Below are 72,089 nucleotides of genomic sequence, written 5' to 3' on the forward strand. Positions count from 1 at the left end.
TTTTTTTTTTTTCAATTTCATCAAATTAGTCATCAAGTCCTCACAAATGACAATTTGTTGAGAACTGAGGCAGTTCCTCGGGGTCATACAATCAAACACATGATCTCAATATTATCCCATTAGTTTAATTTGGAAACTTTAGGGCTTCTTTTGCACGTATTTAATCCTACTGTTTAATTTTCATTATTTGGCAGTGCATTTTCTCTGTGTATTTTAAGTACTGTGCACACTCTTTTTTTAAAAGTGCTCTATAATCATAGTGTCACGTTTTGAGTTTTGTTTTATCATGTTTTCAGGTCCTTGGTAAATTTCTGTCATGTTTTTTCCTCTGTCACGTTAGGTTTCACTCACGTCACCTGTTTCTGTTCCACAGCTGCACGTCATCACTAATCACCTCCCCACAGTATTTAGTTTCCAGGCTCACTCATGTCATTGCTGAATCCTTACCTCACCTCATATTCCATGTTCCAGGTCTTGTTTGTCTGTGTCTCGTCAGGTTTTGCCTCTTGTTATTTAGAAGTCCTAGTCTTGTTATGTTTGTTTTTCATGGTTAAGATTTTTTTTGATAATCTGGCTCGATCCTTTTTTCCTGCCTTTGTCTTTTGTTAATAAATCAAGTCTTTTTGAAGTTCCGCATCTGGGTTTTCCCTTTTCGCACCACGAATCATGACATGTAGCATATTACATCCCCTGTTAGATATTCAAGTGTATCAATACAGAAATTTGCAAGTTAATACAAATTTGTTCACTGTTCTCGAAGACGCAACATAAATCCAAACAAGTGGGTGGAAAATTCAAATTTCTTAGATTTTAAATTACAGTGTAACATTGAAGATGATGACAATCATATCAATGTTTTCATTAGGTTTAATCAGCATTAAAAAACATGAACATTGTGTTTTCATTACCTCAGAATTTTTGTACAGATTCTTAATCATCCACGTTATGGGAATCATAAGTGCTTAAACAAAAGGAAACTGAACTCCTCCTTGGTTTTTGAAGATGTTTCATCTCTCACCTGAAAGATATCTTCAGTTTTAACTGACTGATGGGAAATTTAAGACTTAAGTCACTGTTGGGACATTCTCATATTGAGAGTGTGAATGTTCCATTAAGAACAAGCAACTTATATTCAATGATTCCATGGATTGCCTCCTTGTCATCTGCCCTGTTGTACAGCTATGATTCTACAGTGATCTGGAAGACAAGCCAGCTCAAGTGCACGCCCTTTGGACGGTAAGATGCCAGGTACTCAATTTGTAGCAATTGCTAGATGTCACTACATCCTACAGATAATACTTTTACCAACTCATAGTTCTTTAAAAGGATCCTTTATGTATTTCTGTTTTCTGAGCAGGAATATTTGAAGCACTTATGATCAGTCAGTGTTTTACCATTGGTAGACATTGGTCAGAGCGCTCTCAGTTTTAGCTAAACTAAAATCTACCCTGAGGAAAGCTATGAGAATAGCATTTTTGTCGTTTGAAACTAGGAAAACTTAAATGTCCTTGCAATTTGAGCAAACAAAAACTGCTGTGAAATGTGTGGGGTTGTTTACAATTGCTTAGTCTACTTCAGGTATCTTATAAGTACCACAAGCATGATGCAAACTAAATTAATTTAAATGGAATTACAAAATAGATGATAAATTATCAAGATGTTATACTCTTATTTTCTGATGTTAAGCAAATTCATGTGACTATTTTAAGGAATGTTAGTAATGAAAGAACTACAGAATGCAGAGACACACAATAGCTATAGTAAGCCATTTTCCCAAGGTTTTGAGGAATGTGCTCACAGAGGAGAGGATGTTTATATTTTCTGTATCTTGCTTATTGATCAGATTTTACACTTCCTGCTATTAGGTAAAACCAAGACCATCAGAAATGACCGATTACATTTAACAAATTAATTTTGATAAATGAGCAACAAAGATCTTTTCCCTTTTTTTTTTTTTTTTTTTTGATAGTCTCTTGGCAAACACAATATGTCTCTACTGCACTTGAGCCTTGTAACATACAACATGCATAACTGGGAACTAACTCCTTGGCAACAGTATTTTTTTCTCCCTTTTTCCAGAAATACATTATTTGAGCTTACAACCTATCACAACACTGATGTATGTTTCTTTATTTACATATGAATACAAATACCTCATGATTCTGTCAAGAGAAAAGGGAAATATTTCTCTCTTACCCACACACACACCTTGAATTTACAGAAAAGAGCTATGACTACTGGTTGTGCCCTGAGGCAATTGTTTTATGCTTTATGCATAGCCTAGATAACACTTTTCACAGAGCATTGTTTTGCAGACAAGAACAGATTTTTTCCTGACATGCAAACAAACCAGCAAATGCACACAGACACACAAAATGTGTGCAATGCAAGGCCAAATACTTCCATGCTCATAGATGGAGATGAGGGCACTCCAAAAACAAGTATTGTGTGCCTTGGCTCCAGTCCTGAAAACACTGAATAAATTTGTAAAAGGAATACTTGAAACCTGAGGGAAGGCCCCAAAAAAGAAAATACCATTATTTCCATTATTTTCCAAGACAATAAAGGTTATGCATGGCTCATCATAACATCATTAGAGAATGGTGTTTTCGAGTTTTTATGCTCATTGTTTTTCAGGTCAGTCTTAAGTCAAACTGTCCTGAGCCAGAAGAGAAAAGACTACCTTCTATATAATCAAATATTTGAGTACAAATCAGTAAAAATGTTTTTCTGTCTTCAACACCTTGTCATTCCATAGGTAAGAGTAAAATATACCATTATTTTACTCTTCATATGTGACATTATCATATCATTGATTGATAATAAGTGTTTTTACATTGTTTTACCAAGATGAAATTATTCAAATGAATTTGTAGTTTCATCCTTACATTTTAATGTCTGCAAGAAATACTTGTGAACCAAGTTTTAATCGTGTTTGTTGGAGTATATGCAACACCGCTAACAACGTGCTTATGAGACACCATGGGGATTTACTGTGTTCCTTCTGTGGCAAATTGTGAGTCCTCTTTGATTAAGATTTAGTCAAACCATGCCACTATTTTTGGTTTGAAGAGTAATTGAAATATGTGAGAAGTATGTGTTTCTAATATTGCAGCACTAATGTCGATGTCTATCAAGGACTAAAATGCCTATAGGAGACATTGACTTCAACACAAGCAAGACCAATGCCACGGTATCGTACAAAATGTGTGAGATGAATACAAATTCTCTTTTGACTGTGTCTTATTGAACAATATTTCTGTTAACCTCTCAGGGAAATACAGCAGAAATGCATCATATCCTTTCACAGTTCCTACGATTTCAGTGATGTTATGAATATGTGTCGGAGTGTGGAGCACTGTTTGTCTGGCTCTTTATTCCATGTCACTGCTCTGCACAGTGTGCTGCTCTATCACTCTCTGATATTGCCTTTCCAGAGAAATCCGTGGTAAACTCCAGGGAGTTTGCCATTTCAAACACTACAGTGCATAATGCTCTAGGTATGCTATGAGGGTATGAGAAACACATCAAAGAACACAAAGAATGTCTGTCAAATTCATTTTATTAAATGTTTTTAGAAAAAAGGACACAAATTTGCCAGACAACATAGAATATGGCCTCAGTAGAGTGCTGTCTAAACAAACAGGTACATTTTAAATGGTAAAAGGCTGCCCACTTTAGCACAAAAATAAGACTGCTTCCTATACTGCAGGCTTAACAAGGGAATTAATTGACAGCCTGTCTGAGTTCAGTGTTCAAACAGGCACTGGGCCTGCTTTAACACATGCAGAACAGAGAATGCTGGGCATACAGAATAAGCACATACCTACTTAATGTCTACCAAATCTGAAACTTGAATTAAAAAAACTTCATATACGTTGCTGCATTTTCACAATTTTAAGGGTGGATGTATTTTTCTAAGAGAGTGTGAATATTTGTCAGGGATGCTGCTCTCTGGTGGGACATCCTGTCTTTGGAATTCAGAGTGGACTTCCCAATCACACCCACTGAAGATAATACAATAAACACGACACAATGTAACAATATCAGTTCTCACAGATATGCTGTGTTTTTGGACTAAAGGGGAATTTTAGGGCAAAAGTCAACAGGGTTTAACCAATATATGAAATCTACTGTCCTTATCATGTACTGTCTGTGACGACAGTGGAATCAAAACTCAAGACTATACACTATACAAAACAAATCCTGTGCCTTGATCAGGAATTGCCCCAGTGCTTCAAATACATTATGAACAAATTAGGTTATGAAATATTTCAAAGTAAGAATATCATAAAACACTTTTTAAAAAAAAAAGACATATAGACATTACATACAAGGTAACATAATCATATTGCACAGATACTCAAGTGGTAACTTGTACTGGCCCTCTTTATTTTGTCTGAACAAAAATGCACAAAGAAAATCAGGCATGCACTGAAAAAAAAAATGCACACGCTCATACATATTGAAAGACGGGGGATTTGCTACATATCTCATATACAATGAAGAGACATTTTGCAAATGCAGTTGATTTGGCTTATACTGGAAGGTAAATAAATTAGGCTATTTTAACAATCCAAATCTGAATAACGAATAACTAATTGAACTGTGTATATAATTATATATATCTATATATCAGTAAAGTAGTTTATCACATATTGAAGAAAGGTTTTAACATCACAGTGCTTGTGTCTTGTTACAAACTGTTTTTTCTGTAGCTTACTTACAGCACAAAACCTGATGGATGATGGGAATAATCTTATTCTTAAGAGAGATAAAACCAAGTGGCAGATGTGTATGTGTGTGTGTGTGTGTATGTATGTGTGTGTGTGTATATATATATATATATATATATATATATATATATATATATGATGGAGTAAAAGGGTAGGACAACACCCTCAGAGTCTAAATGCTGGTTGTGGATTTAGTAGGCAGACTTCTGATCAACCTCGTTGTATGGCAGGGATGGGGATGGAGAGGAGTTGGACAGTGCAAAAGTCAGTCTGAAGGCCAAACAACAGATCAGAAGTGACCAACAGGACAGGGATGCCCTGGTTGGCTTAAAGGGTAGAAAACAAGATGACCATTGGACCACTGTGGTGACATAAGAATTATTGATGAAGAGAATCTGACAGTGTGGCAAATAGGACGGTATGAAGGATAACAGAGAGAAAGCCCATATGCCAGGAGGTAAGAGCAGATGTTTCTTGACAGATTTTTACTGAACTATGACTCGCTTTTCTAGAGAAATAAAAGTTGAATGTTGCGGCGATACATAACATCCATTAATGATGAAGAAATTCATCCCCACTCATCTATAATTACAAAGTAAAGTGGACCAGTAGGGCCTGGTTACATTCTGAATGAAAATACATGAGGAAGTAAATATGAGGAAGCAGGACTTAATGTCAAACATTGATCTTTAAATGTATGTAGCATACAAACTACTATATACTATAAAATATTCTTGTCTGCCTTGTCTACCGGGTGAAGACATGAAAATGCAATGTATTATGGTTGTTTTGTAAGTTTCCACAGGTGAGAATTGGTAAGTAATGGTGAAGACGTTGGATTGTCTCTGGTGAGAATGGATATTGTGCAGAGGAAAAGTACTGGAATTCCACCTTGAGACTGGTTATTTTGGGAGAAACTATACCCTGTGGACTGTATAACTGTCTCTTATCTCTATGAATAAGTGTGATATCTTAACAATTGTTTGGAACATCATTACTGGCACATTACTCAGCTGTGAACAAGGCAATACATCTCAGCAAGAGGCATTATACAATACAAAAGCTCATTTTAATAATTAATTCCTTCCTTGATATTTTTAGAATGGTTTTGTTGCGTTATAATGAATACAGTATATTCATATGTAATCCCAAAAAAACACTTGGCAAAAACAATAATATGACAGCACTAATGCACCCACTGAAGAGCATGAAAATGACACCATAACTTCGTTTTGTGAGCTACCAATGACCCACAGGGTCACTTTAGCGTTAACATTTAAGTGGCAAATAATTAAAGACAATTAAAAAGGAACAAATAATCAATTCACCATTGAAATCTGGTTTTAAGTTCCAACTTAGCCCCAGACTTCTAATAATAAGAGGTAGCTGTAAGCATTAACCTTGAACTCCAATTAATACAAATACCCCTGGAAGTGAGCACTTCATTGCCTGGTCAGAAATCTAAATATGTACATCTTTTCAGTCCCCATGATGTTCTTGATGTATTCATTTAACTGACCTAGCCAACAGCCCTTTTTCAAAGTCTGTCTTTTGATCGTTTTGTCTCCTGTTTAACTGTTATTGTGCTGCCATCACACGCGCACAATTCACTGAAAGGAATGCGGTGAATTTCCTGTTAGCTCTTGCGGGATATGGTTTGTTTTTCCTGTTGCTGGAAGCCAATCTTTTTATTTTTTTTTACTCTTGGCCTCTTTGACTTCCTGACAAAGAGTTTGACTTCACAGAGGCTGCAAAGGTGAGCATCAGAGGATAAAGATTAGACTTTTGTTGCCCATCATCCAACCTTCCCCACTCACAGCTACAAACTCCCAGATCACATCCATTTCAGACGTGGTATGTCAAAGACATTATTTGTGCTTTCAAAACAAGAATTTAAAGGGGCCGTGTGGTTGAGAAATGCTTGTTGAGCATTAAGATAGAAAAAAAGCACAAAACTCAAATAGATGACTTTGCTGGACCAGCTGGTAGAAAGTTCTTCAAATTCATGCCATGCTGCTGGTCGGTGTACTTTGAGTGCTTCCAATGCTAGCATTGGCGCTGCTGTTCTCAGAGGGAGATGGATTGGTAGAAACAGGTTGTCGCTTTGCTCTTGAGCAGGGACATCCTAAAGAAAAAAGATACAAACCAATAAGAACCTGATACTGAATAAAGAAAAATGAGAAGGAAAATTAAATTACCCACCAGGAAGACTGGCTGCAGTTGAGCTCATGTCCAGGCTAGATGGGTACCCTGCATAAAACAGAATGAGATATTTTTAAATCCAGAAAATAATCACGATAGATCTATATGCAAGCAAAAATTATATATCCTTATATGACATTTACCTGTCTTAATGTTGATAAACCATAATGCTCCAATAAGTAATACTCCAATAAGGAACCCTCCAAAAGCAATTCCAAGAACACCAGATAGGTGAAAGTCAAAGCACGGTGTAGCTAAAATGCAAAAATAAAAGAACAATGTGTATCATTTATAGTGAAACAACAGCAACAAGTTTCATCCTAACACACTGAAATAAATCTGCAGAAGAGTGAAATATTGACATGTGACGTTAAATACAAAAGTGAGCAGAAGAATGATGGTATAGCTTTCTAAGAGGATATAAACTATATCTTAGTTTAGTTTAAGTCAGAGAAGAAGGATTTCTGTTCTGAATTCATCTGAATTCACTATTTAAGGGAGGTGAGCCACAGTTTCCTACATGCAAACAAATTAAGGCCTGTTAATGATTCCCGATTTGAAATAGCACACTCAAGTATGAAATCATTCAATGATTTTGATTTTAGCGCAATACTGTGAAAATGTACAAAAAAACAAATATATTTTTATTACATCTTACCCAAGTCACATTGAAGAATTTTCTCTTCCCAAAGACCAATAAACTCAACTGTTTCATATGTTATTTGTATTGCAGCCAAATATAATTCTGCACACAAGAATTCTTTGACTTCCACATAAATCTTCTTAACTTAAGATGCCGGACTCTAGCTGCTTTTTGTCCAACCCCATTGTCCATTAATTAGATTTTTTCTAAACACAAAAGACCACCATTCTTTAAATGTCTGCACATTAAAAGCAGTTTGTGCAGTAAATCATGCTCATTAGCACGCAAGTTTAGATATCAATAAAAATGTAATCCCAACCAACCCAGCAGTGTTCATGAATGCAGAACAACCTAATTGAAAAGGTTCCATTTATATGGAATGATCTTAGATTTTTGTCTGGTGAATATCTAAACAAGCTTGATGCAAATACCTGCATTGTGTCTGTGTCCAATTGTTTAGCAGCAAGGTGGATTTTTTTATGCTTTTGGTTTGTGTTGCAGTCAGTGGGATAAGGAATATGTCTTACACAAGGTAATAACCCTAAAAAGACCTTAACCCTTTAATGTCCTCCACTGTTTGATCCAGCACATTTTTCACTGACTTTGCTGTATATTGTAAAAAATTTTAAATTGAAAGTAAGCCTGCCAGAATATTCTCTAGCACTCTGTCTTAGGTATGTAATGCTCAAAGTAAATATATATTTGTAAGTCGCTTTGCACAAAAGCATCTGCTAAATGCATAAACATAAACAATAATCCATCCATTCTCCAAACCCACTTCATCTCATTCAGAGTCATGGGGAGGCTGGAGCCTATTCTATCAGCCATCGGGTAAGAGGTGGGGTACACCCTGGGCAGGTCACCAGTCTAACGCAGGGCCAACACAGAAACAAACATCTACAGTCAATTTAAAATCATCAATCGACCTAACATGCATGTTTTTGGTCTGTGAGATGAAGTCGGAGTACCCAGAGAAAATCCATATAGGCCTGGTGAGGACATACAAACTCCACATAGTAAGGCCCCGGCAGGGATTTGAACTTTGAGGTAAGCATTTCCTATGATCATATGGTCATATCTCAATCATAAAAAAAGCACTGAATCCTATTATTCTCGCCCCAATGACCTTAAAACGTGCAAAATAACACTTCCCCAGTCCTTTTTTTCTGAGTGCAGACATTAAGGAATTAAAATCAAAAGACATTACCTCATGAGGCTTAATATTTGGCTGAGGTCCTCACAGTCCCCTATCCTAGATAGAAAAAAAATCTGTGGACAGACCTCCAAAGAACAGTGCATGCAAGACCGTCCGAGATTCTCACAGAACTAAAAGCCTTTTCCAGGAAGAATAAAAGAGCCAGATAATTAAATATTTTTTGTCAATATTACATAAAACTCTGAGCAAATGGTTATAAAACTTTCTTTAAAAGCAGCTCTGACTGAAAACATACAAATACTCAAACTCGCTGAACCCTCTGACATTCCGTATTGTGGAGCAAGCATATTGTTCTGGCTTAGCAAGGCCACATTTTGTTCCATTCTGCGTGATCTGGGGAAGCAGTGAATGGATTTCTTTGACACAGACATAATTTACAAATGAACAATTTAGCTATGACAGATTTTTTTTTTTCCATTTGGGAATTTACTCAATCTTTTTAAATCCTTGAAAAATGTTCCACCAAAAGGTTTCTAATTTGGTTGGTATCTGAGTCAAATAGCCTGTCAAACTGTTTACTGACTTAAATTTCCCCAAAAAGGTGAATGCAGTGTGGTCCTGCTGAGCTACAAAACATATACACACAACTGTTCAAAACCATGTAAGCTGTCAGAGGTCCCCAACAAAACGGAGTCAGAGCAAATTGGGCATATTTCCATTCTCTCCTCCCTTTTCCACCTGTAGAGATCCTCCCACAAGCATCCAGAATATTTGCAAGAAACTAATCATCACCTGTGCATGAGTTTCTCTCACCTGCTGCCTCCTGCCTCCTGGTGGAACAAGCTAATCTAAGGATTGTACTCAGATTCATAAAATACTGCCCTACTGCCCCAAATTACAAGGGGCAGAAAACACTGATGTTTAGTAGAAACTTACCATTACTCTCCACAATATATCAATTTGAATAAATATCATTGTATATGGTAATTCCAGATGCTATGAGAAGTTTCTAATATTAAATCACAAAATATTTCGCCCAATATTTCAGTCCAACATTGTATATATAACGTTTTATTTAAATTTTTAAAATGAAACAGACTAAGACTACATCAAACACAGCCATGCAAATTGATTTAATAATAAAGAATTATCACCTGAAATAAATCAACCAGAGCACCGAAACAGTGACATCCTGTGGGCATTTGTGCTGACAGCATTCCAGGCAGCAAAGACTAGTTTGTTGATCTAACAGCGAGAAACATTCCTAAACCCTGAATGGGACATAGACATCCCAGTAACTTGAGCAGGCTTTCTCTAGAGGCTTGTTTTCGCCAATCCGTTACTGTGTTAGTTTGCATAAGTGTGGCTTTGACAGCAAAGCTGAGTAAACAGGAGCAGGAAACAGAAGCTCCAATGCAGGTGGGGAGGACAAGAGAGACACCAGGCCTGTGACGTGAGTCCCTACTCTCTGTATGAAAACTACCAAACAGGAAGGAATATTGAATGGAGCACTCAGTCCTGCCCAGTAAAGGCTTGCAACAGAATGTAGTCTGCTAGTCCTCCTTATACATATATACATATGTATATAAATATATATATACTAACCTTTGTATCTCTGTTACTGGCAATTGAATTGAATCCTGTAAACAGAACTACCAACCGGTTTGTTACAGTAAAGGAGTCGGGAGAACATGAATGGGTTTTTGAGTCAGCCTAAAGTAAACCGCAACACTCATATTCCAACCTTTGTCTTTCTTTTCTACACAGAAAAGGAACATAAGGGAAGCTTAGGAAGCTTAGATCATAAACACATCCATTGTCAGTTTTACAAAGCAACATTATGCATCATCCCTGTTATACATTATCTGCTTCCTTGTCTCTTTTTACTCAGACAGTGAATCATCTAAAATTACCAACATATCGTGTGTGGAAACTACTCTTTCTTTTAGTAAAGACATATTTCCTTATTTGACTCAAATATGTTGATTAGTATCACAATAGCACAAACCTCATCAGTGCCTGTGTTTGGACAGCAGCATAGCCTGAGCTCTTGGAAACACAAAGGACTTCACCCCCCCACTCCTTCCCCTGAGGGCCATTATGTCTGATTGTGGCCACAAGGTCAGCGCACAGACCTTCCTAAAGAATTAGGCCCTGCCCTGCAAACGCGTATGGGCTTCACTGCATATCCTGAGTTTACTGCTATGACAACTGCCTGAGCAGCATTCGGTTTGCGCTGTAAGCAATAATAGGAATGGAAATTATAGCAGCAAGCAACTCTTTGACAAAACACTAGACTAGCAATTAAGTCCTGAAGGCATAAAAGGTAATTTAAAAGTTTTAGTAATGTGACTGAAAGATCACAGAGTTTAGTGTTAGAGATTTAATTATAAATCATTTATCTTCAGAGAAAGAGTTTGTGAAAAACATATTTTAATTCATTTTGAAAAGTAACTCATGTAATTCATGTATTAGAAACTAAACTTACTTGATGGTGGCAGACATGCCAGATCCAGCTTCCTCCTCACCTTCCCTCCATCTGCACATTGCTAAAGTAAAAGGTCAAAGGGAAAATTTTATCAATACAACCAAAGGGTCATAACTACCCTTCTCCCCCCAATAAAAATGACATAACAGCAGTTATTCTAGCTATTTCAAAGTGGTTAATACACTACGGTGCTGAAGTACTTTATGATGAAGAAACCTGAAATGTAATTTCATAGTTACTCATCTTACTCATATTCATCAATTGACATGATAAAGGGTCTGGGACTGATTCTAAGTTTTTTGCATTTGCATTTAAAAGAGGCTGCTGTGAACCAAAAACATGCTGTCGATGGAGTGAAACAAAACCATCCTTAGGCTACAAAACAAAACAAATCCAAAAAGAGACAGCAGGAACTTTAGGAGTGGCCCATTCAGTAGTCTGGTACATTATGAGAGAACTAATCCCCAAGCCCTTTATCCAATTAACATATAAATACCTTCAAATTGAAGCTGAAAGTCTGCAGTTTAAACCCATATTCAATGTAAAATCTTGAATTTTTTTTTTTAAATATACATTAGCTGTAATAACATAAAATATGTCCCTGTTCAAATGTATCTGGGCATTATGGTACTGGAACAGCAAAATCAATCAAATAAAAAAAATCCTACGTCTCTATCGCTGCAAAGTTTGACAGAACATTCCAGGTCCCATGTGGTGGATGTCAGCCCTTGGAGCTGATCTAAGGAAAAGCTGAGACGAGTGCTGTTGGGACAGGAGTTTAAGGAGCGGGTCTCTAGAATGAAGGGAAGCTCTTTAACTTCATGGCATGAATCCTTGGAGTGCACAGAGCAGTTGGTCACCTTGATAGCCAGAGAAAAAGGCCCTAAAAACTGCCCTGAAATCTAAAGGAAACAGAGAAGAAATTAAGTAAAAGACAATTGAAATGAAAAAAGCAGAACAGTCTGTTAAATTGGCTTCAGTTGATTATGGTTAGCCATTACAAGTGTTTGGGGAAAAAAAACTGTAAAATAATGCTGAAATTTTTACCAGTAGAATATATTAAACAGAAAGCCTTTTGACTGCTGTAGGACAAGCATATTGAGACAGTATTTTAATATGAAATCCTTAAATATTTTATCTGCTGCCATTCATAATTTGTAAGTAGTTATTAAAGACTTTTAAAATCTAATCTATTGTGGACAGCCTACTTGATGGGAGTAGCTGGAGAGATGATATAAGATGGTTTGGTTATCATCTTTTTGGCTTTCCTCATCACAGCACGTTAACAGGTAAACTGCAGGGACCAATGCTGTTATTATCCCCTATTATCCACTTATTATCTTCCATGTGGTCTGAATAACACTGAGTATTCTCACTTCGGCTGGACAGAGAGGTCAGCAAACAACGCTGTGATGCTGCATCTTATTAGGTACTCAGAGACCGTCTGATAAAACATTTCAGCAAAGAAGTGACAGCATTGTCCAAACATGATATCATTTTCTGAATTTGCAATAAAAACACCAACTCTCACCAAGGATTTCCATGGACATATGATCCTTCAGTCATCCCCTCTTTTTAAACTCTCTATTTCTGAAGCCATAGTTAATTAGACTCTACTCTTCTAAATGTACAAGAGACAGTATTGAGACTGAGCAAATGCATTTGTGTGAAGAAAAAAGACACTCGTACAAATGTGTGTTTTTTTTAATACAACTGAGTCACAATTTCACACCTTTGTGAAATGGTAGTAATGAGATGACTTTGATACATAATACTAACACCTGAAAGTATAGCTTTATTCATACTTAGTTGATACATTCATGCCATTTATGTGTTAACATTGAAATTATACATATGCATATGTGACTGTCGCATCATGGCACGTGGTGAACTGCTCTGGAATTTTAAACCGGTGCATATTTGTTAAATTTAAGCATGACAGAGATGTGCAGGATAATTTAGATTTCTTGCAGGTTTGCTGAACTTAAAACTACAAAAAAATTAAAATACAGAGGAAAACTATGCAAGAGCAAAAGCTATGAAACCAAAAAAAAAAATAAAGTCTTGTATTTAAAGTCTTCCAAAATATCTTCACTGACATTGAGGTTTCATTTTAAGATGAATTTGCTTTAGAGTTACATGTATTTCTGTATTGAATATATACTGCATGTATTTGAGTTAGATATTAACTGTAAAAAAATAGAATAGAATAAAATATCAAATACAAAGGCAGAGTTATCTAAACTAAGAACTGGAATATTTTTGATGGTCACCTAAGCACATTCAGACTGAAACGATTTTAACTCACAAGGACTTTTTTTTCTAAAGCCTGCATTTGTTGTGTAACACTGGCTATTTAGTTCAGTACGCACCAAAGACATCCAGCCATTGGCCAAGGTATGTCTGAAAATGTTTCAGTTTGGCACTATTTCTTAACCCTGATATTAATAACTGCCAGGCCGGTGCTTATGTAGACTTGTGTGCTGTGTGAATTGGTGAACAGTGTAAAACAGTCGAAGTGGTTAATTAGACCGATCAGAGCACCTATCAAATGTGAATAAATTTCAATTTCATTCAGAACTAAATTAAATGCAAACTCAATAGTAAACAGATTCTTACCTCAGCATAGATTCTCTTGTCATGCTGCACTTTGGTGTTGCGGTCCAGGGGTGACCTGTAGTCTGGTGAGGGGTATAGCTGCATCAGCAGACTTTTCTGATGAGGGGATTCAGTTGTCATGGGAATGACTTGGTTTGGTACTGTTTCCGGAACTGAGGGAAAAGTCTCTAAAATCAGTTAAAATAATGATGTTAATTGTTAATATCACTTTTGTCGATATCCCAGAACATTCATAGCTTTATGTACCATGCATTAAGTGTGGGTTATGGGATTTTGAAATCCTCAATGTATTTAATATTTTCTTTTGTTTGTTTAAGTTAAAAAAAAGGAAGATGTGTACTTACCTCCAAAGTTGTACAGTGTTCCAAGAACCAGGTAAATATCTGAGTTCTTTGGTTTGATTTCAGTGTAGCTGGTGAAAGTATGGGCTTTAAAATGTTCAAAAGCCATCCTTTGTACGACCTCTGCTTTGTCATCTTTCAGTGAACCTTTATATGAAGGTGGGAGTCTTATTGAAAAGTAAGGAAGCATCATGTAATTGTTGGACTGCAGACAAAAAGAAGACAAGTTCAAATAAATTAGGTTGTCTTGTAGAGTGAGTATTTAATAATAAACTTCATTTTATTATTAGGAAAGCTTGTTTTGTGCAAGAAATAATAATAATAAAATTGTTTTATTGAGCTAGACATGTCACTTTGACAGCAATGTGATGACAACAAGGTAAGTCCTATTAGGCCTATGTATTGGACTACTGGAGTTTACATATATACATACACCAAAATGTCCAGATTGTAGATTGAGGATGGTCCACGTGGTGCCCTGAGGGCCTCTAAAAAACACGTTGGTGTCATTTCTTTCTATGAGCAGGGATACGTTGCTGGATATAAAGAATAATAAAGAGAAAGTTTGTCAACAAGCAGAGCAAAAAAATTAAAACACGAAATGCTATTTCTTATAAAAATCCATTTTTACCAAATGCCGAAATTCTCTGGGATGTTGATGATATGAAGCTCAGGTTTACCGGTGTTCTGCTGCGGGGTGCAAGATTTTAACAAGGAATCTGCTTCAATCTTAAAAAAGCTCTTCTTCAACACATCTTCATTTTCAAGTATACAGTTTGAAATGTTCCTTGAATTGGTTCCTGTAAAACATACATTTGTCCATCAGTGACCATTAATTTTAAGCCATACAAAAATTTACATAAAGAGGTCTTTGGCTCATTTCCAAATGATCAAAAATGTCTAATAAGTCACATCTATTTAACGTTGATGTCTCAGTGAGACTGATGCTGAAAGAAACTGTTTTGCTGCAGATATTAGAGCTGATATTTCAGTGTACAATGTTTTGGTGGCCAACACTGCAGAGCTAAGCTGACACACTAAATGATTGGTCACAAAGAGAAAGAGACAGACAGTTACCAAAAAAAAAAATTTGGCAGGTGATCTATCCCTGTCTATCACAAGCTTCACAAAGTAAATAGGATGCCATAGCACGGACTAAACTGTAAAGAAAACTGTCATTGCAGAAACATTAATAACCTCTTTCCTGTTGTGAAAGGTGCTTTAAAAGTGAAAACACCATGCTCAGCTCCAAAACACTAAGATATAAGTTTCCCACAGTACCTTACATGATATCATTCCAAAAAAGCCAAGCAAAGTGACCTTCATGAAAAACACGACAGCATATGGAATCTCAACTCGTCGGTTTAGCAGATGAGTGCAGGGTAGTCATTTTAATTAATACAAGTCATTTCCTTCTTGTACCTGGGTAACTATAATTTAAAAGTAACTTATAGAACATTGTCTTTCACACAATTAAAAGATTTCAATTAGTTTGAAGTCACACTGCTCAGCAAACCTCCAGCTAAACAACACACTGTTGTGTGCCAGTGCAACCCAGTGACTGAAAATCATCAGTAGTTTGAATGTTCTTTTAAATAGGATGGCCACAATATTCTACTGAGAGACAGGACTGTTCAGTATTTATCTATCGCATTCTGACTTGGGGAAGGACATAGAATTGCAACAAATCAAACTAAAAAAGAAACAACCAAGAAAGGGAAAATAGAAAAACAATGGGACAGTGGACGTGAAATCAGCGTCACAATCACTTTTTTCAGCCTTACCACTGTTCATTTCTTTCATTTCATTTCTTTCAAGCCTACGTCAAAGCTCTGCTTTGGCTCATGCTGCACTGAGCATCCCACTGCTTTTCCTGATAGCTGTAACATCTCATGATATCCTTAATGTCCACATTTTACTCAGCCATGACTGTTCTCTTTAAATTATAATGACTTTGTGCCTTCATCCTCAGCATCAGTGGTCAATTGTCCATGGCTTCCCTTTCCAAATGTTCTCTCATATACTATGACATCTCATTAACAGGGAAGTTATAAATACATATATATATGTGTGTGTGTGCCTATAAGTACGTGTGTGTATAATTTTTTTGTCTTTCTCTTTTTGTGCTCTATAAACATCTGTATTGTTTTTTGAGATATTGGGCATGCTATAGTCTTTCTTTGTTGGACACATGGCCGTTGATAGTGCTCAAAAGGAAAAAATAAATAAATAAATGTTTAGAAAATGTCCATTGCCAGAATATAAAAAGGTCAATAACATCTCCAAATGTTGTTGTCTGTCAGTAGCATGACTCCACAGAGGAAGGTGTATACATTCCTGACCGCCAGGCTTGTGCTCATGACAGCATGGCAGAGTGTAAACAATAATGGTTTCCTCTTTGGCTAAATTCTAACTTTAGCTTTAAACTTATTTCTATGAGCTATCTCTGTCGGGCTATGAGGAAGACGAGTTGCTTTCCTCTCTGTCAACAAAAATCCATGGAAGACTTGTTTAAAGAATGACTCACATGCTCAGCTCCCACTTTCTTTTCACTCGATTTGTACTTGTTCTCTGTCCTCTTGACAAAATGTAAATCTAAGACCCTGAAAACCATCTTGCTGAACGTTACTCACCGGAACTAAAGAACAATGAGAATTGCAACAGATGGATGCAGTAAGAGCTGAGACAGTTACCAGACGGGACTGTCACACCTGCAACCAGACCTGCGCAAATAGTCTGAGCATTTGCTAAAAAATGCTGCCGAAATGAGACTCCCTAATGGCATCTGTAAATGTTTTTTACTTTTGAGGTAACATAGACATTTTAAAGTGTTTCCATAGACGTAGTTAATCACAGAGACTGCCCTGTCGGTATCAATTCCTGAGTTCTTAGCGTTTGTTTCTGTGTTAGAAAAGTTTCTAAGAAAGAAGACAAAGACCTGCAGAACTAAATGGCCAAATATCCACTGACTGAGTAAATGGTTTTACTGTTACATTATTGAGCTATTTTGCACTTCAATTTATGTTAGAGAAACCAATAAATTCCATCTTTGTTGAATGAAAGATAAGTAAGTTCTCATTTTAAGTATGAGCAAACATTACAGCTCACCAACAAAGGACGCTATCTTGATTGCATCCAGTCACACTCTCATGAGTGCTTCGTGTTACAAGCATACAGGCTTCTCTCTGTGCAGTGATGCAGTTGTCATTTTTGTTCAGTTGAAAATAGCTCCTAGATCAATTTTTTTTAAGGCCAAGGTTTATGGATTTTCCTGAGTGACTGGGTCACGATTTCTGGAAAATTTGAGATAGTGCTGACATAGCAGCCTCAAAAGCAAAGTGCCTTGAAGTCCCATTATATTCAGGTGAAAGCAGCCAATATATACAAATTGCTGCCGCTCACAAAAAATAGAAAATAAAAAATCATGACAGAACAAACAAATTAGACAAACGTGTAACTTTTGGGCAAATTTTCTCTTCAGCAGTGGACAGCTGAAGAGACAGCAGTGCTCAGCACTTTACCCAGGTTGAAGTTTTTGAAAAACAACCTAAAATTATACTGGCTTGTCAGGTTAAATGTATTAGGTTTACTGCTTATTTTGCTCTGACTTGTGATTCCACAAATGCACATATGCATATAAGACATCAAAGTAGCAATGATATTCAGCGACAGGAATATTGTCAATGAAAATGTAAGTGTAAGAAAAAAATCTAATTTGGTTTGCTGATGGCTAAATCATTGTGCAGTAGTTTTTCAGTGGGTTCATCAAAAAAATTATTATATAGACACTTCAGATAAGAGAAGGTTAGCAGTCATGAATGTTATCAAGAGTGTTCTGGAAACAGCACTGCATCCATCCTTGATTACCACACTGCAGACTCTCAGTTATGTAAGCCTGAGCTGCATGATGTGCAGATGGTAATTACATTGTTCTTTTCAGCAGCAAACATACTGTTTCAGACCAAACAGAGATGCAGATAGCATATCAGAGATAAAAAAGCATTGTGTTTTAGGCAGACAAAAACTTTATGGTTCTGCTGTGTCGTCTGTTGTTATTATTCTATACTGTCTCCCATGCATCTTTATTTCATATGAATGATATCTGAACCAAACATTAGAATCAATGTAATATATCAAATACAAACAAATATTAAGTCTATGGAAAAAGAGTCCAGGTTACACATATATGTCTCACCTTGAATTCCTGTCAGTGAGATTTTCCTCGGATTTCGAATTGTTGTGAATGAAGTCACACCCCCAAATTTCTCTTCTGCCCACTTGACCAGCTTCTCATTTTGACTGGGGAAGTCCTCCTTGTGGAGGTAACTTTGATTTTTATCATTACTCATTGGAGTAATTGAGGAGTTATGCTTAATCTGAAAAGTAAAGCACAAACAAATCACTTTGATTAAGCACAACTCCAAGAAACAACAGTGTCTGAATCAGGTAGTAAAAGGCCTGAGCATGTAGTTTCCACATTACTAAAATAACAGAGAGGTGTCTCAGCTTTGTACATTATTTACTTTTACCTGGTATCTGTTTAAAAATTGCATTTTCTCCTTGCTGTATCTGCCCATCTATCTCACTCTCCTCTACTACATTTTTCTTACTCTCCACCCAACTGTCCCTCTATTCTCTGAGCAGGGCTCTGTTAAAAAGAAGTGTTTATTATGGTTAAGTATCCATGAGCCCAGTTGCACAACCCTGTTGGAGCCAAGGTCTTTCCTTTGCTTCCTGAGTGGGGCCAGGAAATGGGACCTTTTTTAGCTTTGTGCGTCACCACAGTCGACTGGAATCTGGCTCCATACAAGGTATAAATATATACATCCATCCCATCGACTAGACACTGCTTTTTCCTTGTCTGGGCCAATGACAAATAATGGAGTTTACATTCAGGCTGGCATGAATAAGAAGGAGAGGACATTATAGGAACAGAGAAAGATGTCTGTCTACATTAAGTTTCGACACAGATAGACATATCATGTAAAATAACAACAAAAAAACAATTAAAGAAAGAGAGTAAGTGCTCCAGTTTCATCTTAGACTCAGCCTCTGATTATGTTTTTTTCTTAACAAGGCAATATAAGGCAGAAATTCATTCTTCTCTCCTTTAGTAAGAAAATGCATTTGCTGTGTAAGTACCACACTAATCTTATCTCCTATTGTAAACACTTCTTAATTCTCCTGAAAGAGAAAATACAATACTTTATCAGTGCAATGGCACTGCCAACCTAAGGCATTAAGAAATGTGTAATTTCAAGTAAAGTAAACAAAAAGGGGAACTGTTCGATTGCTGTGAACATACCTTCTGTGTTTGCTTTGAATTCTGCCATATATTTTCTAAGCGATACACATAGATATTTGTATAAAAGGGAAACACATGCTACAAATGTGTACATCATATCGCATATCACTGAAATAAGGTGAAAAATAATCCTGTTAGTAGTAATAAAGTGTCAGGGTTGTCAGGTTGTTGAATAACAGAAATCTGTCTTCCGGCCTGTCTATGTGAATTTGTGTGCATGCCTTTTGCGTCACGAAGCAGAAAAAAATGGTGAAAGCCAAGCAAGCCTGAGGGTCCTTGTGCATGAATATTTGATTGACATGGAATCAGAAACTGTGTGAAGGGGAGCTACAAACATAAAAGAAGGAAAGGCAGTCATAACAGAAATAGGTCGACAGGGAATGCCTCAAAAGAAAGATGGAAAGAAAAAGATAAATAACATTGGCAATAATTTCATCCAGTACAGTTGGAATTAACACTTATTAGTAGTGGTAAATCAGTTTGATATTCTGCAGGCTACAAATAATGTTAAAGGAACCGACTTTAGGAAGAAAAGAGCACGTCTGGCTGCTAGGGATAACAGAAAGGTCTGATTTCTCATATATTTCCCATCAGTCACTGCTGGTGTATAACTCCAGCACCAGGTCCAGATACTAGCCACCATCAGTTACCTGAGCATATTCTATAACAGTGGATTTACTGAACATGTAGATATGGGGTTCAAAATGTGCATAAACACACCAGTAAGCTGCACATAACATACAGAAAAATATGAACTCTTTATGGACATAAACGTTGCTGTGCTCATGTTTCTTTAAAACAACCTCGTGTATTCATGTCAGCCTTGGGAAGCTGACAAGAGCTGTGACACTGAGCCAAGCTGTCAAGCTGGTGATGTACTTTCTCAGATGCTGAACAGATGTTGATTCTCTTACACTGCAATCTCCAGCAAAGCACTATTATCCCCTAGTGATACAGCTCATCCCACAAAAACATCCTGCAGTCACAGGCAATGTTGTCCAGGCTCTCGACAGGACATGATACAGGATGTGGTACTACACTGCTGTCAGCATATCAGTAATTGTTAACACGCCTGCAAACCTGTCATCACACTGATTGGTCAACCGGGATTTTATTTCAATTGTTTATTTTTTTCGTGTTTGGGCTTGTTAACTATATAGACAAATCATTTACAATACCGAGGGTCTGAGGGTTTCTCCAGCATATCACAGTGTCTTTAAACACACAAAGATGAGGAACAGAGTCCAGTTGGCCTTGCCTTACTAAAAACATATTGTTTGGCAGGGGACTGTCTGAACTCCTTGCAAACAATTCAGGAGATAAGACATCCATGGTGATTCCTGCTTTCCAAAGTTTCATATCTCTGTTAATTGTCCTAAAAGAACTGGAGATGTTATAGTGTCAGTTTAATGGGAGTTGGTTTAACCATCCAAGAGGACAAGTGGCCTTATCCACAGATTAAACTGTGTTAAACTGACCCTCGTTTCATTGTAAACCTAGTGCTTTATAAGCGACATTTGGAAATAACAGACCAATTTTAAGAAATATCATGTATTTAAAAATCTTAATTATCAGATTCATTTGAGTTATTCTTCTAAAATTAGCCACTTCAAAACTTGAAACATTCTCTTAGCAGTACACTTCTTCTATTCAAACACAGCTGATTAAATGTTTTGTGGCCTTCCTGGGTTCAATTCACATATATCATCTGTGAACAGTGCATAAAAGTCAGAATCTCCAGTTTCATTGGAACATTAATTTTACAGCCAATACCATCAGCCCCCCTCGTTATTGGCCACTCTGAAGCATCTCTTGCCATTTTTATAGTGCAGATGGTAAAAAAACACTAAAACAAAAACTGCCCCTTACAAAGAGACCTTGCGGGATATTCAGTTAGACAACATGGTCTTCTGTCTCTCCAAACTGGCCCAAAGAGCTGCACAGCTGTGTCATTTTGATAGTGCTGAATTTAAAACAGCTGGCACTAGACATGAGCACTGGAGAAATACTGAACTGCATAACTGAAAAACCAAAAACTTAACATTTATCATGGTGAGTTAGAAAATGTTTAATTGGCTCTTGTAACAATAGCAAGTGGAGGAATGTAGTTAACAAATATCCAAAGTACTAAATGAGTTCATAGGTTAGCATTTCATTTCTATTGACAAGAAGTACTTTGTACGTAGATCCTCTTTTATGCATCAAGAGAACAAAGTGGTGTAACACTGCATTAAAGCTAAAAGAGAAATACAGAGACACTACTTACATAAACTTTTACTTCCTTGCTGACATTGAAAAAACAATAAGTCTTTTCTGAAGAAGAATAAGTGAGGATAAGGATAATTGGCTTTGCACTGGTCATCTCCAGACCAAACACCGTCCCAACCTAGAAGGGAGAAAAATGACACATTTAAACTCTGCTGGGTCAAAGATATACAGTATTTACAAGTTCAAACTGTGCATTTGCATATTTACAGTCTGACTATCACAGTGCATATCCAACTCTGCTTGAGCAAGTTAACTTATGGCTGAAAGTGAAGCTGCAGACAAAGAAAGTCTGGAGATAGTGTCGTCATCCTGGTGAAACATTGGGGCTGATTAGGAAGAAAAAGCATTATCGATATTCACTCACACTACAAACCCACATGGGAGATGCTGGGCTGTCTCTAATGGCTTTTTGGTCACACAGAGTTTGTGTTGTATTTTACAAAGCATTCCAATCAAAATGCAAAAAAAGTGTTGAAATATTTCAGTACTTTACTTCACACGCTTATTTTTTATTAATGTTTAATCAAAGAGAACAAAGCACAGAGAAGAAAAGCCAACAAACACAAGCTATCATATTTCTGTCTTTGGCATAAATAAATGTAAAGTCTGAAAAAACAGCCTTGCAAAGTGAGGTAAGTAAAGAGAAATTACTTTTATGGCAAGCAATACTAAAACGTTGTACTTGACTGACATTCAAACTTGATCGAAAACAACATGAACATGTGATTTAGGGATTTTATTCACAGTGGCATCAAGTATGAGAAGCCCAGAAATCCCATTTATCACAAATAAATACAGAATTATGAAAAACAATAGTAATTTTTATATTTTTCCACAGAATGAAAATCTTTCTGTGTGTGTGTGTGTAAAAGTTTCTCTCTGATTGGCAAACCTCAAAATCTGTTATTAAAATATCAGACCTCAAGTTGACATGCTAGGATATTCTGCTTGCAGCACCAAGTTTAAGAATAGTTTCAACTGCAGTTTAATTCAGTAAAAGTTTGATTTCATTTCTTTCCCATAGCAAAAATCAGTTGTTGTGGCAATCTTTTTTTTTTTGGTGAGAAAATGTCAGCACATGCATTTGTTAAAAAAAAAGCAGTGCCAGTCATTTGAGGAAGGCACATATAGGATGTAGACTGTGTTTGACCACTGCCTACCTCTGTGCAGTTCAAGTGGAAAAATGTCAATTGCTGACTTACTGTGCGATAAGCTGCCATTTTATTGAAATCACTATCAACTCAGAAAAACACAACTATGGCACTTTGGGGCCCCCTAGGTTTGAAAATATGTCATTCTCAAAACTCTTCAGATGTGTAAAAGATAACTATGCTACACGGTCAGAGCAGAATTATATAGCCTCCCCATTTTTATTTCCACCCAACTTCTAATCATGCCGCATCCCCACCTCCTCAGGACAAGGGACAATTCAAACTCTAATACTTTACTACTGCTTTTTGATTTTTCTATTAACAGCAAATTCCCACAAATTCATATAGTTCACTTCCCTTCAGAAATGAATAAGCTAATGTCAGCTAACAACACCACCCTGCATTTACAAAATCAAATACTGGTGAAACATCTCCCACATAAGCAAGAGTTCTTAAAGTTGACCTCTAAAATTTAAAGAAAACAAAGAGGACAGCTAAGGGTTTATGAAGCCAATATGCATCAGAGGACTACAGCATGGTTTTTATCTGGTGCAATAACCAAGTAAAACTTAACTGGCCATTAAGTTACTCTATCTGTGGCCCAATTTTTTTTGTTTAAATGTGACTCACAACGTGATTGTGCTCAAAAGAGGGATTGGTACCTGCTGCCTGCAGTCTGTTTCTGAGTTTAATAGTAAAACTGTCGAGTATTTTCCTGTCAGTTTGCCGCATGTGCCAGTGTGAGCTCTCAGACAAGCTCATGTATGCCCTCTTGCACAGTAAGAACACATGTAAAGTTGTATCTAGTGAAACTGGTGCCTGAATCTAGATTTGTTGGGAGCTTGAGGTTGTGTAGATCTCTAATGAGGCACACCCTATGGAGCTCAGTAGATCATACCCTAAAACCAGCAACTACCACCATTACCCCCTCTATGAGATGCAGCATGACGAGAAACCTGTAGAATTTGTATCATCACTCTATGTATTTATTAGAAATTTTAATGTGTTGTCCCACATTCTACTAATCTTATCATAACATACTATATAAAAACCCATTAACACAATTTATCATATAATGTAACTTCTCATCAACTACATTGCAACACAGTTCTGATTTTATTTGCCAATCAAAAACACATTTGCTCCATGAGTCCTTTTTAATTATGCTCTACGTGTGTGTGGGTTGAAGCTGGAACTGCTGAGTTTTATGGATGCAAATGGTGGTGAGTGGCGGTGTAATAACGCTCAGTTCAGAGATGTTTATTTACAATCTAACTTAACAGCAATAAATCCTAGTACTAATTACTCCTTCTTTTTTTAATGGCTCAAAGACTATTGGTTTTTGGAAAAAATAATAGAGTTGTGGATTTGCAGTCAGTAGTGAAACTCGGATAGGGGGGAAATAAAAAACTTTAGTGTGAGGATTTTCTAGGAAGAAAGTTTCATAAATATGTATTTTGGCTTTCATCGATTTTGCATGCTTTTTAAAACTAAATGCTTTATTTTGTGCTAGCATGTAAAACTGTATTCAGACCAGGCCTGTTGGGGAGTAAATGAGCATGCTGAGGACACAGTGTGAATCCCTAATTCTTACAATCTGATATTGCCAGAGTGGGTTGTGAGCTTAAGCCTGAGTTATGGAGATTTTCAAACTCGTACAGAGCAAATTAAGTCTAAGGAGACAGTAAACAAATTGCTAGCGAGTCAAGAACAGATGCATCTGAAGGAGATGTTTGGATGCTGAGTGCAACAGACAGAGGGATGTGTCATCACACACAGATGAAAAATAGACACACTCTAACAGTGCATTGAGGGTCTTGTATAATGACTCCACGTCATAAATGTGTTCAGTCCCTATTTTGAAAAAGAGTGACTAAAGAGGGCACAGCAAGCCCAGCTGTGAAGATGTTGATCTATGTTACTGAATGGACAAGTAGTCTGGTTACATGTAAAAATTGCATGTATTCACTGTTACTTTTTTCTTGCAATAAGGATCAGAAGGAAATATGATGCAGAGAGCTGTTACATATTCCAATACTCTGCTCTGTCCATCATCATAATATGGCACTCATATTTGGTGCATTTTGGGTTTTTTTAGTTGTTTTTCCTTTTACAGAAAGATGGACCCAATCCCACATTAATTAATCTGGGCATCTTCAAATGTCATGGAAACCAGAAATAGAATAATTAAATCGGGAAAAGAGAAGGATGTGAAATAATACCACAGATAATAAAAACAGAGAAAAAGGGTGTTGAGAAATGATGTGTTGACGGATCAGAATTTTATGCACGTTGCCTCAGGCACTGGAGATGACCACAAAATATTACATACTGATGTAAATATTGTTCATGTGCCTCTACCTATTTATTTATATTCTGCGTGCTACTGTGTGAATGTAGCAAGGGGAGTCACAGGTAATAACATTTTGATAAGAGGCTTGCTTTCCATCTTTTGAGCAGATTATTTAGTATAAAAAAAGAAGATGGATAATTTGCCCTGAGAACTGACAAAGATGTTAAAAAAAGAATCTCTACCAAGGTCTTGATTTGCATTACCACAGCAACCGCACAGAAATACCTCTAAAGATTTACCTCAATGGTGTTGCATCTACAAATGAATGAATGGCATTTCCTGAGACACCTCAGCGGCATTTTCCTTAAATACTCCTTTCTAACCAGCCTCATTGTTTCACTGTCTATTTTTCTGACTTTCATTCTTTTATGCTTGAACTCTGACCCTGATCACTCACCTTTGCTTCTTTTGTTTCTGTGCTTTCAAGATACAATTGTTTTCCTTTTCAGACTTTTTTTTCTGAATCATTTTTTTTTTTGAAGGGCCTTTGCTGATGCAGTTTCCAGTTATTCTTTTGACTCACTCCCTTAAGTTGAATTGGCTCCGTTGGTCTAGTCTCGGCCTTGTGCCAAGACTCTGACTATATACCCAGACCAGTGTGTGACATCAATGGGTCTTGCACAAGCAGCCCCTCCCAATGAATTATCCTGGCCTGTGCAGCCCCTTGATGCTCCAGCTATAATTCTCTGTGTGGTCAAATTGTCAGAGTCAAAAATGCCTGGCAGGCTGTAAATCAGTATGAAAATAAAGGGATGGGTTAGAAGGTGATAAGAAAGTTTAAAGGACAAAGGAAGGGATACGCAAGAGCAAATCTCCCTCCTGACTGGACTGTTTATTCCCCCTCCTTTGTATTTGCAATATTTTTCTAAAGAACAGATAAGGGTCTGTGCAAAGACTTCATATATCTGCTTTCTTTTTTTCTTGTTTAATATGACAAAATATCCACTCCAAATCTCACAAGAGAAAACAATATGCTAACTCTGCACTATGTTCGTTGTATCACCCAGATCTCAGGCCAAATTCATTATGAACTCTCTCAAACCCCACACTGAGTTCAAATAATGTAAAAGTGAATTTTCAGCAATGAAATTGTCATTTTCTCCCACAGAACATAATGTGTCTGGCATTTTTCTTCCCCCAAGAACTTAGAAAATGAATGAGTTCTTTCCTAATATGATTTAAATCTGTTTTGTCATCAAACCACCAATTCAGTCTATTAAATAAGACTAAAGACTTGGCGCAAGGGTTCAGACACATTTGTGCCAGTAACCCACTCTCTGAGGCAAAAGCAATCTGCTTGCACAATATTGGCAGTCTTATTTAAAAAATAACTAAGTTGGGAAGCACACCTCTTACAGAATGGGTTATCAACAAGCTACATTAGTGTGTTTGTGTAGCATAGAAATTGATACATTAAGCATCACAAAATGCTTTAGAAAATATAGGCCAGATAAGCCTGGCTCTCCTAGAAGATGCTGGAAGCTCATTTTCATTTAAAGAAAGAAAAAATGGTGGATGGGTAGGCATATGTATGTATTGTACCATCCAATGTCACAGCCAGACTGAACACGTTTGCTTCCCTCCTAATAATCGCCATCAAGTGAGGAAGACATATCAGTGTAGAGAAAAATAAAAACAGATAGGGAATAAAAAAAAACAGCTGCTATACAAAAGTTTTGTGGAAGTACTACACATAAAAGAAACAGAAGATGCAAACAAAGACAGCAAGCTGATAAAGTAATGACTAATGTGAGCTGACCGAAAGTGTTGGGCAGTGAAGAATGGTGTTTAACACAGCATATAGATAAAAAGTTTTCTCAAGCTAGTTTTTGTGTCATTCCCAAGAGAAAAGTTTAGAAATCATAATGACCTAATATACTATCTGCACATATGGTGTGTGTTTAGCTGAAAAAGGAATGCTTAAAAAACAGCCAAATTTGGAGAACTGTCAGTTATAGAGGCCTGAAACAACTGACATGCTGATAAATCCTCGTAGTATCACGCCTGGTGTCTGTTAAATGTCTTAACTAGTTATCTGGCTGACAAAGCTGGAATGAAGTGTCTGTGTGTTTATGTTTCATGGTGTGGGAGAATAGTTTGGAGGGCTTATTTCAGTGTCAGTGTAAAAGTGTGCATACTGTAAGTTTAACTTGAATACAGTAAAAATATCTTGACATCATATTTTTTATAAATTCCACCATAATTACTCACTGGAAGACAATATAGTACATTTGGTACTGGAAATGCTACTAAAGCTCTTGTATACAAAAAAAAGGGGGGAAGCTAGATAGTAAGCCAGATCAGACCTATCAGATTATTGTTTGGAGAAGTTACAGAAAAAAACTACTGAAAAAAAGATGGTTGAATATTTTCCACAAAATCGACTCCCTCCAAGTAGACCAGTTCTACCAAAATGTCATTAAGCTAATTCCTCAAAGTAATCAAGGCTGATCTCGAAAAATGTGAGATTGTGAGAGCTATGTTCATTGCCATTTATAAGGCCTTTAATCATTCAGTACTTCTTTTGGAGTTAGCAAATACAATTACTCTATAATGACACAAATTCTTATGAATGCCTATATTATGGTCAAACAATTATCAAATTGCCATTGTTAAGAGCCTAGATTGCTAGGGAGTAGCACAAGGCCTTGCACTGGGACCTGTAGTTTGTACATCAATGATTTCCTATCTGTGTCATGGAGTCTGTGATGTATGCAGATGACACAGCGGTACACACTCATACTAAAGGTACCTTACAAGTTTCCAAAATATGTATAAAAAAGTTTATTAATATGTATGAAAATGATAGTAAAAAGTAGGTGGTGTTTCCAATCTAACTCCCTGATGCAAAGTCATACACTTAAAACATCATTATCTTTAGAAACTGCTAATAATTACTGTTCAATTAATGCATCCAAGGTATATCTGAATAAAGCCTTAGATAAGAAGCAACCATGATATCATCACATATTTGTCTGCAGTATCAAGAAACTCTCAGTAGTAAGTCTCATATTTTCAACCTGTGATTGCTTTCATGATAAATAAAAACAACTGTAAGATTGAATGCTAAAGTGAGTGCAGTTTCTTTCCCTGCATCTGTTTTGTTAGCTTTCCTCAAATTTAATGCTGCGCCACATCACAGCAACACAGACAGTACCAGGTCAATATGAGTAAAAAAAGAAAATCGGCTTCACTCTCCAAACAGTTCTTTTTGTGTGAGTGTGTGTGTGTGTTTGTAACAACATAAAGGTATAAAATTCAGGTGAACATGTGTGCTCTGCTTCTGTCTTTACAGCATGGCTAGACTTTACATACTATCCTGTCAACTGAAACATATGATGAATGAGCATGAAGTAAGTAACACTCGTGTCACACAATGGCAGTCAGGGATTTAAATGATAAGCAAGGTATGCCTGACAGATAGTAGTAGCACTGTTTTTTTGTTTTTTTTTAACTTTTCAACTTCAGAAATTCGAAATACAAGACTTTTCTTGATACATCCAATTTTTTCACTTCACTTGTTCATTTTTGGTTAGTTGCTCAGCATCTCACTTGTACAACTTGGACATGCTTACCGAGTCTAGATCAAGGATGTGGACTTCTGCCTTGTCTTCTCTGACAAAATTGGTCCAACAGCCAATTTCCATCTCCCTTATGTACATCAATGAGTTGTCCTTAGCATCCTTTGGATCACAAGTCTGGCTTGTGGCTGAAATAAATCAAGTGCAAATGGTTAAACAATGTCAGCAGAATGGTCAAGTAATAAAGAATATTCTCTTGACTTCAGCATTAATAAAAAATGTCCTGTGTTCTCCAGTCTAATATGAAAAATTTCAAGTAATGCAAGATTTAAGTCTATCTGTAAAAATACTCATGTGGTGACACAAACAACCAGTGAATGAAAACCTAAATGTGTAAAAGCCAGAAAGCCGTCATTTAAGAGATAGATAAACCCTGCAATATTACAGACCCATTGTCTGCAGAGGGCAACATTTGTTATTAATCATACTGAAAGCTTCCCCTCATTGCAGAGTATGAATGTTAAATGTGAGGGTAGAACTATATTGTTTAAAAGCAGACCCGCCGCTGCACGTTTATCAGACGTGTCAGGACACTGGGCTGCAGTCATCCATCAAACCTGCTCACTTGGCTCTCTGCTATGAGGCTGCTGTTTAACCTAGGGATCCATGTCTCTGGAGGCTGAATTAATCAAGTCGAGGCTGTGCGGTCATGGGTGAAGTTGGTTAGAAATGCCTGCTGTTTGACCTGGGTGATGTGTGTGTGAGTGTGTGTGTATGTTATATCGTGTTAGATTTGAGTGAGTCTCCAAAGTTCCAGAGGCAAACTATTCACCGGTGAAGTACTTCTTTTCTGAAGAAGAATTGTAGAAACAGAGTATAATGTAAAATTACGGAAAAAAGTTGTTGTTTTTTTCTACTCAATCAGAGATCACTGTAAAGAGTCTGACTAGAGGATTAAGGCAGGTATTTGGTATCAGAGCCAAAACAGCCAAACTTGAGATTATTTCTAACCTGGATTTGGACCTCACTACAAAGCCCATCTTGACCTAGCTTTGCAATCCTAAGAGCTTTCATGCTATCAGTCTGAACCATCATCCACCTCAAAATTACATAAGCATATCAGGAGTAAGATGAGTATCAGCAATAAATGCCTGATGCAGGCCTAAATCAGCCCAAAAACTGCTGCCATTGAAGTGTGATACCATAACCGAAACAGCTAATTTAGTACGCAAATGCTGCATGACATACCGCTCCACTGACTTTTATGATGTATTTGATCTGTTTACCCAAAGGCCACCATTCATCAGAGAGAGGAGATGTGGTGTAAACCAGAGGAAAGGGTTAATGGGACATTTCAAAGATTGGAACGCTAACCGGATGCCCCATATTTAGAACCAGCACTAATGAAAGGCCTTGGTTAAGGCCATGTCATAGGTACCGGTGGGGGAGAGTGGACGAAGATAAAGATAAAATAGGATAGAAAAAGATGAATGCAGCAAACAGAAAAACAAAGGGAGCCAGAATTTGTTACAGGAGCACATACTTTTCCCTTTTCTTTTTTCATTATTTTGGCCCCACTATGAAACTATCCAAGTATGTTGGACTTTGATGAAATTATTTGTTTTGACTGTTGTGACTCACATTACAACCTGCAGACACAAGAGCTGCTTTAAATATGAGCAGTTACATCATCTGTGTTTGTCACACTTTATTCTCTTAAATGCTACTTATTAACATTTTGGAAGTGATGTATCTTTTGTATGTGCCTTGTCAAACCTATTTTTCCTCTTTCAAGGGAGAAAAACTTCTTATGTTTTTGGTCAAACTAATTACATATTTCCCACCAATTCCCACCAATGGGGGGGGGGGGGGGGGTCATTTGTGGAACTATGCTCCACCATTTATAACTGCAGCTTTTCTTTTCAATCAAGATAGAGAATCATCCATGCCACGCTGCCCTTTCTTTCCCCATTTTTGCCTCAGAGGTCAAGGCTGTCTTCCTGTTATTTTGGCCTCCAGTTCGTTGTCCATTGCTAAATATCCACATCCATTAAGTTATTTCTCTCCTGTTCCGTTGACAGACTCAACGGCCCATGACTGTCACGCAAGAGGTCTTGGCATAAATCACGCTAGATGTAGATGCATGTGTCATGAGTCTCCTTTAACGAGTCACCATAGCATATGAGGAACATTAATTTTGCCCCTTTGACACCGGAAATGCCAATGGCCCCGCTAAGTAGTTTGCTGGTAAATGAGGTATAGAAGAGCCATTCTGTCCTCTGTCCTCTTTATCTACTCATATCTGTCCCCTCCATTTCCCATTCCATGAGAAGATGCATTTATGGATGTCAGGGATTTCCATTTAAACGTTAAGTATCGCTGGTAGATATGAGTAAAAAAACATTTGGGAAGACAGTAAATGGGCTCAATTCATGGGAAAAAAATGGCTCTAAGGATTGCTTTAACTCTTTGGGCAACTACATTTTCACTAGTTACAGTTGCTATAATAACTGCAGACTAAATTAAAATGCTTGCAGCAAACTGATTGAAATCTTATTATAAGAAGACAAGGGGTCTTGGTATGCAGCCAAAATCAATACAAATCTATTAGATGATTGTAAAATACAGCTTTTAGTGAAACCAGACTTCTGCAAGAATGACACCATTTCAAACACACGTCTGAGGGACTGTCAACCGATGAATAAAATGAGAGGGACAAAAAATCCCATCTGGTTCCCTCATGTGTCAAGGATTTGTCTTCTTTTGCTTTTATAACCTCCAATGCATTCCAGAAGAAGATAGAAGGCTGATTCACCAAATGACAGACATCCGTTTCCCTCATGCGTTCAATTGTGCATAAGACCATTAAGCTACCACTGCAACTGTGGCCATTTTAAGACATCTCAGGATCAACTCATATTAACTGTTTTGTTTGTTTCTGTCTGTAAGCCTACTCTGTTATCTTTAGTTCAAACTGTTGCATTCGATGTTGTCATATCAATGGCATGGATGGACATAGGGGTAAGCCTCACAAAGCAGAGCTCAAAAGTTTTCCAAAAAACATTCCATTAGAGATTTCAGCCTGTGATTTGTGTGACATCTTATCATTTTTGTAATATTTATGTTAATTTCTATATTCTATAGGCTACCAGTCATACCAACAACACCCCATAAACAGTTTCTCCATTAAGGCATCAAAGTGTTATCACCATTGTTTTTTTAGATGTAAATACACTTCAATTCAGGATGCCAACCTGAACCTCTTAAGTGAAGTTTCACAGTCTGGGAGACCCACATAATTATGAAGATAGCAGTGTAGATTAACAGAGGCCAGGAGATCTGCTTCTGATATACTTTGGGGTGATTAATCCTTAAAGAGAAAAAAAAGTTGTCCTGCTAAAATCCATAACGTAAACTAATTTACCATAAAAAGTTTGGGACAACCACCCGACCAAACAGTCTTTGTGAATGCACAAGAGAACAAGAAATGCAGATTAATTGGCATTTTGTTGCGATTAATGCTTCGGGATGTGTTTTTTTAATATAATTTATGCACCAATGGCAGTATTATAAGCCTAGCAGAAATTTTCCCACAAGCTTTATTTCATGCTATCAACCCACGATAAAACACTTGGCATAAACAGGCAACAGTCAACAGATGCCAGCAAAAAACCTGTTGTGGTTTGGAGCTAACTGAACAAAGGAAAACATTTTTGTTGTTCCATTTAATTTACATACTAGCAGACCTACGTTTCCAGACTTTGTGTCTAAGCACTTTTCAAATTATAATATCTGATTTAATTTGGTCATCCCAATCAAGTTTTCCCCATCCCTCTTCAATCCATCATTAGCCAGTCTACTATTTGATGGGACAGCTTAAGATAGTGCAAAAGCTCTAACACTTCCTGGAAATGTGCATCATGGCCCCTAACTGTCCACCAGTTCAAAAAAACAAATAAAAATGAGGAAGAAAATGCAGAAGTATATCCATAAAAAATAGCTCAGTTACATTTTTTATGTACTTCAAGTGTGTCAGCATCTTAACAATAAGCAGGCTTCTGCTGCATTTTTAATTGACTGAACTATAGTAGACTGCTGTGATAGGGATCATAACCTGACAACAGTCAGAAACCTGTCTTCAACAAATACAACAAGTCACTGGCATTTTTAACATTGATTTTATTTGTTAAAAAATTAGCAAAGATTGCATTTTCTTTGGCCACCATAGATATATCTGATTTGTAAATTCTTTATTCATTATGTTTTAGGTAAAGGCTTGCTGTCTGACTGACAAACACAGGCCGCTGAATTTAAACTTTCTATCACCCTTTACCAAATGTCAATTTAGATTCAATGGATCGACTTCTTGCAACTCAATGACTAGCTAGGTGAGCTTTTACTCACCTCGGGAAAAGTAAGTGGGCAGGTTTAATTTCATGCCCTGTTTTTCATGCCCCCTCTAATTGTTAGTCAAAGTGGAAAATAGCATCAGCTACTTGTCAAGAGTTCAGTTGGAAAATGAAAACTTGCGGCAGTTGCATCTGGATGGCAGCTTTTCAAAGAGAGAGAGAGGGAAGAAAAAAAGAAGGGGAAACCCTGGCAGCAAACAACGTCAAGACCAACTGTCTCCCATGGTCCCTTGGGATAGAGTAAACTGTTTGTGTCCAGAGTCGGGCGACAGAGTCATGATTGGGAAGGCGGAGGGAGGGTCAAAGTCCTATCGGAGTTAGTCGGAGAGGGAAAGGGGAGCTTCAAGGCTTGCTAAAGTTTCTCTCTTGACTCCACATACACACACTCATACACACACACCTATTGTCCCGGCGTTTCCGCGACTGTAGATTGAGGCCTGACCATCCACAGGAAGGTAAACAAACTCTTATCAGTGCTCTGCAGGGGCCTGCACTGTCCCCTGGCCTCTCACCCCTGCATACTACACATTACACACTCCATGCAACACACAGGCTTCCTGACCATCTCACCTCCATCTTCTCAGACCTGAAATGCTATCAAAAATTTTAAAAAAATGCCGATTAGTCTTGTCAGATTAAAAGCTTAAACATTTTGTCTTTGGGCCAAGTCTTGCTTCCAGTGTTTGCTGGAGAGGAACTGAGGATGTGATAGCTGGTCTGGAGACAGCCTGTCTTCACACTAGCTCTGTTTACACCTCTGGGAGCCATTCGTCCGTCGTCTCATCGTTGTCGGCGGCTAGAGGAACAGCAACTCCAACAGCTGCATTGTTCACCGGCCGACGTTCTGCCTTGTCTGCTGCTAGTATTTAGTCATTTCTTTGTTTCCCTCTGCCAAAAAAAGGTACAGCCTACATACATATATATATGTGTATATATAGATATACACATATATATATATGTATATGCGATTTGCTCATTTTATCTATAATATTTTATGCACCACCAGTTACTGAGTCTTCTATATTCACTTATGTGGTAACATTTTCCACCAGTATACTGAGGGAACAGTAACAAAACACAATTTATCATCTGAGAGTTAATTGGTAGATAGACAGACTAATTTAGCCAGTTCCATGTAAACCATGTGCAACCAAAGCAGACTGAGGCCTTCAGAGATTCAGTGCGCAGTGGCTGCTCCCAATCATTTAAGATTGATGTAGCTTTTGCAAAACATATGCTTCATGTAGAGCCAAAAGAGATTAGCTTGTTTTTCATGACTGATTTTTCGCCAGTAAATATTAATGTTTTCCGACATGATTGCGGCATAGTAATGAAGGCTATCGTATTTTCTAAACATATTTATGGAAAGTGGAGGTTCAATCTGAGGCTAACGAACCTCCAATGAGTACCACACAGTTCATTCTGCCTCTAAGAACAGAAAGGTTCTGTATCATCTTACAGAGATCGATGGGACAGCTTCGACATTATGATTTCATTTTTACTGTTTAACTAATAGACATGTCTGCACAAGAGGGAGAGCTTTTCGACAACTTTGAATTTATTTCCTACAGCATCCGTGATAAGATGATTAAGTATCCAGACTTCGATTGTGTGATATGTTGTGGTTATAGGGTTTGAGCTGAGATTAAAATGATCCGTCAAGGCTTTTTCTTTGGTTCCAATATTCTGCTTACTGACATATCACAGAAATGCCAGCAAATGAAAAATCCAGAGCCCAAATCCACTGAAGATTTTCCCGTCACACTAGTCTTACACACACAAACACAGACATCAGAGACATTTCAGCTCTCTAAATACAGACTGACCAGTGTTGCACCTGAATCAAGAGGAAAACTACCCACCTAACACAGCTCTGCCATTATACAACACAGCTGCAATTTCTGCCGCCCTCACTATACACAAATTCAGTCTGTGTCTATCAGTAGCAGCTGAAGCATGAAATTGTGAAGCCGGTGTAGCTAGGAGCATATGGGACCCAGCTTCTTGTAATAAAATGTTTAAAAAATGCTGACTTATGTTGAATTTGGAAATAAATACACATGAAATTTTGCTTTCAGGGTCCCCAATCAAAAAGGTTTTATCTTACATGGTAATAGATGGGAAAGGGTCCATTGTTACTATACCTCATATATTCCTAAAACTAGCCAAGTAGTTTAAGGGCCTAAACCAAAATAGTAAGTCAACATGGACTAAAAACAAAAGACTGCCCTCATTCAAAATACAACCCCAGGGCTCATTTGCTCATTTAATTTAAAAACCTTATTCCCCCCCCTGCTGTTTGTAGGGGTTGAACTTTTAATGGTAGGAATTGTTAGGATTGAGACCCCGACCTACAAGGTTGGAGCCACTTGTCCAATACAAGCTGTTTCCTCCACAGAGTCTGTGTGTCATATGACTTCCAATAGTATTTCTGACAGAAAATTCTGAAGGCAAACTGCTTCAACCAGGGATTTATGTGGAAAGGAAATATGAATAACTTCACTGACTGATGCTGTGGAGGCTCTTTACTGGCTGTTGGATGAGCATCTACCCTCACGCTTCAACAAGACTTTTTCTAATAGCTCAGAAAATGTGAGGATTGAAGATTTTAAAAGCTGTCTACCATCCACTGGGTTAAACACTTATATTTAGAAGTCCTGAGTTTTGCATTTCTGCAATGACTTTTTCAGATTTTCAGATGTCAGCAGGGAGCACTGTATCTGTCCAAGAGAAAGGAAGCAATGATCTGCTACATCTGCTTAAATGTAAGTCATCCCTGATGTCTATTTCGAAAGAAAATCTTCTGTTCTGGGAAAGTTGTCAAGTACTCAGAACAAATGTTAGCACATTTTATGAAATAATAATCCCTGATTCCACAAATTAGTTTTCTTGGGATTTCATTTAGGTCAAAAGAAAATACAGAGATCGTGCCCTTTGTTCGTGCAAAAGCTTGACTTGAAGTATTTTAGAACAATTCATCTGAGAACATTTTATTCATATTCTGACATTTAAAATGGGTCTGGTTCTGCCCTGCATAATGATGAAATAAAGCCACAAGTGAATTAAGTTTTAGTCAAATTAAAGAGATACTTAGGTCTCCAAGGCATAGGTGAGTTAGCAGAGCCACGGATGGTCCTCCTTCAACATTCCATCCTAATAAACAGGTACATTTACTGTTTCTACCCCAGGTTTGACCAGGGCAGACAGACCTGCAGATAAGAAATATATATCGCCATGCCTTATCTTTGCAGACAGCAGGCATGTTGACAAGGGCACAAGTGGTCTCCATGCTGACGAGGCATTTATCTCACCCACCACTAATGAGCCATTACTGCGCATGCAGCAGAATAATGAAAATCACTGGACCCCGAGGGTGCAAGACCTTAACTGTAATCTCGTAATGATGTCCATGTGAACTCAGACAAAGGCTGAGGTTCAGTAGATTAAAATTATTATTTATTTTATATCATATGATCAACAGTTATGTGCAAACTTTTTCCAAGTTTGTTTGGGGGGGTGGACAACTTGAATGAAATGAAAATGAACAAAAATGGAGAAAAGAAACACAAGAATCTCCAACACTGTAAAACATTTAAAATCTGTGTTCAGATCCCACAAAAAGCATCACTTATTAAGACTACTTTGGTAATCGGTCAAACATTGTACCGTAAAACAAACAAAAAAAAATCATGTGGGAAAAAACAGTAGAGAGGAACATAGTGTTAGTGAGGCTCCCCCTCACTGCTTTCTGTATTCAAACAGAGGAAAAGCAAGGCAGTCAGAAATGGATTGTTATTTGGGAGGGGCATCACATTGTAGGAGATTGAAATCGGTCTGAGGCAGCGACAAGTGGTCGCGTCTCCTTGCCACCCAGTCTGACTGCAGGCAGAGCTGGCTCACTACAGTAAAACAGGGGAAGTGGACTGTTTTGACTCTCAAAGCCATTTATAACATTACTTTTTTTTCTACTCTTCTCTTCCTCTTTTTTTTTTTTTTTTTTTTTTTTACTATAGCATGACTTCTGAGAAACCTCAGTCATATTTTTGTAATTTTTTCTTTCTTTTGAAATTCATCACACCTCATTTCTGACAGCGAACAAATTCTTATTTGCATCAGTGTTCTTTTTATAGTGTTCTCATTTAATTGCACTTTCTTTTTCCACTTTTTCTGTCTTATAACTTCACTTGGGCCCCATTTCTCTCGCTCTTTTATCACTTGTACTGTTTCTTATATTTCAAGCTTTTTTTTTTTCAACTTCTCTTCTCCCAAATCTTTCCTCTGAACCACTTATCTGCTCTTTGACAGTCACACAGATTTGACCCCCCACTCCCTCACTGTCTCCATGAATCAGCCTTTATGAATTTTGTTATCTCTGTTTGTGTGTCTGTCTGTCTGGCTTGGTGTCCCTCTTTAAAATTCATTTTCAGACGGCTCTCCCTCCTTCTCCGGCATCTCGCTAATCACTTTTGTGCTTTTCCCTCAGCCCGTGGCGGGAGACTCGGGGGTTGGAAAAAGTGCAGCAGGAGGTCTGGCTGTTAACATCATGAAGCCTGAATCCCACTGGGAAGGCTGTTGCAGCAGGGGGCATATTCAACACTATTTCCCTGCCAGGAAATTCCACACACACACAGTGGATAAAAATCACAAAGACTTCAGTCAGACACGTAGATAATTGTTAATGTGTCCAACTGCCACAGCTTATGTGATAGCGATTATTGTGCTTGGTCTGAAAAACATAATCTGAAAATCGACTTCTAAAGGAGGTTGCATACGACTGCCTCCCACGAATAAGCAGCTGCTTAGACAGATATACTCAATACCAAGGAAAAAATATGTTCCACTGAAATTTTCTTGTTTTAAACGTCTTAAAGGACAATTGCACCAACGTTAAAGACAAAGAATGGGGTTGATATTTCATCCAATAAACTAACATGGTGTAAGCACTTCTGTTTACATTTAGAATAGTCCCTTTTTATTCCCTAAGGCTACAAAAGAACCATGTTCATCAGGAAAGGTACTCCATCATCCTCACTAAATGCCTCAAAACCATACAGTTGCTATTCAGATGTTTGCCTTTTCTTTGCTGTGTCACATGATCTTTGTGCTTGCAGATAGGTTTCAAAACTTTCCTAACTCCAAAGGCCACACTAAAGGGAGTTATTCTTACCCACAATATGTAGTGGTTCTGAACTGCCTGAGATGTCAAACTTTAGTCAAGTCTTTTCTTTTTTGATTTGGTGCCATCACCATGCAACATATTTGAATAACATCTATCCAGTGGCTTAAATTCCCCCCCCTAAAAATTAAGAAAGGACGCCTGCATTCCTTTTGCTATTTCTGCCTAATCAATTGCCTGGTCTAATTATACTTGGACTTTTGGCAGAGAGGACTTAAAGAGACTATAAAACGGTAGAGCTGAATCAGAACAAAAGGGTAACTAAAGGGACTGCAGCAATGTAGATTATGGGAATAAAATTAAGCATTTATTTCTGATTATAGCATTTCAATCCTTCCTAGCATGTCCTCAAAATCAATTATCATTATTATCATTATATACTCTTAAACATGCATAAAATAGGCTCTTAAAAGGAAGCATTCAACTGGACCAACATGAAGCAGCAATGAATTCCACCAATGAATAGTCTTATCTTAACAAACAAATATTTCCAGTTAAATGGCTGAAGAAAATCAGATAAACTGTGGCACCACCGGTGCTCAGAGATAGGCTGACCTGTCGGCTGGACCATGTAAGACCATCACAAAAAACAGCAACATTTTTAACACAATTGACAGCACAGGGAGGCAGCATTGTGAAACTAAGACCTGTCTGGTGTTGTCTGTTTTATTGGAGCCTGACAGAAGTCTGCACAGAGAATTCATATGAGCTGTAAACAAGAGAGAAAGGCCGAATGATCCAAGCACAAAGAGACTTTTAATAATCACGGTGTAAAATGAAAGAAAGGGTGATGTTTTATAGTTTTTAAAGACATAGGCTGGGGTTTCTTTATAGATAACCCAGGGCTGATGAAAACAAGAACTCACTACCAAATGTATCAGTTTGACAAGTTGTAATGTAGGAATAGATTTGTTTTGGGATTCCTTTGCCCATAGCTGAAGAAAGGCAAACAGAAAGCCAGTCTTAAAACGAAAGAACTACAGTCTACTTTGTTGAACAAGATAGCCATACTTGCATTGTTTTACCCAAAGACATTTTTAGCCATCCAGCAAATCAGACCAACTACAGACTCTACCAATTTTGATGGAATAATCAAATACATTTTTGGAATTGAAACAGCTCAACAGTGAATTGATAAGCTGATAAGGACAGCTCCTTTCTGTTCTGTCTCAATATAAATCAATGCATTATAACAGTATTATAATTCTCAGACTTAGATGTCACCATGGGTCACTTGTTATATATCTGTTATGTATGCAAATTATGAATCTTTTAGATCCACTAGCTATGCATCAAATCTGTCAATGGAGCGATGTTCAGTGGGAGTTTAATGGTTCAAGGACAGTCAAACCAAGCATCAAAAGAGGACGATTTTAGAAGTCTGATGTCAACGCGCTGACACACACACACAAAAAAAAGCTTAGAAAAAAATGAAAAAATGATTAGAAAAGCAAGACTGAACTCAAGCAAAACCCAATATACCACTGCTTTGGCCAAGTGTGTCATGGGATTTGTGTTGGGCTGCAAGCTATTTTTGATTTACTGTTACTTTTTCTGTTTACTTTCTTTGAGAAGCTTTCACATCATGTCTCCTCCTAAAGTCGCTTGCAGGTGACCAGGAATCCATCGAATAAACAGACCTCAAACAACATCTCCATATTCGCCATCAATCTAGAAATGTGCAAATTAAGTTTCTTTTTAGAGCATTCTGTTTCCTGTAGTATGTCACACCTCATGCCTGTGCCCAACTTGTCCGAGAAAATGGCAAATCATATTTAAAAATCTCTGACTGTAAACTTACTATATTATGTACTATATACTTTATGTATGCCACACTCTGCATATAGGGTCCGTGTATGCTGCAATCTAAGAACAGTGTCACATCTCCCTCTGGGTCTTCGCCTAAAGCTGCTGTTGCAGATGCACAACAAAGAAGAGAAAACAAGGATCCTTGGAGCCTCGTTTAAGAAAGACAAAACACTGAGAATATATACAGTACTATGTTTCACAGAGGCAATTAAGGCTGAGCTAAACAGCTCCTTGCAGACTCCACTAGCAGAAAAAAAAAGACTAATCCCCTGCAGTGGAAGCTACATAAGGTCAATTTTCTACTGGTCTGCCAGTTGGCCAAAATATACCTTTGTATCCCTGCCATCAGCACCCCTGCTGAGAAGATGCTTAGTACTTGAGGCAATATTGTGATTTGTCAAAGAGTAGGTCAGTAATGAAGCCTGATTTAGTAAACAGGCTTGTTTTTCTGGCACAATATCTTAACAGCGGTGTATGCTTGCCAGGACCATTAAGCCTTTTTTTTTCATAAGGCAAGTTGAAAATGCCACTTTGTTTTTTTCTGGTGTATGTTTACAGACCTTGAGTGTGGAAAAATTGTATTTGGAGCTGAGGTGATTGTTTCACCTTCAAGCAAAGCTGAACAACGAAAGCAGGCAAGTTCATTTTTGGTGACAGTAAATGTTAAAACTGCATTAAACAACAGGAGTGTGTTTTGTCCATTTTTCTTTTGACATTTGTAGACCAAAGAAAAAATGACCGCTTTACATTTACAATCAACTTGCATGTAACAGAAAGAGGATGCAACTATTCATTCATTTAACGTGTCAGAATTTAGCACAGTGCAGTTTGTCTAAAGCTATAAAAATGTAACACTGACAGTTTTGAAAATGCCAGTTAATCTCTCAAACTACTTCATATACATATATATATATATATATATATATATATATATATATATATATATATATATAACCTAGCTGGGGATGTTTCTAACTTATGTTCTGAAACTGATATTTCTAAGATCAGATCAGTGGATCTAAAACAGCACAATAAATACATTTGTGTAAAATACAGACAAGCTCCTTTTCTTCAAGTCCTGTTTTATTAACTGAATAACATGAGGCCACATGTACTCAGCGAATGTCATGGTGCTGCAGAAAGTGGGGATGCAAACACCCTGTAGCAGCACTGCAGAGCATTGGTAAGAGTGTGGCTGGATTGTGGCCGGGGGGACAGGGAGGGTTTCTGATCCGTTTACCACCTTGTAGGGATTAAAGGTTTAAATTTGTTACGGGCAGCCAGCCACATGTGGCAAATGGACAGGGGGCAACAGAGGGGCAGTCACATGAATTTTAGCAGCATCCACATCTTTTCTTGTTTCTGGCACCTAAATTCAAATAAAATGTTCTTTAACCACCAAAACATGACAGAAACTATACAAATAGATGCATCCCCAGCTGATTTGATGTCTCAGGAGAGCAGCCTTACTTATTTTGAACTTGCAATGTCATAATAATTTGTCTATTGCACTTAAGACATCGACATCTTTCACTTTAAAACATTTACTCTGAGATTTCAATGATTCTGTGCATAACCTCTCTGCAGAACATCCATGGAGCACATAATGCTCCTTTTATGTCTTGGGAATGAATCAGAACACAAGGCAGGACATGATTCATAGCTACCTTTGAACTTCAGCTTGACAGAACTGTCCCCTGGAGGTTTGAAATCTTCTAAATCCTTTGGCCTGTGGTCTGTTGTCTGAGGTTATACACTTTCGATAAATGCACACTGTTGCTGGTAAGCCACTAACTTCAGATCTACCTTAAATGTTGAAAACAATTCACAATAGGTGACAGACTTACCCGAGGCTGCAATGATGATGCACAAAAGCAGGGAAAACCGTGTCACATAACCCTCCATCTCCTAATGTTTTCTGGTAAAAGCTGAGCCTCAGTCTCTGTGGGAGTGGAGATGCTTGTAGAGTGGTTGAAGTGTTCTTGGTGGCAGATCGGCAATGACTGCGGCAGCGAGAAAGCAGACAAGTTCAGTTTTAAAAGATAGAAAGGTCAGGAGAGAAAAAGCCAGGACCCACAGAGGAAACGTGGAGGATGATAAGGATCGGACCAGATGTTCTATTGTGTCAAAGCTGTGTCATGGAAGAGTTACAACCCAAATATAGCCTATTCTCTCCCCTGCTAGTCAACCACAAATAGTGGTTAATGTGCACAATGAACGATGATTGTAAGATTTTCAAAATGGTTTTGTGATGTTAAATTCTGAAACCACGCAGAACAAGTTAAACGTTCACTCACGAGACAATCTCACAATATTTCAGTCCGTTTTCATGTTGCACACTCGGGGTCGGAACCCAGAGGTTATCTGGTGGTCACTAAACTTCTGGTTGACTGTTTCAGGAAGCACAACTGCATCGCTTTCCTTAAATAATTTCACAATGCCGGGATCAGATAAGAAGGAGACTGCTCTAGTTATATAATTCATATAGAGGGAAAGGAAGAGCCTGTGTAAACTGTTTACGTTGTTCTAAAAGAAAACAGAAAGTCTCGTTTCCTTGGACATTGCACTGGAGAAAATTAACAGTCAACTTGTGGTACAACCACTAAAATGCTACTAGGATTGAAGAAAATGCGCTTTGATTGTGAGAAAGCAACACGAGTCTGATGGACAATGATGAAATTTTGAGCAGCAATAAAGATTGCAGGTAGACATTCCTTTCAGTCCACCGTTCTTTGCTTTCTTAATCTAATGTGCGGCGTCCTCAAGGCATAATCTGCCGTTATGTGACCCCGATTCATCGCTTAGAAAAAGAGGAAAAATATTGGCTGCCGTCTTCGAGGCATTCGGGGGAGACACCACACCTCTCTGAGAAGTAAAAAGAGAGAACTGAATCAAAAGTCTCTGTCAAAACTTACTTTTTAGGTAGATGTCGGTCTTGAATGATAGAGCGAGGCTGTGTAATCCACGGTGAGGATGTGGCTGCATTCAGCAAAGTGACTATGCGTGGACTTTCCAAACTTTTTCATATGCCTGGGCGGTGCAGATTGACTTTTGTACCCCTCCCACTGGACTTTTTTTTTTTTTTTCCTTGTCTTCACTCTAATATCTGCTGTTCTGGTCACGGCGTGTCCAATCCGTATATATAAATCACGACACAAAGCAAATCTCATATGCGGGAAGCAATGACACACATGGACTTAAACCTCAAGTGTTAAACCACCTGAATCCTGAATTAAACCTCAAGTGTGTGGCTTGGTTAGGCAAGACAGAACAAAAACTTCGATCGTTTCATTGTGATGTTAATAAAACGATCCAACGGAATGTTGTCATTGATGAAGTAAAAAAAAAAAAGCTAAAAGCATTTTTTTTACCGAACTCGTGATGTTCCCATTTGTTAAAGAGCAGAGTTTTTAGACTGGGTCTGTCTACAGAGGACGTAGACTCATGTCTTTGAGTCACAACGTTTGGTAATTTGGTAATATCAGAACTTCAGTCATCAATTAGTAATATCCTTACACTGTTGTCTCAAATGTTATTAGATTTCTATTAGGATCAATGAAAAGTCAGAACCGTAGATGTGGGAGAGGTCTGTTTTGTTTTTCTTTCCTTGTACATTTTAGTGGTATTAGTTTCATCATTAGGGTCAGTTGTTTTGTCTCCAGTCTACTTAAGTTTTTTTTTTTTCCAGGTCCTCAACTAGTCAGTCATCTTATCATTTGGAAATTAGTTTTCCAAAGCATTTTCAGTGTCATTACTATGCTATTACAGGAGATTACACACCTATTAGTGGTTAAAGTTCTTTACTATAGCCATTGTCTACTATTGTGTTACACTACTGATACCTATTTCAAAGATAAGAGCTAGTCCATTAGTGAAAATTAGTTGACAGGTATTGCAGGTGCTATTTTCATGTATGCAATTTTCTACGACTGCTTCACAATTCTGTGGCTTTCATTTTAGTAAAAAAAAAAAAAAAAAAAAAACAAAGATAACTATTTTGCAATGTTTCCAACAGGGATGAAAGCACAAACTAATGGAAGAAAAAAATATGTTTGAATTCACCATTTGCATTGCACACAATGAGAAAATAAGAATCGGTTTAGAACATGGATCTAATAAATGCGAAAGACAGATAGGTGTAGAACTGGAGTGAGCAATATTCTCAGTACAGAGATGTTGATTTTACAATAACAATAACACAGGTAACATGGAAAATTATTTTACTCTATTCAAGAGTGCCAGTAAGGCATGATGGTGTGGCAGTAATTTTCTCTGCACACATTCTACACAATTCCCTACTGCAGGACATGAATAGTAAAAGGTATATATCCTAACTGTATATATATTTTCTACCCCCATCCATCTATTAAACCAAATCTATTGATTTAAAGTAAAATCTTATCATAACCATGCATTCTTAACTTCTAACTCTACCTATTCATGAGTGACATGGAGGTAGGAATGTGAGGAATCACGATGATGAACTTTATTGTGTGTAGCAAGACACATCAAGACATAAGTTGCCTCTCTGTACGGAAATAAGTAAAGAAAATAATTTTGAAAATGCAACGTTTTTGTGTTATGGACCAACAAAGCTGTTTCATAGCCTATCATGAGATTGCATTGTAAAAGACCATTTGGCACAGTTTTTTTTTTTCATTTTTGCTATTCTAAAAATGTATTAGAATAGAGATTGGATCGTGAATATTTTCAGCTGTAATATTTTGCAAACAATCTCTTGCACACAGTAAGTAACTAATGTTTGGAATCATGGGCGTCACAAAAGAATGGGTTTTCTCCTGTGTGTTGCTTTGCCAGCTCTTTACGTCAGTTGTTTGTTTCTGGTTCTTTCAGCATTTAGCTGTCTCTTTAACAAGAGAAATGCAGCTCAGTTATGTTGAGATCAGACATCTGACTTGGCTTTTCAGAATGTTCCACTTCACCTTCAAGAGCTTAAGGGTTTCCTTTCCATCATGTTTGGGGTCACTATCTATCTGTACTGTGAAGTGTCATCCAATCAGCTTTGCTGTGTGCGACTCTGTGTTTAGAATGCTAGCAGACATTTGTCATATCATCAATGAATAATAGCATCCCACTGCCATTGGAACCCATGCATTTCACCTCCAGTTGTGTGACAGATGATGCTTCAGATCATGAAGCATTTCATCTTTCGCTCTGAGTTTCATTTGTCCAAAGAGTGCTGTTTCAGAACCGGTCTATAGTTTTTAAGGGTTTTAGGTAGTCTAATCTAGGCTTTCTGTTTTTGGATGGATGGCAAATGGTTTGCATGATTTGTGCTTTGAAGTGATTTATCCTCTCCTAAAGCCCCTTCTTGCTCTGATTGACTTGTTTTTGCAGAGTAGAACAAGACTTCTTTTTAAATGAAACTGATAGCACCTTTGGCCATATATTTGCATTAAGATGCTTCCAAACACTCTATTTTCATTCATGCAAAGCAAAGTTGTTTTTGTTTTGTTTTAATTTTGTGAATAACACTCATTATTTATTCTTTTCATCTGTAATGTCTCAAAACATATCTTCATAAAGTAGACTTATCACGCAGACTGTTAACTGAGAGTAACTGAGAGGTCAAATAAGCTTCCTGTTAATTGTACTTATTTCACTTATGTAATCCGTAAATTTAATTTGATATTCAATATTTAAATAGCTTGTTATCAACTGACTAATTAATCTTGGTAAAACCCAGAAATGAGAGAAGCTTGAGGTTCCCATGGAACATGGTTTTTTTCTCTGGCTGCCACAGCATCACAAAGAAAGAGTTGCAGAGTAGACAAAACATCCTTTCTATAGCAAACAGACTCAGAGGAGTCATCCTCCCTTTAACTCTCCACACAAAGCCTATTGGGCAGAGGAGAAAATCCAAGGAAAAGACAAACAGACACACTTCAACAATGCAACAAAAGTATATAAATAACTACAGGATCTGGCAGCTATGTTTTTCTCTGTCTCCACTTGCATGTTGAGTGTTTGAGGTGTCAGTATTTTTATTCAAATATGTCACTATTCTAATATGTATCGTCTTTTCCATACATATCCTTTTTCATAGGATTTTCCATCCTTATACATATGCAACGCAAGGAACATGCTAACTTCCACCTTGGAGGAAGTACTTGCAGTTGGAGGACAAAGAAAATCAATTACAGCTGATTATAATTAATACATGTCCTGAAGGTTGCATTTTCGGCCTGCAAATTAACCGTGAAGGTTCTGATTTGAACTAGGTTGTCCTTCAACACACAAATCAGTTTTTATTAGTGTCAGAAATGTATTATCAAAAGGTCATTATCCACTTTAATGAATTTAAAATTTTACATGTGTAAGATGGTGTCAAATCAAGCTAATCCATAGCCCTTTACATATGTCTAGTTCGAGGTGGGACAGACTGTGTGGCACCTCAACGTTCTATTAAAGCAAGGAAGCAGAAAGGGGTCTTCAAAGTTGATGCAGCTCTCAGAGCTATACTTACCAGTAATACATGACTTAGTAGTGTGTAAGGGAGAGCGAGCATGGTCAAAGACACCATTTTTGGTCAGTTTATTTCTCTGGTTTCAGTTCACAATGAATATCCTCTCTGGGCACTTTACAAAGAGAGTAAACAAGTTTGATGCTCCAGACAATGAAGCTGTCAACACTTCTCTGATTCCACGACACCAAAATGCTTCTTGAAAGCACAAACTGATAACCACCTCTGTTTGGCCAGTACTCGCGTGTTAAGAGGTGTTACTTCTTCATTGAGTTGTAGCATGATCATATGAAAAAGGCACAAATTGTCACAAAGGTGACAAATTGGACTGCAGTGTATTCTGTGCTAAGATTTGTCTTCCCTCTTTTAAGTAGCATGTTCAAGCAAATGCACAGGCCATAAGAAAAGCTGAAGTTAAGTTGACGCTAATGTTTACTTCTATAGACTTTTATTTAGTAGGTAAGGAATATGTTGCAGTTAGTGTTGACATTCACACGAGCCATGAGCGAAGCAGTTCAGGATTTTTTGTTTTTTTTCTTATGTTGCAGTTGGCATTCACATCAGTGGTTACCCAAGACATGCTTCTACAATGGCACTCTGCTTCAGTAGCATTCCTTTTTACTGGTGCCTGCCCCCTCAACTTTTCCGCCCCCCTCACAGTGAGTAGTTTTTCAATAACAGGAAACAATCGGCCATCATCTTTCATCACAGGTTGACGTTAGTTCCCGCACGGTGCCACTGGGTCTCTGTGCTGCCAGCCAGCCAGCCAGCCAGCATGCTGCAGTCTATAGCGAAGTACAGACTGCATAAAGTGTATGCGTCGGCTTCCTCATTTCCTTATCGTCCTCCAAGGGGGGATCTAACACTAGGCCTTGCACTGGTGATATAGTAGGCTGATACACGATGAATATAAATCTATGATCATTACAAAGTAATTTAATGTACATCTTCAGTCCTCTCGGGGAGTGGAATGACAAGGCTCTCATTATATAATGGTCTCATTTGCAAAGTCCTATCTCATTTTGAATGTAATTCAAGACTCTTTTCAAGATTCAAGTGAGCCTAGGTTTCAGTTAATTGACTGATCCCAATTCATTCTAGTCATGAAATCACAAATAACTGTCTTTCACATTTTACTCCCAGATTATTCTTGTGTTGATGACTGACTAATTATCCAGATGACTCCCCTGAGACAGTGAATGTCCACATCACATTTAGCCTCACAGATAACAGTTCTGAGATTTTAGATTTTATGGACTGTTCAGATCGTTAGTTTCTCGCCTACACTGTCTATATAAACTTTTATCATGGATACTGTTTGGAAACTGTATATTTTCTTTTTCACAAAATAAAGAAAGGTAATGGAAACCAGGACGTTGCCTCGTGTTTTTTTATCTCAACTCAGAAAAGAGACATTTGATTAATGCTCCTGAAAGATAGAAATGCTAATATTCAGATTTGACACTGAATACGCCAACTAGTCCTACTAAAATAAACTGTGAAAATTAACTTCCGTGAAACGAAATCCATGTAAGCAACTTGACATTAGCTTCTAAAAACCTTGATAATACACAGAGGAATGGTTTGACAGAAGCCGAGAGATTGACAAACTGATACGTGACAGCGGAATGACAAGGTGAGTTTTGACTGGTGTGCTAACTGCAGAGTGGCCCTTTTGTTCTTTGGTGTAGTGTTATAACAACCTGGATCAGTTCATGGCTGGACTCCAGATGAGTGAAATGTTAGTACTTAAAAATAAAATTTTCAGTCAAGTCTGATGTGAGCTGATATTAGCTCTCAGGTTATTTAGTGCATGCACTCTCGTATAGTTACAATGTGTGTCAAAGGTTACTGAGTACTACCTATCTCATCTAAGACCCTGTGAAATAGGGGGGGTAGAGCGACTTTATCAAGTCAGTGTGATAAAAGATGTAAATTCATGGTGGGAAAACGAGCTGTTGTATTGTATTTCTATTATTTTGACCAAAGCATGTCACAGACATTTCATTCAGAACAGAAGAAATTGTGTAATCTTGTGAAAGAAGGGTGAAAAATTTCTTCTTTAATTGATATGAAAGTCACTGTTAAGCTCTCATTTATTGTAATAAACAGTTCTGAGTTTATCCGTTCTTTAAATTGCCCTATCTTCCTTCAGGTTTCATGAGGAATTCAGAAACATGCTGTATGCTCAGTTTCCAGAACTGTTTGCATACTTTTCATTTTGTCAATGCTGATTGTATGTTTTTTGTTACTATTGTATGAATGCTGATTCAGGTTTCACACTTTTGTAATCCTGTTTCTTTTTTTGTGAGAGTGTAGATTCAGCAGTATATATCTGCAAATTGCAACATTTCAATTCTTCTTCTTCTACTACACATCTACTATGTTTGTTGCAAAAAAAAAATGCCACAATGCTTAGATGGTGAGTGATACAATAGTGTTACTCTATTGAAAATCCCACATAGCATGTCATTGTAAGTGTAAACTGATTGTACCTCTTAGAATTATTTATGAGCAGGCTGCTTATCAACGAGTGAAAATTATCTAAATTATTTAGGTGTTTTGTGACACTTTGAAATTCCTTATCTCTATTATCTGTTTGATAAAAGGAAAAATCTGCTGAAACAATAAACTTCTATTAAATACCATTCATCTTCAAGTCCTCTACACAACCTGTAAGTCTCATTTCATTGTTTCGTGTGGTTCTTTGTGATTTGGGTAGTTTCATTTGATGGCCACATTTAAGTTTATACCTAAGTTGGTTTTAGCCAATCTCTTGCAATCGACATACAAACTAAATTTAACTCTAGTGGACCGTTACTTGATGAAAGTGTAAATTTTTCTTGTCCTAATTGAAAATTTGATTTTAGGACATAGAGTATACCCACTTTGATGTCACCTATTGGTTGACAGCTGAACGAAATCTTAGATTTTTGGAATCTATTGGATAATTTAAGTGACACTCAAACTACCCTTCACATTCTGAGGTAGAATTTTAAGTTTTGATATAACTCAAAAGGAATAATTAAACCTGTTTTACCCAACTGAAAAATAACCTACTAACAATAGGCTTTTTAAGTGTGATGGAGAAGGTATTGAATCAGTATTCAGTCGCATGTCAAATGACTCAGTAGTTGTCGAGGGCATTTATCATCTTAGACTCAGATCAGCATTTCTGAGAACACAACAACCAAGTGCAATTTCCCCTAAGGTTGCTTTTCTCGGTGCTACTAGAGTGAGCACAGCCAGTTTCACTTTGTAGTTACATATGTTTAATAACTGGAATATCTCATAGGGAAGCTATGAAACTAACAGGTAAAACTCATGAACAAAAAGAGTGTAAGACAGCTGGCAGCTCACTTTCAGTCCAGCGGTGTAGATTAAAAGCCCGGACTAAAACAAATAACTAGCTTCGTGATCCCATAAAGTCCTGATTGTCAGAAATTGCGGTCCAGCATAAAGCCATGTAAAGTCATCTCTTCATTGTAATATCTTACATTATGGTTGCTGGGGAGGTAGTGGTAGTTAGTTATCATACCTGTAGTGCTGCTTTCGTTATAGCTCTGGCTACTATCGACAATGAGAAATGATTTAATTGGCTCATTTTTGTGAAACTATCCTTGTTTTAAAAACCTTTTACACTCACTACTGTTGATTAGAAAATAATGTGGTTTCACACTCCCACTTTGGCGCTGTTGGTGAAAAAAACAGAAATATAACATGTTCCTTGGTCTTAATGGTTTCATCCTTTTTTAAACCAAAACTTATCACTTACTTATTCTGTGCATGACCTACATGGTGCTTTGCCTTTTTAACTGGCTGTGTTAGCAGTAAAATGCTAGTGTGGAATGACAAATCATCTCTTCCCACTGTGGTGTTAAATTAAACATGAAAAGCTGAAAATGCATAGACAATACACAGGATGATTGGATGATGGGCCATTTGTATGCATCCAATGGCCATGATATCTAAGCTTAGCTCAAAAAAATCAACCATTAGTTCTGTAGTAGGTGAAAAGACAAACAAATGTGTTGATAACCTGTTGACAGGTCCTACATGTTGAGGCTTTAAGCAGGTCATGCGTGAGGATTGCTTAGATTCTCTTTACTTACACTAACAATAGTTCAAGAAGTGGTACTCTGACATAATTCACAAAGGTTTATCTTTGGTTTTGATCCCAGAGCTGCCGGCCTGCAGGTAAACATAAAGTGTAATAGTTCTCTCTCGCACTAACCCAGACACAAGGCTCTTTTTCGTTCTGTGCCGTACGTGCCATACAGCAACCTCCACATGTCCCCTTTGTTTTTGCACCTTTTAGTAAGAACGGCATTCCTAGCATTCAAGCAGCATCCTCAATGACTTTATGAAAGTGCTTAGAGACGCCTTCTCCTGATTGACTTTCCGATAGACACATCCTGTCCACCTTCAGAGTCTTTTTCCCCTTCCTCATCCCCACAGAGCAAAGTCATGATCAGGGCTGTCCATGGAGAGAAGTCCGGATACCTGCTGTAATGTTTGCTTGGCCAGCTGGAAATACATGTGTTTGTTTGAAAGAAAGACGAGGAAGGTGAGAGGCAGAGGAAGGCCAGTTGGTCATCAAGGCCTCAAAGGAAAATTTGTATTAACATTGGTGAACTATGGCTAAAGCAGGCTGTCCTGTATCCTGTTTTGTCTACATTCTCCTGTGTCTTCACCATGATTAATGAACAGAAAAGCATTTGCCTCATTGTCACCCTTTATGTGTGTGTTTGGTCCAGGGTCAGTGTCAACTTTGTTTCAGAGTTATTATCAAATAATATCAGTTCTTTATTATAGAATCTTTAATTTTTTTTTTTTTTTACACATACCATTTTATAGATATCTCTGTTACATTGTTATGAATAGAAATGGAACATCTCTGTTCTTCAAATATATTTGAAAATGCATGTTTGCAGTCCGTGACAGTGGAAAACAGGACAAAGTTTTGTCAGTGTAAAGGTAATGTACATGTACACGTTTCCACACTTTGTCCACAGGCGGAGATGTCAATGCCACAGGAGTCCTTTAGAGAGAGTTTTTTTAGTGTCCTTCCAACACCTTTTTGTGCTCTCACAAAAGTTTTCACCAAAGGGAGTTATTTTCTCCCACAGAAGACACTTTTCCTGAGCTTCCAGAGGAGTCTCATTTGTTGCATGGCCTTTTCTCGCATATCTTATCAACATTGAAAATTTGCATAATCCCTGTCCAGTGGGGCTAACTTGGCACACCTAAAACAAAAAATAAGCAACCAGTGCTACCTCACACTCCTCCACTTCTCATCAATCACCTGACCAAGGAGGCATTACAGGATTAGCAATATGAAAAATATAATGTGCTCTCTGTAGATCTGTTCTAAGAGACTGGAAAAAGAAAATGATTCAATTTTAGCACTATTTCAGCAAAATATGGACATATTTTTGAGTTGTAGATACATCCACATTCATGTTCTGCACAGAAATGGAGCAAGACATTTATACTACAAATGAGCCTATATACATGGACAAAAGTGTATCTGGATGCTGTGGATTATATTTCAAATTGCTTTGTTGCTTTGTTGCTTTAAACTCTGATTCTAATTGCTGGATTTGGATTAGACCTAAGGCATCCTTCATCCTCAATTGATCATCTTTTCTTTTTTTTTACCTGGTTACTCGGGTCATGTATTATTTTTATTCTTTTTAGCAACGTAAATTTCTTACAAAATTTACACAGAGAAAGTTCCCCCAAAAAAAACAACAACCAGACACAGCTCATCTAGTTATGTTGTTTTACTTCAGTGCATCAATAGCCTTGGAGACTTGACTAAAGACGTCATCCACGGGCAGCTCAGAGTCAACCTGTGGATAAAAAAAGATGACAGAGATTTGTCACATTTAACAAACATTTCACTTTTTTGTTTGTCGGCAGAATAGATGCGATACACACCTTCCTAACAATACCACGGCCTTCATAGAAGGCGATGACCGGCTCAGTTGCTTTATAATACAAGTCCAGGCGCTTCTTGATGGTCTCTTCATTATCATCAGAACGGCCGCTGGTCTCACCGCGTTTCAAGAGCCTCTTGACCATGGTCTCTCCTTTTGCGTCAACGTACAGCAGCAGGCATGGTTTGCCAATCTGAGATCAAAGACAGTTTGATAATTGAAGCTTATTCTATTCATTGCTGCAGGGACAGTTTGTACTCCAAGATGCTGTCAATGCTCCTACCTTCTTCTCAAACTCCTCTCCCTGCTTCACCTCACGGGGGTAGCCATCAATGAGGAAGCCCTTGGAGACATCAGCCTTGGCGATCATGGCATCCTTAATCATGTCTAAGACTGTGTCCTGCAAGCAGCCACCAAACTTTCTGATCAACCTTCACTATGATACAGCATTTCAGACAGAAAATAGGACATAAAATCTTTTTTTTTATCTGTGTATGCTCAAAAACAGTATAAGTTGCAAAGAATCAAAACCAATTTTTCGATTTAATAAATCCTAGATTCCTCTCTTACCAGGGGTACAAGTTCTCCCTTCTGCATGATGGCCTGGAGATGCTTGCCCCTCTCAGAGCCAGAAGCCACCTCAGCACGGAGCAGATCACCTGAAGACAGGTGGGTGTAGCCATACTTAGCAACTATCTTCTCGCACTGGGTGCCCTTTCCAGAGCCAGGCCCACCTAAATAAAAGAAAACAAAAGAAAAATCAAAATTGTGGCATCAAAGAAATCGTTTTATTCACAGTTAAACGTGCTACTGGGAAAGTATTAAGAGCACCTCAGAGTACTCACCCACAACAAAGATGATCTTGGCATCTTTAATTTTGTCTGAAATGAGCATAAATAAGAAAGGTTAGGAATCCGTGCACATGGGTGTTTTTTCCACACCAAAAAGAGATTTTTGCAACAAACCATCTTGAATGTCTTGCAAGTTGGATGTTGATGCATTTTCCATTTTTTGGTAACAGACCAAACAGTCACTTGGTCCAGCGGGCTCTTTTGACTGTGCTCGCTTTGTTGAAGGTTTGTGCTATCACTTAAACTGTGTTGACATGGCAACTGTTGCTACCTATTAATGCTATGTAGCCAGGGGTTCATAGGGAACCACATGCCTAAACAATGTGCAAGAAATGAAAAACAGGGCTTATTAGATGTGTCATGTCAATTTTACATGAGCATTGGATTATACAACAGAATTTGTGTTATCACATCAGAGTGATTTAGTTCTGTAATATAATGAAATACTGTATGTAAGTGGAGGGTTCCTATACTGGAGAGTTGGGACTTTCAATGCATTATCAAAGCATACCAGAAGAGGGCAGTAGAGTCCATGAAAAAACAAAAGTTACCCTCTGCTTTACTGACAATGCATTAGTTTAATAATCAAAATACATATCAGCAGGTTCCACTGAGATAATCATCAGCAATAAAGCAGTGATAACATCTCTGAAGCATGTGTTAATTACCTGCCATTGTGTTGTGTCTGTAGAGTGTCTTTCTTCAACTGGAGGGCAGAAAAGGACACAGAAAACGAGATAAATTCACAGCTTCAAGACAAGGGTTCATGTTGCAGTCACAAGAAAAAACAATATTTGTCAATGTTTTTGTAATTTGGTAGTTTATCAAATCCACCTTGGATAAGTCATTATCAATGCAATACTGCCCCCTTGTAAAGTTTTACATAACTGCTCACCAATTTTGCTTTACTGAAAATATTCTTTATTACTAATTATACAATGAATATCTTTAAATCATGAATGTTATGTAACACTATAATATGAATGGAATCATTTCATTCTGTCAAAGAAACCTATTCCTGTGAAAATCCCCTGCTCTAATCTGTGCATACTTCAGTTTGTGACTCATGGTGCACTTTTCATCAACCTCGCACATCCATAAAAACATCAATGGAGATACCTTCAGAAGTAATGTACATGCATAACTAAGGAAAAATTGTGGGGGGCAACTATAGTTGCAAACTGCTCTGACTGTGTGTGTCTGTACTCCTACGGTGTGTTCACAGTTTACAAATTAGTTACAGATGGGAGTGTCAGACTTATAAACAGTAGCTGGGACATTGTGAGTAGTTAAGGTCATATGAGAGTCACTGCAAAGCCGTGAGTCACTGACCCACGTGTCCCACTCTGCAGGATGATAAGGGCAAAATCTGAATGTTGTGGTAGATGGAGTCCAGAGCTAGCTAGAAGGAAAGACTCAGCCCATAAGTTGTACCCCAAGAAGTGGAGTAACTTTTGAAGACAGAGGTGTACACATCCTGGACAGCAAAGACCAATGGCTTGAGGGGAAAAAAACAACTTTATAGAGAGGAGGTGGCCTCAAATATCACCTAGCTGACACAAATGCTGTCTTAATTCTCCACACCAGGCAGTTCCACCACCATTCACACCTTGGACTAACATATAACTAACATATTTGCAAACAACTCATATAACTATAGATGACCCAACCTTTCCGTGACTCCCCTAATGCCCCAGTTACAGTTAATGAGTCTGAATCTCCCCAGCGGTTGGTCAGAATGGAAAAAAAAAAGGAGGGGGGGGGATTCTTCATAAACCAAAAAGTGAATTCTAGTTACCTTTATTCAAACTCTCAGGATTAACAGAGACTACAACACAACTCTGTAATTATTTTCAGCATACCAACACTAAGGCTAATAGTCCCTTGAGTACAATGTTGGCTATTGTTTTTGTTTTTAAAATGTACGTCAAGCCTCGACTGCTGCAAGCCAAAACTCCCAGTGGGTACAAAGCATGGAACCTGAACCTGAACCTTGTGTCTCGACACTTGTAAAGATAGCCCTATTTTTGTTCTCCTTTACTGTTTAAGTGAATTCAAATATCAATCATTTAAATATACTGAAAAACAAGCACAACCTGTTACGCTCTGGTGTCCTGGAAATAAAGAGGAGACAGGAGAGGCTTCTATTTGTAGCAAGTGTGGTTCGTTAACGCCGCCAACTCAGAGTAAACAACGACAGCAATTCTAGTCTCACAGCAGCTGATTGGCTCAGGACTGACTGTTCATTTTGACTAAATAAAGAACATTATAACGAAATGACTTCCTGTTTACTCTTTTCTTTTTGCTAACTTAAAGACAGCAGACGGAAGAATGAGGAAGAAGGTTGGCCGTGTGCGTCCTTTGTGTGAATAGATATCTTCAAGTAGCAGTTTGCCAGTGACATATCCTTCAAGTTGAAAAGAGCTTGTAAAGTTGCTGTCATTTCATGTGGTGATTAAACATATTGGGCTATACAGCTGTTTTCCACTGATTAATGTCAAAATGCTACATTTATTCACTGTATGTGGAGCACTTAACATCAGTATCTACTATCATCTTCTGGTTTGTCTTTTGGAAGTTGTGTTTGACTCTAGATTATAGGATATATATATACATTACATGTGTACTGGTTATGGTTGTCAAGTAATCTGAGCAGTTTCTGGTACGTGAATTATCATGTGTCAAGAGGCAGAAGGAGGAATTATCAAATTACTTGGTGATTCCAGATGTCTTGGAATAGTCTCCAAGAAGGACCGAACATACTGAGTCCAGAAAACGATTATGATTCTTTAGGGTTAGCTTTTAAAATCTTGAGTGTGATAATACAGAAAAATGAAAAGTAAAAATAGTAATTATTCATGAATATGATACTGTTTGAATTTTGTTTCTCTAAAAAAGCCATTTTGTTGTTTTGTTTTGTTTTGTTTCTTGATGATTTTTCTATATCACACTTTTAACGCAGCCCAGCTTAAGAAAAATTCAATAACGGGGCTGACTTTAGATTAGATTGAACAAACCTTTGACAATGTGGCTGTGACAAAGGTGATGCAAGTTGTTTCAACAAAGCTACCCTTTGGAAAAATAACACTCACACATTTAAGAATACACCAAAGCTGCATTCACTGCAAGTTTGTTTTCTGATTCCCATTAGCAACACGCCTCAGTAGTGTTGGTGCTGTGTCTCAGGTGTCCAGTTTTATGTCAGCAGACATTAACCCCATGGTCACTGTAAATGTCACTTGGAGGCAGGCATCTGAGTCAGCACGGAGCCTCTTTGGGAATCCCACTCTGGCCTATTATGGTGCTATCTTTTGGTACCATTGCTTCTTTGGCATTTCTGACATTTCAAATATGGTGCAACCAAGACTGTATGATTTAGTGTTCCTTGGATTTATGGAAGGGAAACAAAATGTGGCATTCCTGCAGCATAAAAGTTTTAAGACAATTCCAAAGTTAATCAAATTATAGATCAGGCAGGATTTGAACTGGACTTTATCCCATCAGGATCAAATTTTCAAGATCCACATGGTCCCCCCTTTAAATGTTTGAATATCTTATTAAGATCATGCAACAGCCTGCAATTAGGTGCAGAATGTAAAAATATTTTAGAGAACCTGAATTATCAGTGAAGGTGCACTTAGATGTGAAGTGAATAGAAGTGAATTCAGGAATTCTTCATTTTCTCCTTGAACTGAAATACAAAAATGCTGGACGAATCACGACTCCCCCCTACCATCAGTCCACCTCGCATGTCCCACCCACAAGCGTTATTACAGTTTTTTAACATGCTGCCCAGCTAAAAAAAGACCCAGTCAGTCTGCAGCTGTCAAAGGATGTCGTGTCAACCATTCTCATAAAGCACATGGACATCAAGCCATGTCTGATTGCTCCTGAAAGCAACTGGAGGGAAAAAATAGTATTAAGTAAATGATCTGTTAGTACATTCACTCTGTATACCAGCTGGTTACTATGGTAATCTGCAGTTTAATTAAGAGCACCGCCCCTTTAAGAGAGAACAGGGGACCCTTTGACGTCAGTGCAGTTGGAAATATTCTGTTATTTTGGTGAAATGATGGAGCATGAGAAATTTTGTTGTTAGCTGCAACTGTTGTGAATGCGACTGAAAGTGGTCACTGCAATGTGCAGCATGTGCACATAAGAATCAATAACACTCAGTGATCAAGTGTTAATGACCATTATGGGGGCTAGAAGCATTGCAGTGGATTTAAATGGCTACAGAGGCTTGTGTGAAAATGACCTTTAATGCCTGGAGGTTTAATGAATGGAATGTTTAGTTTTAGCAGAAGTCGATGCAAAAATCCGCAGTGAAATGTGACAGCAAAATGATAATTATGTAATCCATTGAGCACATCGCTTGAATGACATTCAAGACCACAAGCCCGTGCATTGCACAGACATGTCTGATCCTCTGGAGATGTTAACCCCTTTAAACGGTGACTCACCATTGCCTCCAGAAACCAGAGGACAGTTTGATATTTTATGCGCTGCTTAGTATTCCCACTTTCCCTCCCATTAAACAACCATGCCTACTCTGCCTGTCTGTAGTCTCTCTCTCTGTCTGATATTCCCCTGTTCATCACTTCCTCCGACAAAGTGAGACATAGTCACAGCCTGTTCTGCCTTCTCTTCTTCTTCTACTGAGCCTTTGTCCCTTGTACTGACCTCTCTTCCAAGCTGTGGCTTTAGATCCCAGTGCAAGGGGCTGCTGTCCCTGGATCCCCGTGTTTGTGTCTGCACAGTTCCTGCTGTACGGCAGCCCTCCCTCCCCCATCCTATGCCTTTTTATAGCACAGCTGAGCCTGCTCAGCTCGTGGTGCATTCTGGGTAAGAGGGAGGAAGAACTGAGAAGGAGAGAGAGGGAGGGCAAGTGTGATGGATAGGGGGGGGGGAGCGGTTGTAGAAATTAGAGGCAAGGGACAAGAGGGGGGCTCTGTGGCAGAAAAGGTCGGCAGCTGTCTGTACAGCCTCATATTATCCAGCTCATTTTGTTGATGCTAGTTTTTGGGAGTGTCTGTTAAAAAGAGGAGGATATGTGCTACAGGAACTACATGCTCAAGAGGAAGTGAGTTTATAAAAGGAGGAATTATCTGATCAAGTTAACACAAGCCGAGTGTGATAAAGAGTAATGTTACTCCAATGAACATTGGAGTAAGAGTCAAAATCACTTTTGGTGTTCTGTGTAGTTATTTGCACTACTGAATCTATTATTCCCACAGCTCCCATGACACAATTAGGGGACAGTATCGCGCTTTATTAAAACGCTTCACATTCCTACACAACCTTGGTTACGCAACTGCCGTTGATCAACAACTTCGGACAGCTCTTTCTGTGTTGCTTCACCCACGATTAGAGCTTGAGAAATCCAGTTCTATTCAATGGATCGTGTGACTCTCAGATAGTGGAATCATTTCCCAGTGGGCTGAATGTGTTGGCATGCATGTGATAGAGGTGCGTGGCACTCTTTTCTACCACTAGTTTTCTGTCGGTGTGAGAAAGCGTTGGAAAAGCAGCCCAGCTGAAAACCAAAAACAACCAAATAAACATCGGAAACATTTTATTAAAAGCATGGGGGGGGGGGACACACTTTCATGTCCTCAAAGGAAACATAAATACAAAAAATATTTATATGTACAAATTATGGCAAAAACAATTTGAAGCGTACCAGGTACTTTCTAAAAAAAAAAAAAAAAAAAAAAGAAGCTAATTCACAAAAAGACAATGTAATGAATACATCAACTGCAGCTCCCAATGTGTTGATTATCAGAGAAATGAATGAAAAGTTACAACATAATCCATCTGCGTTCACAAATCAATATATTTAAGATTCAAATAAGCTTTGAGGTACAAATATGAGGTATAGACCACTTTTAAATAAAAAGTATGCCTCAAGTTAAAGTAAAATCTTTTCAGTACCATATCATTTCCCAGAAAATCTTTTTTTCTATTTTTCAAGTCGTTGACCTGTTTTAGCTTCCTATCTGTAGTTTGTACCTCTATTGTTAATTGTTCGACTTTGACAGCAACAAAAAGAGCCGAAGATTTCACTTGGCTGTATCCGATTTTGACGAAGCACATAAAAATATGAAAGTTTGCAAAAAAAACCTCCACATATACAGTACAAATGATCCAAACCAGAAGAATGGTTCTGAGCCGTCACACTTGGAACACGACGTCCCGATTGACATGTGAGAACGGGCATTGATTCTCCCAACATACGGCGCCCTGTATTTCACAGAGGTAATAAAAGTTCTGACCACAGAGAGGCAGCATACTAGCAACAAACGTTTGAGGCATGGTATTAGGAGTCTCCAAAAAAATACAACACAGCCGTCTCACTGCACTGCTTCCATGTCTATATCAAGTGAAAAAAAAAAAAATGGCAGTAAGCAGTAATTTAGCTGTCACAAATTCAGGTGGGCAGCGGAAAGCAGCACTTTAAAAGCCAGGCAGAAATGTTAAATTGAGCTTAAATTACCACACAACTCTGGTCTTTTCTAAAAATAAAAAAAAAATTAAAAAAATTAAATAAGCATCTATTTCATACCATTTGCTCAGTAATCTTGGTTACTGAATACTGATTGAGGAGAGGAATTTCACAACGGCGTAAAATCAAACATTTAATTGGAAAATCCTATTTCTTTTTGTTAAACTCAAACACTGAATAAGAAAAGAGTCACCAAAGCAAGTTTTTGTTTAACACTGGAGGGCCGACCCTAATACTGCTCCTGCACAAAAAAAACACTCATCTATGAGTAGTAGAAACCACAAAAATATAAGAGCATAAGTCAAGTGAATTTGTCTCATCTTAAAATCATCATTATTGTCATAAAACCTTTGTGTCTCTATACATTTTTGTGACTTCCACAACTCATACTCCACAATAACTCTCCATATTGAAGTGCATGCCCATCTTGTGCATCACACCTGACACAGGGGACTACAATCTTAGGTCTGAAAATAGGTCATTCTGATTAAGGCATTAGACTGAGTATATACACTATATTTTGTGTTTGCTATCGCGTCACCTCAAACTGTAATTCCTCAGCATTTCATCGATCCTCAGTTCTGTTTTTTTTCTTTTATCCCCACTATATTTACACATTTATTACATAACACATCAAGCGACATTTAAAAGGGCACCACCTATTGCACATTAAATTTGTCTTATTATTTAAAATCGTGTTAGTTCACCCTTCAGCGCTGGCTCTAAGTGTCAGCTCATCTTTCTTTTGCTTCTCTGGTGTTTTTTTTTTTTCTTTGACATGAAGTTGCAGGGCGTTATTCATCGAGTCCTAGCTAGGAAAGCCGCCGGGTGGCTCTGCATCCGGGGAGTGAGGGCTGGCCTGGTCATCTTCAGGCAGCTGGACCCGCTGCTCGTCTATACGCTTGGCCTGTACCCTCTGGATTAAACTGAAGAAGTCCTCATCAGGCACTGTGGGGGCGTGAGGGCCTCCTTCTGGTGGGGAGCACCGCTGATCATCAATTCTTGAGGACTGGAACCGGAGAGACAATGTACTTAGCGTAGAGGTAAATATGGCAAAATGATCTGTACTTCATATTTTGTGAAGAAAAATGTCACATAGATGCCAGTTCAACAGAATGATCGCTAACAGGACTTTGTGCAGCATAACAGTAACCTAACAACCTATCTCTGAAGTCTAACATTTTTCTAAGAGGGAGTTTGTGTAAGAACTGGGTTTTCACCTGGCACTTTATAAGCATGTTGAAGAAGTCATCGCTGGGTTCTTGATGATCTCCCTCACCAACCAGATGTCCCAAGTTGTTATGGGTAATCCTCAGCCCCGGAAGGTTACCAACATTAACACGCTGATCATCAAGACGTCGACTCTGAGAGCTCGCAATCAAATCAAACAGCTCCTCGGTCTGGGGGGAAGTGGTAATTGCAGGATCTAAGAGGAAAAAAAATAAATTAATAAATTAAATGAATGCAAAAGATCTTTTAGACTCGTGTTTTGAAGGGTAAGCTTTCCTCTTGCGCTTAGTTCAACAAACCTATCATCTCGGTCAGGGTTGGCATGTTTGCGGCACCTTCTCCGTTGGCTCCGTCCTGTGGCTCATCAAGGTTGCAGCGCTGGTCGTCCATGCGGCTGCTTTGGAACTTGCTGAGGAGGTCAAAGAAGCAGTCTTCATCGGAGGGGTCACGGCCCAGCTTCTGCAACAGAAATGACAAAACTCTCACGTCTTTTTTCCTCAAAGATCATCTTTCTTTTCACTTAAAATCCCATGACGTCAGTTTGGAGGAATCTGAGGCAGTTCCAAGTCAGGCTCTGTTCTGCTTGTCTCCATTTGTTCATCACATTTCCCATGGAGGCACTCTTTGCTGCCATAAACCAACACATGGCAGTGGGGTTTTCCTGCACTTCTGGAGCATCAGAATACATGTAATTCAAACTCATAACACGGTCATGCGGGTTACTTTTCTCCACTACCCGATGTTCATTTGCTCCTACATCCAGGAGATGTAATCTACAGGTGAACTAATTAACCTAAATGCAATATGGGTTGCATAATAAGGATCTTCAAGCAAGTCACGTTGTGAAGTAAAATAATAAGATTAACTCACAAGGGATGGCCCTCCTGGTGAGAATACCGTGGCCTAGATACTGAAGGTGATACAATATCACAAAATAAACATCTGCAGCCACTGATATGACCCAAGTAGATGGAAATAGCAGAAGTAGGAGGAGTTTGGTACACTAGCTGTGGTGGCAGAAATATAAAACACCAATTCAACCATCAAAAATATTGTAGGATCCATCAGTGATTAACAAAATGTAATTCATGTTTCACTGACCCTCCTAGTGTCGCATAGAAGGTTTTTTTTCTTTTCTTTGATGGTTATTAGACAGAAAGGTGGGTAGAGAGAGAGGGATGACATCCTGCAAAGGGCCACAGACTGGGATTCGAATCTGGGATGGGTGCAGTGAGAATCTATAGAGTCTGTACAAGACACACCTGCTCAACCAGTTGAGCTACACAGCACCCTCACAGTAGACTTTCTTCTGTTTATTGTCAAATAACAGCAGTGGCTGAGCACTCATATCGCGCGGCACATGTTTAGCTGAGATCACAGAGTCAATAATGTGTTGAAACTGAAGTGGATAATTTATGTATGAAAGCTGTCAAAGCAACCCTGGCAAAGCACATGTGGAATTTATAATGTTTGACCAGCGCTACTGAAATATTCTGGCACTTAGGCTGCAATATTATGACAGCTAATTTGCTGGGCGGCAGCAATAAATATACGGGTATATGATGGTCAACATGAAAATGAAACCTATGAACTAGAAATGAAGTCAAATTTGATACAATCTTAAAATTGTATCTTGAAATAAACAATAGGTTGGATCGCACTGCCTCCATCTTACCCCTACAAACTTCAAAGTACGGAATATCAGTTGCAAAGATTCCTGTTTTGACTCAGTATATTTTAATTATCAACATAAATTATGGTTTGAAAGTGAAAGGCATGTCTCCTCAGGGGGTCTCTGAAAAGGTTTCAGAGGAGGCTGGGTAAATACACAATTAAGAAATAATACATTATGAATGTTAGTACTGACCAAGAGGGGTCACCTCGAGTAGCCCTCTGTGTTTGACTTGGTTCAAGAGGTTTAAAGGCTGTTACAATTCTTCACCCTTTTAGTTTAGTTCAAGTGAGTGGGATCACAAAGCACAATCATGATCTCACATGCACAAATAAAATAGAGCGGAACTAAGCAAGTGTAGCAGGGTCCTTTCCCAGGTTTTGTCTAAGGTAGGTCCCACAGGTCCCAACTGTGAGATAGCAGGGCGTCACAGGTACACGTTTAAGGCTTCCAAAGTCATTCACTTCAAATGTGGCAACGTCCTGTGTTGTTGAATTGACTTAGCAACGCTTTCAGTGGGAAACTGAGAATAGCTCAGCTTCTTCAAACTAATCATGTGTCTGATCTCGTGACCGACTGTGGCCGCAGTTCAAAAATGTCAGACAGACTAGACTTGAGTGTGTGGGCTTTGTGTGTGTGGATTCTGCTCAAACACTTTCAACAGTTCAATTAATATACTAAATGCAATAATTGTATGAAAAAAATTAAATGACTAACTCATTTGGGTAGACTCCATTTCAAAACTCCACTCCCTGCTGTGGTACTTTGTAATTTGACATTCAATCATTCCTTCCCTCCCAGTTTACTAAGATATATTTCAATCCAAGTGTCACAGAATTGTGGATTTAATTTTGTTTTCTTAAACATTTATATCAATTTCGCTGAACTTTTGCCTACTGCAATAACGCTTAAGTAATGAGTAATAAATCAATATAACTGCTTTAATACCTGGTTGTGTCACCACAGCCTATTACTGTTTAATGAGCTGGAGCTGAAGGTGTGTTAACCCATTAAGGGTCACATGATAACAAAAGTTTCCAGCCTATCCTTTCTAATTGTGGCAGTGGAGTTGATTAACCTTTCAGGTTGTCTAAAAAAATGATTTGGTAGTCGAGCATTTAGCTAGGTACCAGTAGCTCCTGTTCATGCTAGACTGCAGTAAGACTTCCGGATGCTAACCCAGGTCGAGAGTTAAAGGACTGGCAGGAGAAAGCAGCCATTGCCAACAACGTTTTACCACCAACGAGCTGCGGGACCTAAATTAAGCGCTTCCAATAGCTTTTGAAACTGAAAGAGATGACGCGAATCAGCGGCAGTGTAGCTGTGGCAGTAAATACTGATGAATGGATGTTGAGAGACAGGGATTATTTTGCAGCTGTTTTCAGCAGCTGAACTAACATTAAGCACAATGGCACAGTCATGCCATCATGTTACAGACGATTATTTTCGACAAAACCAATATGACTGAAGAACAAGTTGAGGCGACAGTAGACGGTAATAAACATTTCAGGTTATGCCGCATTTTTTCTGCATTTAATGTATGTATTGTATGTATTTAATGTATGTTGAATGTTGCGGGAAAATTGTTAAATAGCCATTTCAAATAAAGTAGCAACTAATTTGGATTTCAGGTAATTTTGTGTAAACTTTATGGGCGCTTCAAATTCCTATTTCAGCTAGCTGATTTTGCTGCAAACAGTGTGTGGTTTTACAATGGTTTTATGGGAAAATTAAACCATTGTAGCATGATGCTCACAGAAAAATTTGGGAAATTAATGCAAAATAATTACTGATTCTGACCACGGGTGAAGGAAATAGTTTGAAATCCCTGGTGCATATTCGGACATCTTACGGGAACAACTGAAAACGCATCCACTTTGTTCTAAAAATAACTTGTTTTGGTAAAAATCAACAAAAAAGTCCCAGGGTAGGTTAATGGAAGACCAGATCGAATGAAGCCACAAAGGTCAAAACATTGTGATTGTGTCAATGACCTCTCTGAGGACACTTCTCTTCCACATATTAACAAATGCAAAAAAAACATCTATCAAGTATAGATAATTGCAACTATTACAGTGAACAACAAATGCAGAATAAGATCCAACAAATTCAACCCCAACTGGCAGATGAAGTTAAAATTACTACGCCTCACAGCAAGATGTGACGTAGGTCAGCAGACACAAAGTTCTAAGAGTTCTATTGTGGAAGTGGATTCTGTTTTTCTTTTCTATACTGAAAAATCAGACAGTTGTTTCAGCAAAAAAATACGTTTGTGACTTCAGCTTCACACACACGCCTTAAAGTCTTAAGTACAAGCAGTAAATCCCACAAACTGCCAAATATTTCTCTTCTTATGTCAAATGTGAAAAGAAAATGAGAAATCTCAGGAATACTTGTGTTATGTTGAGCTGTAAAGCATAAGTGAAACATCTTACCGGTGGCAGCACTTCTTTCGTCTCTATCTCTCATTCCTCTCCGAGCTCTCTTTCACTCCCGCTCTGTTCATTTGCCTGGCTCACACCTCCTCCTCGTCTGCCTTCACCCTCCACTTTACACAACTCTCTCTCCCCGTCTCTACTTTCCTGCAGTTCTAGACCACCTCCCTCTAATTTCCTCTCCTCTTGTATCCCTCTATTTCAGCCCTCTTTTAACAACATACTACCTCCTCCTGTCTGTCCCTCTCTCTCTCTATCTCTCTGTTGCTTCCAGCAGGCCATTTTTGTCCTGTTCACGCACTGTGGGAAAACAACTCATTATGGGAAGTTGGGCGTTTGACCCTGTGGGGAGGGTTGCTGTTCCGTGATCAAGGTCACATTATTGGCTGAGAGGCAGAGATGGGGTAGAAAGAGGTTAGAAAAATGGGTGCAGGAGTGGTTGTGAGTTCATTTCTTGCTATCAGCCGCTGCCAGCGGAGATCTACTACCCCCAGTTGACAGAAACCATCCATTTTTATACTTTAAAAAGTCTAATCAGGTGTAGCTCCTGTCCCATGTCCTTGGCCTCATGGTCTCTCTGTGGATCTCCTCACTTCCCTTTCCATAATGTCCAATTAACCAAGTAGGCCAAAGTGACAGAACAGGAGAGAAAGGAACATGTGACGATGACGAGGGAATGAATAGATGGAGAGAGTGAGGAAGTGTGAATGAAGAAGAATAACAGATAAAAGAGGTTCCCTCTAAATTATATCATCATTTGACTTTCTAACCTCTGACACTATTGTGGTATTAATAATAGTGTAACATTAGAGTAATAGCATATTAATTTAATTAACTTTTTTGTGGAAAAAAAGTTAATTAAATTAACTGGAATTTTCTCAAAGTATCCCAAGATGTAATATCACAAATGGCCACAAGGGGCTGGCCCTCATTCAGCAAGTATCAGCTGTATCAGTCACTATGGTGTCATCAGCCAGGTGAACTCGTTTTGATCATTGCTGGTGTGTGCTGGTGATCATTTTGAAGATAAATACATTATCAAATACAGCAGTGATTTGATTTAGTCAGATTTCAAACGTTCCTCTTTAGCTCCACCTCCTGTGGTGACGGCCAAACACCCAAAGTCCTAATCTTCCAGTCAACAAACCAAGAGGTGGCATCGTAATCACAACTCCCACCTCTTACTTACAGTCTAACAACACAATGTTGTAAACTTGGCAAAAGACAGTTTAAGTTATAATCATTTCATCTACCAATTCTTTAACAAATATGCATCGCACTGAGAAGCACAGAAAAACTTTACAGTCACTACTCTTTGGAGGGGACACCAAAGTTCAAAGTCAACCATACAGAATCCGACCATATCTGAAATATGGCTAAGATCACATCTCACCTCTGAGTTATGGTACTGAGTAACCGTCAGAAAAGTGCTGTTGCAGAGCACTGTCACACTACACTGAAGGTAAAATATCAACATTTCATTTCATTTGACATTCATGGGAAGTGAATTCTTAAGCAAAACATGTGAGGTGAATGAGTCTTTCTCCCCAGAAGAAAGGCCTCTACGTGATCAAAAGTCTATGCTTACATGAGGAAAAAAAAATGAACAGATCAGAAACTGTTGCTTGCACAGAGGGAGAAAATTCAAACACTCAATCATCAATTGGCATTATTTTGACCTACTGTGACGGATCACACTCTAACACAAGCACAACATTGCTCATTTATTTCCGTGTCTTCTTCGCAGGTCATCACCTGATGAGGATGATGACTTCTTGTCTGAGGCATACACTGAGCCTCACTCTTTTAGCAAAACATCTAAAATGAGTCCTTGTACCATTGAAGTGGGCCAAAGCTTAGATTTTCCACCAACTCATACAGCCAAAGTAGGCTAAAACTTAGGCTTGACATAGCTGGTATGGCAAGAGCGCGTCTTACTAATGTACACGTCAGAAGCCGTGGAATAAAACTGTCGATTAGACCTCGAGTGCAGTTCTAATCATGTTTCAAAGCACATCACTTGCAGATTCACATTTACATATGGGCATGCTTCATTTACTTGTGAACGGTGCTTCTTCCTGCTTGAGATGGACTATGATAAAGCAGCCCTGTAATTTCCAGCCTGTCAGCCAATTTGATTGCAACAACTGACATTGTCACAGGATCATGGGATGATTATATGCAGCAGGGTCAAATAATTACGAGCACACAATGCAACAGCTGTGAATAAACATACAGAATTCATTAGGGAGCTAGCTATTATTATTATTCTGAGCAGTGATGATCAAACATCATAACCTTATTGAAAACGAGTGTTCATGGGTTTGTCGCCTTGATTTGTCACATGTTCTCTTTAGAGCCGAAACCAAGAAGACTGAAAATATTAATCAAGGGAAACAGGTACAGAGAAATCCTATCTGCTCAGGGTTTTAATAAGCAACGCTGCAATAATTGGTGTTTGAATGTTGATATTTGCTCATAATGCTGAACCGATAGTTGCAATGCTTTGTGAATATTTATTCGAGCGTGAAAACGTAATAAAACAACAAAGCTGTTGCTACTCACAGGCACCGGAGGCGGGACTTGCACAGTGATGTCATCGGTGTCCAGAGGGGAGTCCAACCAGGGCCTTTCATCTGATGACTGACTGTCAGAGTAGCCTTTCCTTTTACCAGGCTGCGACAGCTGACTCTTGGATCTCCTCGGCATGCTTTCCAAGTTTTGGTCGTCGCCATTCTGTGGGAATAAAACGCATCAGTTTAGAGACTGACAAAAGCATGGTTCATATTTACAGGCACATTTTCTTTAGTGAGATTAAGCCAATCACCTTATCTGACGAGTACTTCCACAATTCTACGCTATCCGTACTGTTTCTCTTGGTGATTTTGGGTCTTGCTCCTACAGAAAAAAACCAAAACAGACATGTAAATGAGCATTACATCACACAGGGTTCAGATGTGATATCTCACAACTTTAGGATCTCTTGCAAATTATTATTTCTTTTTTCTCAGAAGCCTGCGATGTCAGTGGTGGTCTCATGATGTCCGATGTGGATATGAGGTAGACAAGCAGGCAAACAAACTGAATAAGCATCTGTTTGCCATCTCTGCTCCAAAGAGAAAAATGTGGGACGTGGGTGTGAGCATCTGCCCCGAGGAGGGTTCATGAACACAAATAACATGCAAGGGCCAGCCAGATTGTGCAGATATTAAAGCTTTTTCACATTTTATTACATCAAATGTCTGGATGTGTGAACAGGTGGATCATACCCTAGAAGAAAGAAAGCAATGAATAAATAAACATTACAACTTTCTGTCATATTTAGTCTCACTTCAGACATAACACAGACACTGTCTCGCCTTAAGTTAGTTTTATACTTAATATGGCCACTTTATGTATATATACACAACGTGCAGGTTAGCTTGCTCAAGCCCACAAATGCTGTTTGTCAAACACAGAAGTTAAAAGAGCATGATCCATGTCGTTTTGAAGTTTGAAAGCCATCCATAAATGCATATTTACCCACATAAAAAACCCCATAAAAAGTTTCAACTTGATTTGACTTCGAGTCTGTTCCTAATTTGATTTGGTCGACTCGAAACCGTTATGATCTTGTTTGTTTGCTCCCATTTATACGAGATGGAAAGGTAAAACTTTAGACATTTTGTCTGAGCCACAGTGTGAAGACGGCAAACACACAGGTCCCTGTTTTTATGTACTTTCAGACCCTCATGCCCATATATGCACACAAACAGAGGGGCTTTTTCCATCTGCCACATGCTTTTCCATTCCATGGGTAACTTGCTTACACAATTTTCAAGAGATCAGGCAACATAAAAACAAGTGTTAAACACTTGTGTAAAGGGAGACTGGCATGAACTGAACTAGAACATTCAGTTAATCAAGTCTCTACTTTATAAAACAACCACTTACAGTTATCACTATATTGGGACATGGTACCTTTGCAATTTTCTGGTTATTTCAAACTACACCAGTACCAAAGAAATTAGGATTGCTGTTTAAAAAAATATATATATATAAAAACAGAATCAACTATTTGTAAATCATTTCATATGACATGACAATAACATATCAAATGTTAATTATTATATAATATTGTTGTTTTCAGTAAAATATGGTAATTCTTCATTTAAAGCAAAGCTAGAGAAGTGCATGTACCTTGCAACTATGTGCCTCTGACTCACTTTGCATTCTGAAGTACACTGACCTTTGTAATGCACAAAGAGCACCCAGGGGTGAGATAGCAAAGCCCACAAGTCAAGCCCGGGACTACACTGCTTTGCTTTACGGTACCACATTACAAGCCAAGAGCCAGCCAACAATGTATTTAGGCAATAACAAATAAAGTTTGAAAAAAGACTTGCCTCATTACAAATAAAGTGTGGGGAAAAAAAAGAAAAAGCAGTAGCAGGTGCAGTTCAGTTCCAAAACAACGCTATCAGAGGAAGTGAGCAAAAGGAGATAAAAGTGTACAAGGAAGACGGGACAAGACGAAACATCAGCCTGGATTTTACTGCTGGAGAGAACTCGGGGAAAACAGAATGACAGACAGGTGCAACGTTAGCTCCATTGTTGCTATCAGTATGTAATGGCTGGTGAACCGTTTTGGACATTTATTGTGGCAGCATGTATCTAATGGGAAATACACAACATTACAACAACAGCAGGTTCATCCCCGTTTGGTTATTTATCAGAGATTGAAACGTAAGTTAGAACCGTATCCTGATCATATCTGCCTCACAGACTCAATTACCAAACCCAGTCCCGTTTAAGACGCACTTGCAAATAAGTTATTTTCATGTGAAGGTCAGTTTTTCAAATTTCATGCCAATATGTGTGTTGGAAGTTTGCAGCTTTTCAAAACATTCCCTACATGGCACTGTCAGATTGCCATATCCAAAATATAAAAATATAAATATATCAAAGATGATACAGAACATCTGTGTTTTGTCTTTTTGTGCATGCTTTTTTCCAATTACAAATATCACAGTAAAAAAAAAATACACAATCTTATTCTTATAAGTCTTAGTCTCATAATCTAAATCAGACGGCATAACAACCAAAAACCAGGGAAATGGCCCCAACGTCCCTAAAACTGACCCATAACCGTTCTGCAAAAGTGTGGAAACAAACTTTAGTTTTTACCTTGCATCTCAAACTCTGAACTGGAGGGTGAAAGATCGCTCTCATTGACTCCCAGGACCTCCATCAGCTGCTCCACATTCATTCTGGCTGTCAGTTCCCCATTTCTGTCTCCGATCTAAGGATGAAATAGAGTGTGTGTGGGAGGAGGGGGGCCAGAGAGAGACAAACAAATACCTCAAATATAAGAGGCCTTCATTCCATGACAGAATTAGAATGTTACTTTCCCTCCTTTCAGCTTCTATTTAATAAAATATCTCACTTCTCTGGAGATGTCCAGGTGCTTTCGGGCGTAGTGGAGAGCTTGTTTGTGGTTGCCTAAAGACACATACGCATTTCCTAGACTCCAGCAGGCACGACCCTCACCGACCCTATTGAGAAATGCACATACAAACGTTAAAAACTGCTTCTGTGTTCACGTATTTGATTTAATCTGTGCTCACTCTACCTGTCAGTAAGCTCTTGGGCTATGTACAGGTGTTTTAGGTGGTAGTCTATGGCCCTCTCATACTGCTGCAAAAGAGTGTAGGTGTTTCCCAGGCTGTAACAGGCCTGGGCCTCCATCACCTGGTCTCTCAGCTGCCTGGACAGTTGCAGAGTTTTTCTATTGGGAGAAAAAAACAAGGAGATAAATGAGGAGAACTAATGAAACTGAAGATCCAAATGAAGACATTGCTGAAAAATACTTTTCTGATAGTATTTTAAGAGTTAGTGAAATGCCGCAGAATATCACTATTTCCTTCACCACCCTCCACTAGATGGCAGACTGCGCTCTTTCTCACCTGTAGTACTCTGTGGCGGTGTTGAACTGTCCAAGGAATATCAGCGCATTGCCGAGGTTACTGTAGGCTCGTCGTTCCGCTGCTTTGTCCCCAAATTCTTTGGCAATGGACAATCGCTGTAAATGACAAGGCGGTGAAGTCAAACAACATGAAGACGATGCATTCAACTGTGCTTCACTCCACAAATCACAAAGAGTTAAAAACTTATGTCATTTTGCTTCATTTGATAGCATTTTTTTCTTACTTAGTGTATGAGCAGAGGCAGTTACACAAGTTCAAGCTGCACACTCTGCTGGTTAGCTCATTTTCTGACCAGAGGCGCTGCAGCAGCACTGGTGCCTCAAATATCCCCCTCTGATTCCCTTTATAGGCAGTATGCTCTCCTCCATTGCACACTGATAGATTTGTAATGGGGGAGTGAGGGGAGGCCGGTTTCTTACATGAAGAAAGAAGTGGTTTACAATGGAGAGCGACAGGAAAGCGCAGGGAGGGATTGTCTGAGGCCATACTTTTCAATGATTCACCAAGAACCAATTTCCTCCTTTTTCTGTGTAAGTAGAACATTCTCCGAACACCGTGTGCTAGCACAGCACGAAATGGATTGAAAAACACTTCCACGTGAAATTAGCTGAGAGTGAAATGTATGAAGTGAGCACAAACATTCTCTCGAACATAAAAACGATGGGAATCATGATTGAACACTTATTTACTCTCCCTGTCCTTCGTTCGTTTGAAATGAACAAAAATTTGACTCAATACAAATGAATAGAGTAGAATGACTGCAGCGATAGCTATTCAAAGTGGAATCAGGCCCCCTCCCTTCTCAAACAAGATGAGGAGTCTTGTTA

General features: G+C 38.3%; 3 protein-coding genes across 4 annotated transcripts in view; all 3 read right to left on the minus strand.

Moving 5' to 3' along the window:
- Positions 1–3,544: 3,544 nt before the first annotated feature.
- On the minus strand, positions 3,545–43,189 carry eng (endoglin). The gene is made up of 14 exons (XM_072371444.1): positions 43,093–43,189; positions 42,025–42,180; positions 28,838–28,971; positions 21,757–21,876; positions 18,381–18,561; positions 14,817–14,985; positions 14,619–14,721; positions 14,189–14,390; positions 13,845–14,011; positions 11,894–12,127; positions 11,226–11,286; positions 7,082–7,192; positions 6,939–6,986; positions 3,545–6,861 (listed from the first exon to the last, which is right to left on the minus strand). The coding sequence occupies exons 2-14, from the start codon at positions 42,080–42,082 to the stop codon at positions 6,740–6,742; spliced, it is 1,710 nt and encodes a 569-aa protein (XP_072227545.1). The 5' UTR covers positions 42,083–42,180; positions 43,093–43,189; the 3' UTR covers positions 3,545–6,739.
- A 9,243-nt stretch (positions 43,190–52,432) lies between these two features.
- On the minus strand, positions 52,433–58,243 carry ak1 (adenylate kinase 1). The gene is made up of 7 exons (XM_072371396.1): positions 58,138–58,243; positions 54,123–54,160; positions 53,449–53,484; positions 53,174–53,337; positions 52,887–53,003; positions 52,605–52,796; positions 52,433–52,516 (listed from the first exon to the last, which is right to left on the minus strand). The coding sequence occupies exons 2-7, from the start codon at positions 54,127–54,129 to the stop codon at positions 52,448–52,450; spliced, it is 585 nt and encodes a 194-aa protein (XP_072227497.1). The 5' UTR covers positions 54,130–54,160; positions 58,138–58,243; the 3' UTR covers positions 52,433–52,447.
- Positions 58,244–59,974: 1,731 nt separating this feature from the next.
- The window catches only part of gpsm1b (G protein signaling modulator 1b), a 23,386-nt gene continuing 11,271 nt past the window's right edge, over positions 59,975–72,089 (minus strand). For both annotated transcript variants that reach the window (XM_072371395.1, XM_072371394.1), the window contains exons 6-14: positions 71,242–71,357; positions 70,908–71,063; positions 70,722–70,830; positions 70,463–70,577; positions 68,124–68,194; positions 67,862–68,032; positions 61,489–61,648; positions 61,180–61,385; positions 59,975–60,968 (exon numbers count right to left, since the gene is read on the minus strand). In XM_072371395.1, the coding sequence (XP_072227496.1) occupies positions 60,768–60,968; positions 61,180–61,385; positions 61,489–61,648; positions 67,862–68,032; positions 68,124–68,194; positions 70,463–70,577; positions 70,722–70,830; positions 70,908–71,063; positions 71,242–71,357 (1,305 nt within the window). In that variant the 3' untranslated portion in view covers positions 59,975–60,767. The remainder of the gene's footprint in view (positions 60,969–61,179; positions 61,386–61,488; positions 61,649–67,861; positions 68,033–68,123; positions 68,195–70,462; positions 70,578–70,721; positions 70,831–70,907; positions 71,064–71,241; positions 71,358–72,089) is intronic.

This window comes from Leuresthes tenuis, unplaced genomic scaffold (assembly GCF_036924035.1).
Source record: "Leuresthes tenuis unplaced genomic scaffold, fLeuTen1.0.hap1 SCAF_19, whole genome shotgun sequence".
Taxonomy (NCBI): domain Eukaryota; kingdom Metazoa; phylum Chordata; class Actinopteri; order Atheriniformes; family Atherinopsidae; genus Leuresthes; species Leuresthes tenuis.

Excerpts from the sequence above, each read along its gene's own strand:
- eng (XM_072371444.1), bottom strand. The coding sequence starts at position 42,082 with ATGGAGGGTTATGTGACACGGTTTTCCCTGCTTTTGTGCATCATCATT. Across the intron at positions 14,722-14,816 it reads CCAGAGAATTTCGGCATTTG|CAACGTATCCCTGCTCATAG; the intron begins GTAAAAATGGAT and ends CTTTATATCCAG. Across the intron at positions 14,012-14,188 it reads AACACTGTACAACTTTGGAG|AGACTTTTCCCTCAGTTCCG; the intron begins GTAAGTACACAT and ends AACTGATTTTAG.
- ak1 (XM_072371396.1), bottom strand. Across the intron at positions 53,338-53,448 it reads CAAGATCATCTTTGTTGTGG|GTGGGCCTGGCTCTGGAAAG; the intron begins GTGAGTACTCTG and ends TCTTTTATTTAG. Across the intron at positions 53,004-53,173 it reads AGGGAGAACTTGTACCCCTG|GACACAGTCTTAGACATGAT; the intron begins GTAAGAGAGGAA and ends GGCTGCTTGCAG.